The sequence below is a fragment of the Megascapheus bottae genome, chromosome 13, assembly GCF_031878675.1.
Source record: "Megascapheus bottae isolate mThoBot1 chromosome 13, mThoBot2.hap1, whole genome shotgun sequence".
Taxonomy (NCBI): Eukaryota; Metazoa; Chordata; class Mammalia; order Rodentia; family Geomyidae; genus Megascapheus; species Megascapheus bottae.
In genome coordinates this window covers 16,237,858-16,309,946 of record NC_143521.1, presented here as the reverse complement: position 1 = coordinate 16,309,946, position 72,089 = coordinate 16,237,858, and the positions used below count along the sequence as shown (strand labels likewise).

The 72,089-nt window shown below is 39.8% G+C and overlaps 1 protein-coding gene across 2 annotated transcripts; it reads left to right on the top strand.

Annotated features, from left to right (window-relative positions):
* Positions 1-31,154: 31,154 nt before the first annotated feature.
* On the top strand, positions 31,155-61,668 carry Ccng2 (cyclin G2). 2 transcript variants are annotated; one of them, XM_090343377.1, is made up of 9 exons: positions 31,155-31,275; positions 51,939-52,078; positions 53,846-53,983; positions 54,451-54,588; positions 55,795-56,045; positions 56,226-56,304; positions 56,392-56,490; positions 58,800-59,005; positions 60,252-61,668. In XM_090343377.1, exons 3-9 carry the CDS (start codon positions 53,846-53,848, stop codon positions 60,373-60,375), a joined length of 1,035 nt encoding a protein of 344 aa, XP_090199503.1. In that variant the 5' UTR covers positions 31,155-31,275; positions 51,939-52,078; the 3' UTR covers positions 60,376-61,668. The 2 variants fall into 2 exon arrangements, with proteins under 2 accessions (XP_090199503.1, XP_090199502.1); XM_090343376.1 differs by lacking the exons at positions 31,155-31,275; positions 51,939-52,078 and adding an exon at positions 52,619-52,929.
* The last annotated feature ends 10,421 nt before the right edge of the window (positions 61,669-72,089 follow it).

Below are 72,089 nucleotides of genomic sequence, written 5' to 3'. Positions count from 1 at the left end.
TGTCCTTCACTTTATCCTGCGAAGAGGAGTTTTCCCAATTGTGAGACTCTTGCCCGCAGCCCCCTCCTGTTTTTATGCTCACCAGCCTGAATTTCAACACTGAATTTGCATTTGACAGGAAGTCCAACAGACTTGAGCGTATTTCACCAAATGTGCCATTCTGAAACCTATGCCTAGTAAATACACTGTTGTCTTAATTAGAGTTCTCTTCTGATGGGAACCAAAACTTCCTCGATTCAACTCCATGAATGTATTTATGAATGTGAATTTATTGAAGGATTTCTGGGCCATATCAGGAAAATGAATTTCAGAAAATTGAATCCTATCTTGTAGAAAGTAGTACCTTTTCTAAGGTAAAGTGATTTCTCATTTTTGCTACTTTGGGTATGTCCACTTGCCCTTCCTATTTTATTACCTCATCTGACCTGTATAAGACTTTTGAGATTTTTTTATTTTGCTAATAATTCTTACCCAAGGTTTTGATTTGCTGTGATCACGAGATATGTGTGTGTCTCAAGTCACCCATTCTCAACAGTTGTCCATATACTATAGTCTTGATCACCATGTTTTGGTTCACATTCTCACAGAAAACATACAATGGGTTCATCCTAAGTCCAGGTCTACCTTTCTTTCAATTAGTTATGACCAGGATGGGGTCATTTGAGACAAGCCTTTCCAAATGGACTGCACATAGAGGGTGGATTCTCTTAGATTATGGTGTGGATAGGAAGATGACTGATATTTTGGATAGTGACATTTTTTTTCATATTTTTAACCTCAGTTCAGATTTTGGATGAACAGAGTCAGTGCTGGGATGGTGTGAATTGATCACCTAATAGTTACAAAATAAAGCCTGATCAAAACCTTTGTTACAACCCAGTGACCCTCTAAAAAATATTAAAAGTTAGCTTCTTCCATAACCACTGATTGAGAATTGTCTGATACATCTTCTGCCCTGGTATCAGCCTCTTCCAGCTTTTATTATGGTGTGTGTGTGTGTGTGTGTGTGTGTGTGTGTGTGTGTGTGTGTATTATATATGTATGTATTTGGTGTTTCATGTGAGCTAAGAGTCTTGTGGACTTTCTGCCTAGGCTGGCTTTGAACTGCAGCACTCGTATCTCAGCTTCATAAGTCACTAGGAGTACAGGTGTGAATGACCAGTGACTGCCCATTTTTTTTCAAAGTACATGATCTCTGGTTATAATTTAAAAATAGAAAAACTTTACAAACTCCCCTACAGCAGCAATAAATAGAGGTTTTGTGGTCTTGAAGCTTATACAATTTGTGAGACTTTAAAAAAAAAAGAATAGAAAGTTATGGAGATGAAATTGAATATAAAACTGACTCATGAGGAAACAAGCAGATATCTATTAAACAAGTGAGTATTCCATTTCATAAGCATAAAAAATAACATTGTTATTTGGTATTAAAATACAAACTTCTGGATTTATTCTGGACCTACTCAAGCAGAATTTATGAGGTAGTCTTGCAAATCTGCATTTTAGCTGCAGCCCCAGGCAGTCTGAATATCCCTTTTTGAGAAAAACTAAGATCACTATAATGAACTAATAGATTAGTGATATATTTTATCTTTTGGGAGGGTTCATTTTACTATGAATTATAATTGTCGCTGTATGAAAGAAGCAATACAAATTATGTATATAAAGCATAAGTAGTATTTGTCATGAAGTTATGTTTTTACTTAACTCATAAATAGAAAGAATAAGCCAATGAAAAAGAGACCAACAGTCATCCCAAAAGATAGTATAATAATTCACAGGACGTTTTCATTAGTTGGGGAATGAAATTCCCTTTAGCTACTATTTCTTCATGCCATAAAATATGAAATCAAACATATTGATACTAAATACAACATAAAAAAGATAATGAGATTAATTCTTTAAAAATTACTCTAAATGTCATTACTTATATGTTATTGTTCATAATGTGTTTATGGTACTACATAATGCAAGTATGTGTCAAAAATGGAATTTTAAAAGATTAATTTTAACAATCTGATTGCCTTATAATGAGGAATGGGGAAGGGAAAAGAATAGAGGGTGAATAACTTTGGAATATATTTTGAAGAGGTTGAATATGGTCAAAATACATTGTTTGCATCTATAGAACTTAACATTTAAAAAATTACTGAAATTATTTGGAGAAGGAGAGAAAAATAGAGGGAGTGAGATTGTTTACCAAATATTGTAAATATGTATGGAGATGTAATCATGAAAATTCCCTCTGTATAACTATTGTAAACTAATTTAAAAGAAAATAAAAGGGTATAAGAAAGAAAAAAGGGAAACAAAAAACAGCAGAATGCAAACTGGTTATTCCAAAGTAATTACATTAACCTTATTATTTCCTAAGAGTGTTAAAACAGAGATTTCCTTTCATAGTTCTGACTCAAGTAACCTGGACCCTTTCTGGTCGATTATTATGCAAAAAGTGTTTTTGTCTGTTTTCCCTTACTTGGGTAATGAGGCTTGAACTCATTGCTTAGCACTTGCTAGGGAAGTGCTCTACTACTTGGATTATATACCCCTTCAGTTTACTTTTAGATTGTTTTTCAAATAGGGTCTCATAATAACTTCTCCTGAAATGGCCTCAGACTTCCTCTTACTGGGATTTAAGGCACTTACCACAATGCCAGGCAAACTTGGCAAGTTTTTTGTAGACTAGTCTGGTTTAAAGTTCTGTTTGCTTATGTGAGTGACTTCTAAGGTCAATAATTTCATTTTGCTATGGTCTGTTGGGGCCTGGTGGACTATCTCAGGGCAAAACAATGACCTCTCATAAATTTTGTTTAACAAGGTATGAGTGCTAATGGATCATGTGTGTAATCGTAAGTACTCAGCAGGCTGAAATTTGAGGATTGTGGTTCAAAGCCAGCCCAGGCAGAGTGAGTGTAAATCATGCAAGGATAGAGTTATCTAGACCCAAGCTTTCTTGGGATATAAATCATGTCTATTTTAGACATAAAACTGTCGGCCCAGGAGTTTGGCCTAGCGGTTAAAGTGCTTGACTAGCATGCACAAAGACCCGGGTTCGATTCCTCGGTATCCCACATACACACCCAAGCCGGAAGTGGCAGAGACGAGACACAACCAAACCGGAAAAGTGGCAGAGACAAGACTGCGAAGGCCACAGAGAGCGAAAGAAGCGAGCTGAGCTGAAGTGAACAGAGCCCAACCGAGTGGTGGCCGGAGCGAGCGGGGCCGGAGCGAGCCGGACCGGAGCGTGCAGGAGCGAGCCAAGCCAGAGCCAGCGAGGCCGGAGCGAGCGGGGCCAGAGCGAGAAGGGGCCGGAGCGAGCGGGGCCGGAGCGAGCGGGGCCAGAAAGAGAAGGGGGCCAAAAAAAAAAAAAACTGTCTTGCTTCACTGAGCACGGTGGCTCATACCTGCAATCCTAGCTACTCAGGAGGCTGAGATCTGAGGATCAAGGTTGAAAGCCAGCCCAGACACAAAAGGACCTGAGACTCTTATCTCCAATTAACCTCTAGAAAATGGGAAGTGGGGCTTGGCTCAATGGTAGGTGGGGAGTCTTGAGCTGAAGAGCTCAGGGAAACACCCAGGCCCAGGGGTAGGGTGCTAGCCTTAAGCTGAAGAGCTCAGGGACAGTACCCAGGCCAAGTTCAAGCCCCATGACCTACCAAAAAACAAAACAAAAACAAAAAAAAATCCCCCAAAACTAAAAACCTCTCTAGCTCCAAGTGAAGGGGAAAAAAAGAAAGGAAATCTTTCTTACTTTACAAAGAATGTCACCCCCAGCCAGAACATTAGGAAACAATAAAATGTTCAAGCCTTGAGGCTCTGTGGCTCATTTGCCAAGCTTGCCTTCTTCCAGGGCTATATCAATGCCGGCCTGGCCTAATTCAGCCTCCCTCCCCTCTCTCCCCTTCTCAGTTCTGGTGCTGCTTTAAGAACAAAAGTGGGTCTAGAATGCAGTCTGAATTCTCCCTGAGTTCACTGTCCACCTGCTGTAGGTAAGTCAGAATCCTTGGGACACAGAAAGCACATTGTTCTCAGTGAACGCAGCCTTGCTTTAGATTTGCTGCAGAATCTGTCCATAGACAAAATCATAGCTCTTTACTTTTTGGAGAGTATCCTGCAAGAATTTGAAAAAGCTGATCATGATTTGCAACCTTATTCATTTTAGTTGCAGGCTTGCTCAACACAAATGGTTTTTATAAAGCCACAAACTAACCAATGCTATATTGAGTAGGGATGTATTCATTTGCAAAGTTGCAGTTTACCACAGTGTTATAAGGTTCAATTCTAGGCTCTCAAAACAAAGTTTTCCAAGTGTGGTAGCAATTCCAGCAGAACCTTTTTTGGGCAATAACTATGCATTTGACATTAGCGTTTTAAATCTTAGTTTCTAGTAGAGTCTGAGGCCCTGAATCTAGAATAATCTGATTTGTTTCTGAGATAGAAACTGAGGCATGTGAGACTGGGGGTGTGGCCTAGTGGTAGAGTGCTTGTCTAGCATGCACAAAGCCCTGGGTTCGATTTTTCGATACCACATATCAGAAAAAAGTCAGAAATGGTGCTGTGGCTCAAGTGGTAGAGAGCTAGCCTTGAGAAAGCTGGAGAATGCCCAGGCTCTGACTTCAGGCCTCAGGACTGGCAATAAAAAAAGAAAAGAAAAGAAAAGAAACTGAAGTATGAGGTAGCCTTCATGTCAGCAGGGTTTTCAACTCTGTTATTTTATTTTTTGAAACTAAGTAATTCTTTGTCACAAGTGTTGTCTTGTGCTTGAGAGAACTATTGGCAGAATCTCTGGTTTCTTCTAGGCCTGAAGCTAACTGAGTCCTATAGCTTATACAGTTGATGTCTGGGCCCCATCCCCTGAGCAGAATTGAGCAGAATGTTTTGAAGCCCAGTCTCACTTTGGAAACTTTGATCATCATTTCCAGTGTCTGAGCTTGGAACTCATAGCAGACCAGAAGCTTTATCCTACTCACCTAACATTTCTGCTTGCCATTCTACTCTGTAGGAGGAGATGATGAAGCTCACCAAATAAAGAATTTATTTGGGACTCATTTCTCACGGAAGTATCCCAAAATTTAGGAAGTGGCAACTCCATTCTTCCCATTGCTCAGACCAGGTCATTTGGAGTCACCTTTGATGCCCTGGTTTTCTCTTTCTTTCTTTCTTTCTTTCTTTCTTTCTTTCTTTCTTTCTTTCTTTCTTTCTTTCTTTCTTTCTGTTGTATTTTATTGTCAGGATAATGTATAGAGGGGTTACAATTACATTCATCAGGTAGTGGGTGCATCACTTTTCCAACATTGATACCCTTTTTCATGTTTTTGTCCCTCTTCCCCTCCCCCCACCCCCTCCCAATCAACTTGTTTTCCCCTTTCCCTTCCCTATTTCAAATAAACAGATATACAATATACCAGGTAACAAAGTCAGAAACATTAACCACATGAGATTAACCATAAGGGGGAAAAAACAAAAAGAAATAACTGCACATAGTACATTAAGAACAACAATCACAAAGTTAAACCTCTTCTTTCCATATCCTAGAGTTCATGTTGTTTAGTCTTATCTTATATGAATATATGTATGTAGCTTTTGAGCTATTGTGATCCTCTGCTAGGAGAGTCCTAGATGTGTTCTAATTATGACAAAAGAGGGAAACCATGGAGCCTATGTTCCTTTGGGTCTGGCTTACTGCACTTAATATGATTTTGTCCAAGTCTCCATTTCTTTACGAATGGGGCAATGATATTCTTTCTGATGGCAGCATAGAATCCCATTGTGTACAAGTACCATATCTTCTTGATGCCCTGGTTTTCTAATATCGTCTGTCATTCAGGGTCCTGGCAAAAGGGGTCCCTAGGAAAACTCAATAAGTTATTTACGAATGTGTGCTCAGGTTAAGAGAAAGTAATAAGAAATAGTAAAGCACCTAAGACAAGGTAGCATTTCCAAACAATATTTGGGCAGTTAAGAAGATACAAGAAAAAATAATCCATTCTCCTTTAGCCCTCCTATCATCTACTTAAATATGTTGTTTGAACCCAACCAAAGGATGCCAGAAGATCCAGTATTTTTCCTCTGTGGAGGTTTTCAGACAGTGGCAGGGGTAGGTGGGATAGTAACAGTACAGCAGTAACCAGAGAATTCTCCATATGCCCTCATCAATAATTCTATTGGTTCTACCTTGAAATATATTGAGAATTTAGCCATTATCCAGTACTTCCTCATTGCCTTACATGATCCAAACCACTATTTCTCACTAGATGTCTGAATATTTTTTCACCTATATTCATTTACTCACCTTTGTTTACTGTGGCACTCTCTAAAATGTATTATTTGTTTATTTGCTTCTTTGCTGTATGTCTCCATTTGAATGTAAATTCTATAAAATCGATATCCAAACTATATCCATATATTTTTTTGTCAGTCCTGGGCTTGAGCTCAGGGCTTGAGCACTGTCCTTGGACTTTCTCAAGGCTAGCACTCTACCACTTGAGCCTCAGCACCACTTCCGGCTTTTTGCTATGTGGGGTACCGAGGAATCGAACCTGTGTTTTCGTGCATGCTAGGCAAGCACTCTATCACTAGGCCAAACTCCCGCCCCCTATATCCATATTTTAATAGGAAATTCCTTGTACATGGTAGGCATTCAATAAATATCAAATGAATTTATTGTTAAAATAATCTAATTACATTAAAGTTGCATATATCCAAAGAATCTTTGATGATTCATATTTGGACAGTGTCATTTCATTTATAAAAATTTATTTATAAAAATTTATTTGTGCACATAAAAAAGGCTGGACATATCTTTAAAAGTATCCAAAGTAATCATTCCTGAAAATTGGGATTATTAGTGATTTGTTTTCCCTTTAGTTATAACACTTCAGAAATTTTCTACAAGAAGTATATATATATATATTTATATATATATGTAGTCATAGAAAAAACAATGTCTTTATTTTGAAGTGCTGACTAGTTAATTTAGCTTAACAATCCTTTTTCTTCTCTTGGCTCCCCACCCTTTTCTCATAATCACCAGTTATTTCTATTCTTCTTAAGCACTTATGCTAGAAGTTTCCAGGATCTCTCTGCTTTATGCTTACTAACTCTTTAATCTATACAGATTGCAATGATCTGGGCGCCTGGGCCTTCTAGCTTCAAGATGGGTCTGCTAATAGCTTAGCTGAAATGTAGAGGTTAAAAGGAGGGTGAATGATGTGAGGTTATTCCTCTAGCCCCTCCCTACTGTTTCCTGCAATGGACCATCTTTAATGTATCATCCACAGCTTCTGCTTCTCCAGAGAGCTTTCTCTCCCTGTTTGCTCCTTGTTTCTTCCTTTTGCTCCTTCAGGCCTAGGATAAGAGTTTCTAAGATGTTCCTTCCAGGCTGGCTTTGAACTTCAGTTCTCAGATCTCTGCCTCCTGAGTAGCTAGGATCATAGGCATGAATCACCAGCGCCCAGCTAATGTATTTTTTTTTTTTGCCAGTTCTGGGCTTGGGCTCAGGGCCTGAGCACTGTCCTTGGATTTTCTCAAGGCTAGCACTCTACCACTTGAGCCTCAGCACCACTTCCGGCTTTTTGCTATGTATGTGGTACCGAGGAATCGAACCCGGGTCTTCATGCATGCTAGGCAAGCACTCTACCACTAGGCCAAACTCCCGGCCCTGTATTTTTTTAATATATTTTTTATTGTAATTAATAGAAGGGTTACATGATATTTGCCAGGTAAATGGTGCCTTACTTCCCACACATTGAAACCCTTTCACACGTCATGGTCCCCATTTCCCTTCCAGCTAATGTATTTTTAACTACATGACAAGATTACTTTAACACTAATTCAACTCCAGATTTCATACTTCCCCATCTTTCTAGAATAGTGCTAATATACAACTTTAATTATAATTAATATAATTACAATATTAGCATCTACAGATTACTTGCTATATGCAGTACTTGCTGTATGTATATCAAATTGTTTCACATGAATTAATTAGCTAACATGGTTTGATGATTTCAACAGAATAATAGTACTAAATAGTACATATGGGAGAATTTTAGAGTATATAGAAGCTGCAAGGATCATCTAGAGGATGCAAAGTTCATTTGAAACTTGTCTTAACCTTAAACTTTTTGTCTGCAATCAGTTCTCTCAGAATCACTCTGCTCTACAAGCTGCCTTCACTCTTCAGATTCAATTTCAGCTTTCATTTTTCTGTACACTGATACTGAGAGTAAGTTCCCTAATGCACCATAAACACAACCCGTTCATTCTGGTTTTTAACACTTGTAACTGTTCTTTTCCTCCCATCATTAGATCAAATTTTCCTCTTAAGTTACACTCTGGCTCCAGACCACAATAAAACCTTCACAAAATGTTGCAGTATGCATGGATCTTTTATTTCTGAGGCCTCTGTAAGACCATTTACTGTCTGTATCACTCATGTTCACATTCTATCATGAAGTATTTGGAATTGTTCTTTAACTGTTATTTGTACAATTGCCATATCTTCCTCCTAGAAGAAACATATGGGGCATTTTTGCTTTGCCAGGAACTGTGTCAGCACTGAATATACAAAAATAACTAAGATTTGGTTTAACCTGAGAGTTTAATTTGAGGGATGTGGGGGGAAACGAATACATATATGAAACTATCACTATATAATCTGATAACAGCTAATATTGGAAGGTTGTATTGCATAATGATTTAGCACATGAGCCTTGGAGAAGCCCATACCTCAGTATATTTTCCAGATATGTTCCTTCATTGCTGAGACGGACAAAGCCCGTCTTAGCCTCTGTTCCCTTGTTTGCAAAGTAAAGATGAACACTACCTACTGATTGAGGTTCTTAACAAACCAGGAATATGAAGGCATTAGAACAGATCTCAGTGTTCCACACTTCTAACATTATAAAGGAATTCACACCTATGCTGGTTACAGTGGATTAAAGAACAGAGTGAATAACCTGTGCCTGTGTCCAAGGATAACAGGACAATTAGAGCTTGGCTTCCTAATGAATGGTGAATTTGAACAGTCTTCAAAGATGAAAAGTTTCCCGTTCTTATGACTTGGATAAAATACAGGAAAGTCATGGAGGCATTCTAATGAAATAAGTTGGGAATGTAGCTCAGACAAATTGCAAAGGGCATTGAATCTATCCAGTAGAAGTCTAATTCCCAAAAGGCTTTGATCTTGTGCTAGAGATCTCCAAAGCTATGGGTCTACCAAACAACATTTGTGTTTTTTTAAAAGTATATCAACAAAATGAACACCAGGAAGCTAAAACATGTTTTGTTGGGGGGGGGGAGGGAGGGCAGACATTCTAACCATTGGGCCACAGCTCCACTTCCAGATTTTTGTTGGTTAATTGGAGATAAGAGTCTCATAGAAGCTAGTGCTAGGGATTTATGCCTATAATCCTACCTACTAAGAAGGCTGAGATCTAAGGAACATGGTTCAAAGCCAGCAGGGGCATGAAAGTCCATGAGACCCTTACCTCCTATTAACCATCAGAAAACCAAAGGTTGTTCCATGGTTCAGAATGGTAGAGTGCTAGCCTTGAGCTGAAGAGCTCAGAGCCAGTGTCCAGGCTTGGAGTTCAAGCTCCGTGATGAACAGAAAATGGACTTTCCTGTCTGGGCTCACTTTGAAATGTGATCCTCAGATTTCAGCCTCCTGAGTAGCTAGGATTATAAGCGTGATCTACCAGTACCCAGCCAATACTTTTTTGAGGATGCTAGAAGGAGCATTTAGGAAAAAGCAGCTTTGAGATTGAATAGGGGTGGTGTGGGGAGTATGGTTTTTGTAGGGAGAGGAGTTCATATGTTTACTTCCTGTTTATAACATTTTTTGTTGTCCTTTTTCATTTTAGAGTTTTAGCATTTTCCTTATGTTGATACATTAATGGCATAAATACTTAGAGTTACAGCTACTATAAGAAAGATTCATTATCTACATTTCTTCTTGGCTTTCTCTGTTGACAACAAATAATTTCTCAGGTAAATGTAAGCCAAGGATGAGAGATTACGGTAAGAAAAGAGAAAATTAGGAAAACAAATGATCATTATAAAGGCATTCAAATATATAGTATGCCATAAAAACCAAATTAGTTGTTTGAAGATCATTATTATCATTTTTCCTCTCCATTAGTTTGATAGATTCATCTAATTAGCTCAATTTTTGTCAGCTTAAATAGAGACTTTAAGAGTGATGTCCCTGATGTTACAGTAATATAATACCAGTGAAGTAAATTTTTTATCATATATGATCGCTTATTTCTAATGTATTTTGTTAATCTTATAGTATACTTTACTACAATATGTAAGTCTTATTTTTGTTAAAATTTGCATGATATGCCAGGTACCAGTGGCTCATGCCTGTAATCCTATAATCCTAGCTACTCAGGAGGCTGAGCTGTGAGGATCAAGTTTCAAAGCCAGCCTGGCCAGACAAATTTGAGATACTCATCTCCAGTTAACCAGCAGAATGCTGGAAGTGTCTCAAATGGTAGAATGACAACCTTGAACAAAAAAAGCTAAGAAACTGAGGTCTGAGGATTAAGGTTTAAAGCCAGTCCCAGGAAGGAAAGTTTGTGAGACTCCAATTAAGAGCATTAGCCTTAAGCAAAAAAGTTTAGGGACAAGTGTCCAGGCCCAGAGTTCAAGATCCAGGGGACCAGTACTCACACACACACACACACACACACACACACACACACACACACACACACACACAAATCAAGAGCATGAGATTCTATGAGGCCCTGGGTTCAAGTTCAAGTCCCAGTATGGGTACACATGCAAATCTGCAGAATATGACATTCTTCAACCTTCTATGTTCAATCTTTCAGTGTCTTTATACTTTATGTATAAGGATTCTGGACCATAGTATATAAATAGGGAATGCAACTCTTCTCCATTTTGAGAAGAGTTCTCATCAAGAGCATTAAAGTCACCACTAAAAACTGGTGACATACCCTAGCATTAGTGCTAAGGATAAGTCTCTATACTCAGCCACAAAGGGTGCATGAGGAGAGCAACATGACAATGGAATGCAGAAATAGTAATATTTCTACATCTTTCTCTTTCTCCTATAATCTTCTGCTACTCTTACTACTGGCTAAATACAGTCAATAGTCAAAGAGCAAAAGGAGAAACTTAGGTATGCAAATCACAAAGCTAGCAGAGTAGGAGGATGGGGAGTCAGCACACTATGAACAGCTCACAGCTGGATTTTATTGTGGCGGTGACCATTTTAACTTAAAGGGATCACTTTTCCATGTACTGCATTTACTGAGATTAGTACATTCCTCCCATCTAACATTGTGTCTCTTCTGTTTATTCTCAGTCGTGACACTTTCTGGTTTTCTCATTCTATTTATCCCATCTGTATTGCATTTCTATTATGTGAGTAGTTCCTTAAGAAATAAATGTATAATTTACGTATTCATTGTTTTACTGCATTTGGAGCGACAGCTTTTTACTGAACAATCAATAACCAGGCACTTCTGTCAGATTGCTGGAGGTAAGGCCAGTGTTTAAGTTCTAGCTTTGAAGCCTGGGGGCAGAAAAATCATATAAAATCAGACTGTAAAGTACTATGATACCAGTTCATAACTATACAGTCTTAGATTTCTGTTTCTCTCACCTGATGCCATGGTTTATAAGTATCTAAATGCTGTATGGCCCCATGGTTTGGTGGTGTGAGGCGGGTTCAGGTTTATTTCTGGTTCATGCATGCTAAATATTTATCTCTTAGGTTTGGGGAGCTGCTAATAGAATTCTTACCATAGTCAGGTCTTAAGATTTATCTTCCATTCTCTGCTTCCTGAAAATTAAAAAACAAAAGCAAGGAAACAAAAACTGAGTCAAATTCAGTGGAATTTAACCAGGCCCTTGTAGTGAATCTTTTACTAGTACCCGTATTAATCTAAGTTTCCACTTCAGCTTAGATTTTGGTCTGAGCAGTTTAAAAGATATCCATCATATAATAAATAGATTTTGGTAGCTTTTTGCAGTTGGTTTGGGCAGGATATATTATCCATCATCTTCCTGGATGCAAGGAACATGATGTGAGCTGAACTGTGTCCTCCTGTGTTCCTATGGTAAAGTTGTAGTCCCCCAGTACCTCAGAAAGTCACTGTATTTAGTGATGGAGTCTTTAAGTGGACACTTAAGGTAAGGTGAGATAATTCAAAGTCACCTGGTCCAATACAATTGATGTCTTCACAAGAAAACCAGGACATAGTCATGAGCAGATGGAAAATCATTCAACAGTTGAGAAGATGACCTTCTGCAAGATAAGGTCAAAGGTCTCCAAGAAACAAATCCTGCTACCACCTTTACCTGGGACTGAGAGCCTGCAGAATTACACAAAATTAATTGCGGAAGTTTTCCTATCTGCGCAACTTTGTGCTGCCAATCCTATGTTCTACTCACTTCTTAATTTGTTTGCTTAATCCATAGAGAAAGTATTACTGCTATTAATTTAGTAAGGAATTGATTATTCCATACATTACCTGTTTTTCACAATTTGTGTTTTGCCCTCCTAGATTCCTTTCTGTTATCTTTTTGACCATTTTATTGTTCTTCAGCAGGCACAAATGGCACAGTAGAGGGAAAACAAGGCAGAAAGTCCTAGTTCTGATGTGCAACTTGCTTAAAATTAATGAGTTTGGAAAGAATGAAACTCAGGCTGAACCAAGTTTTTTTTTTTTTTTCTCAAAACTTCATGTAGTTTCCTGTAATCCTAGCTACTCAGGAGGCTGAGATCTGAGGAATGAGGTTCAAAGCCAACCAGGGCACTCTTATCTCCAATTAATCACCAGAAAAACAGAAGTGGCACTGTGGCTCAAGGGTTAGGGCAGTAGCCTTGAGCTGAAGAGCTGAGGGACAATGCCCAAGCCCAAAGTTCAAAACAACAAAAAACCAAAAAAGGCATGTATCATTACCCATATCTCTACAAGTTGTAATAATGTATTGATCATAAATGGTGCTACATAGATCAATATCTGATCTATTTTATAGTATATGTTGTAAGGATGTCATGATGGTTGTAATCTACTCAAATAATATAGTCACTTAATATGCACTAGAGAAACCATCAGCATGGCTATATTTGATGGACATATTATTAGAATAATTTAAATAGTAAATTCTTTCCACCAACTAGTACATCTAATTTTTGGACTTTCAGTTTACAAGAGTAAATACTTATAAAACTTGAAAGAATCATTCATTTCTAACTTGGATTCGTTCAAAAATTACAATTCAATGAATCAATTTTCTTCCATGAAAATCTTATAAAAACTTCTGAAATGTTTCAGATTATTTTGGGAGAAAATAAGATGTAATGTAGAAACAGATGGAGAATCAAAAACCGCTTTGGGGCCGGGAGTTTGGGCTAGTGGTAGAGTGCTTGCCTAGCATGCATGAAGACCTGGGTTCCATTCCTTGGTACCACATACGTGGAAAAAAGCGGGAAGTGGTGCTGAGGCTCAAGTGGTAGAGCTCTAGCCTTGGGAAAGCCCAAGGACAGTGCTCAGGCCCTGAGCTCAAGCCCAGGACTGGCAAAAACAAACAAACAAACAAACACCTCTTTGATCAAACCCAATTGAAGTTGGGCTTGAGAACTGAGTGAGTTCATGGTTTCTAGTCTTTCAGACTAATGTAACTTTCATATAATTATTCAGGCATACTGAAATATTTTTTAGTTGTGAGAAAGGTGTGATGACATCCATATGGATTTGGTTGAGAAATGTGGGAATCCTCTAATAATGAATGGATGCTAAATTGAAGCACTTGAAAAAATAATTAACAACCCATTTTCTTAAATTCTGAACAATTCAAGGCATTTTCCTATTAAATCATTATGTCACAAATTTTGCGGAGGAGTATTACAAAATATATTTACATAATATGAAATTGTGTTCCCAAAAAGGAAAATTGTATCTCAGTTCTTAAGAGCGGAAGAGTAGGAAATGTTAGAATTTGGAAATAGAAAGGGGAAGTTAAATTCTTCTCATTGAGATGGGAGAGGATCAGGACTTAGAAGAGATGTTCTAGAGAGTTCTTATGTGACAGAAAGGGAGTGTCCAGGCCTGGGGTAATGTTTGGGCACCACTGAAGGCTCCTCACCAGCTTCCATATCCCATCTGGGCCAGCAAGGTGACCCCTGTGGGAGAAGAGACTAAGAATGTTATATTTTCTAATCTTTACCATCTCTACCATGAAATGGTCTTGATAAATCACAACTAATCAACTTCAGATTTGAGGCTAACCTGCTAATAGTCCTATGTGATTTCATGGGCGTTCCATCTCCCCCCAAACATCCTGAGTGTTGAAATGTGAAGTCAGTGTAATATGTCAATGCCTTAGTTAGGGATAAAAGACTTCCAAGGGAAACTCATCCCTACCCAAATGTAGACAGTGAATTAAATGACTGAATAAGTTATTGATAAGAAAGCAGGGTGTGGACAACAGGCAAAGTAGACTAGAGAAAATGGAGGCGAGAAGCTCTATCTGGGCCTCTTTATCTCCAACATCTGGTAATGCACAGAAATATCTGTGGGGATATTTTTTATGCAAGAGACATGATTGTCACATTGCCTCTAAGCTCCATTGTACTACCAAGGCAGAATTTATGTGTGGAGCTTTCTGTTTGTCTTATTCACTTAAAAGCATTAAAAAAAAGTCATTTCCACAGAGTACAGTGAATTGATGTCTCATGAATGTATGCAAACTAACTTCTCTATGTGCTTTTTAAAAAATATATGGGTGTCCTCTCCATATCTTTTACAAGTTAGTAGCTCTTACGTCCTAGCTCCTTTATTTTTTGTTATAGCTTCCCTTCTTCCACAAAGCATCTTAGGCTTCTTGCAGGAAATATACTTTATCAACGTTCACCATCTCATGTTGCTGAAGGGTTTGGGACTCATCACTGTCAGGGATCAAAACGCCAGGTTGGTGGTCTGTGTCACCCTGACATATGAAGCAAACTGATGTCAAGTGTCTTTAGATGGCAGCAGCCAGCATTTATGTAAAGCCAGTCACTATTAAAGTTCATCTGGGCCAAGAAATTCACGTGGGCATATTTCAAGTGAAACTGCGAGCTCAGGGCTTCATTCTTACTAGACAAATACTTTACTACTTGACCCTACTCTCAAATCCTTTTTGCTTTTGCTATTTCCCTCACACATAAATTAATTCATACACTGGGGTTTTATTGTTATATTTCCATATATGCATACAATGTATAATATACTTGAAACAGCATGGTCCTTCTACTTTGACTTCCTGCATAATGGGAGGCTATGCATATATCACCATACCCAGATTATGGATCAAGATATAGTCTTGCTAACTTTTTGCTAAGGCTGGCCTCAAACTCTAATCCTACCAAGTATCTGGAATTACAGGTATGAGTCATCATGCCTAGCCAATAAATATTTTTTTAAGAGGCACTTGTTAGTCCAAATTAATCTTTCAGTAAATGGATTTGGAGGATTATTCTTCAAATCTGCCATTATAAAATCTTTTCAAAGTGACCTAAAGGATTTGGAATTTATTTTTTTTTAATTACATGAAGAGTACCTTGTAAGAGATATTTTCAAAGCATATAGATATTAAAGTCTACTTGGATGAAGATTTTCTTAAGATTGTCATTTCCCAGCATGGAGGCCCTTTCTTTGTTCTAGAAAGTGTTGTTGAGAGCAGTTAAAGACGCCTCATCAACTCTCCTTTTGCATGCTTCCTTGCAATAGTCAGGAGAAGCTCTATTATGCTGCTGCCATGAACCAACCTTAAAACCTCACTTTACTGGCTCATGCAAAATCCTCTGTCAGTCCCACTTTCCAGGACAACTCCCTTCCAAGTGATGCCTTAGCAATACAGGTTGTTTCATCTTAACAGCTACTGTCTCTGGAACATGAGGCTTCTGGGGACAAAGGTGCAGAGGAAAAGTACTTGCACATGCCACCAACTGCCATAGGCTTGAAGTGACAGATGGCCTCTGCTCCTGGCCCACTGCTGGAGCTCATACATGCCTCTATCCTAATTCTAGGGAAGGCTCCAGGAGAAAAAAAATCTTATCAGTTTCAACACTTGTAAGTATCTATTCCCTCTGGTCCCAGTGCACCCAGGCACTCAGCAAGGAGAACCCCATATGTGTTCTGCTTGTTGTTTGGCCATTCTCTTGGGGACCATCCCAGCAGTAAGCTCTCAGGGGTGAATGAAGGACTGAGAAAGGGGAGAGTTTGCCTAGTATGAGGTGATATATTATCAATAGGTAAGATTCACAAGCTCTAGAAGGAATGGACCAACCAAACTCAACTTCTTTTTTTTTTTTTTTGCCAGTCTTGGGACTTGAACTTAGGGACTGATCTCTGTTCTTGAGCCTCTCTTTGCTTAAGGCTAGTGCTCTACCACTTGAGCTACTGCATCACTTCTGGCCTTTCCTGTTTATGTGGTATTGAGCAATCAAGTACAGGGCTTCATGCATGCTAGGCAAGCACTCTACCACAAAGTCACCTTCCCAGCCCCAAATCAACTTTTCCCCTAAAACTATTTACTATCTGGCTTTGCCATGCAGTGGAGTGCCATCTGGTCCCTCTTCTGTCTACTTAGGGGAGGGAGACTGCCAAGTTCTCCCTCATGAGTTCAATTCCTTTTTATCCTCTCCCTCCTTGATTGGAAAATAAAATATAATTGCATCTATATCTACATATAATTTCATTTCCTTTAGATATATACCCAGAAGTGGATTGCCAGGTCTCATGGGATAATAATATATACTGTTTTCTATAATGGCTGTACTGATTTACACTGTTACCAACAATGTATCAATATGACCTTTTCTCCACATTCTTTTTTTATATATTTTTATTGTAATTAATAGAAGGGTTACATGATATTTGCCAGGTAGATGGTGCATTAATTCCCCTTTTCTCCACATTCTTGACAATAAATCTTATCTTTCAAGTCTCAATTTCCAAAGGGGCGAATCTGTTTCCATCTAGTTACTAAGGGAAGAATAAGCAAAAATAGATGTTTTAGAATAGGTAAGAGCTGAGATGGGGAGCACAGAAACGAAGGGACAGAGGGTGAACAGATGCAGCAGTGGCCCTTACTAGACACTACATTGAAAATGAACTTCACAGCTTTTGGGTGGGGATCAGACAAAAAAAAACCCAAAACTGGGGGAAGGGCTGGCAGCGTCTAAAAAGATATGTACTCATTACCAGGCATTTGTAACTGCAATCTCTCTGTATATAACCTTTATAATAGCAATTAAACAATTTTAAAGAATAGATAAAATTCCACAAAATGTTTCCAGAACATTTCTTTAGTCCTGCCTACCTCAACCCCAGCTTTCAGTCCCTCTTTATGTATTCAGTTATTCACACTCAGAGTACAAACATCCCCATAGGTTCCTCTTCCCCCCACCAGAGACAAAGTAAAACTTCTGAAATAATCTCTCTAAATCAGTTTACATAGCTCCACCTCTTCCCTCCCTAAATGAAACCTTCCTCAATCCATTGCAGCCAGATGATTGTCTATAAGGTGTTTACCTGCTATAATGTATGGCTATGGTTATAAAAGCAGTTATTGGGGCCGGGAGTTTGGCCTAGTGGTTAAAGTGCTTGCCTAGCATGCATGAAGACCCGGGTTCTATTCCTCGGTACCACATGTAGAAAAAAGCTGAAAGTGGTGCTGAGGCTCAAATGGTAGAGCTCTAGCCTTGAGAAAGTCCAAGGACAGTGCTCAGGCCCTGAGCTCAAGCCCAGGACTGGCAAAAAAAAAAAAGCAGTTATTAATTGATTGTTTGAGATCTAGATGTCATATATGAGCAAAGTTTTAATTGGGCTATTAATTCCATTAGAGTGTTTGGGTTTGTGTATCCTATGCAAGAACATCTTTGTGCTTGCCCATGATTTAAAGTCTTCGGATACATAGTATTAATACCATGCTATTTAATTTAGCCAAATTCCACCCAGACCAAAAAAAATAGGGCCTCTTTATCCAGCCCCCTTTATCTCAGTTTCTTCAGACATTAATGATTTGATGATTACCAACAGGAGAAATGGTCCCTATATAGGTTTTCTAAGCCCAGGAAAAGGTTTTTTTTTTTGTTTTGTTTTTTTTATTTCTCAAGTATTTATTGCATCTCCTTTGAGGTTCAATGTGTTGAGTTGTTGTTTTGTTTTGTTTTTTTTTTTTTTTTGGTGCTGCCCCTGAGCTCTTCATCTCAAGGCTACTGCCCCACCTTGGGCCTGGGCGTGGATCAAAGTACACCTGTTGGTGACTGCCAACCCAACTCTGGCACTTTCTCACTCCCCAGGAAAAGGTTTGATGAAGCTTGAAGGAACATCGAAGATATTCAAATCCCAGAAATGTGTTCTCATGACACTGGAAATCTGGACTAATCTCTAACAAGAAGGTGACTTAGGTAATCCTCATACACAATGCTTAGCATAAAAAGGCTTAATAGAAAAAGAAAAATATAAAAGGTATAGTTAATTTGAAGAAAAATGGACTCTTTTGGATTGATTTCCAGTACTGTAGGCTCAGAGAGGTTGAGGGACTTGCCTGTGTTCCAATAAGATAGACGAATGTCTGGGATTTCTGGGCTCAAGACCAAAACCACATTTCCTTCCTCTCTCACAACTAATGTGCAGGCAAAAATGTAAAATGTTATTTAGCAGCCATCTGGTCACAGGGTGGAAGGGAAAACACCATAATGTTACTTATCAAGGGTACAGATCTGAAATTTAGATGGCTCTCTTAAAAATGCTTTGTAAAACTGATAAGCAATATATAATTTAAGTGAATGAAACAATTGATTTGTATAGTATCATGTACTGTATGCTGTATAAATATTGAAGATACAAAATTGCACAGAATAAAGGTTAAAAAAGTCATCGTGGAACATGAAAAGCAATGTAGTAGATATGGTTACTGTCAAGCCCCAATCCCTTTTCAACGCTTGGTGGCCATTCCTCAGCTGTCTTGATTAACAGCTGTGGGACCTGGAATTGTCACAACCGTCTCTTATTTCCTTCCTTTCTCTAAGGCTGACCAAGACTGAAATATATCGACTGTCCACTGTAGACTTTACCTAAAAGTTTTGCTCAGTTCTTGCCTATCTTCAAGCTCACATTTTTTTTTCCCATAAAGAACATTTTCTCCATAAAGCACACCTATTGCAATCCCTTTCTCAGGCTCTTCTATAAAACCCAACCTAAGAGAAGTGAGGAGTATATGGAGTTAGAGGTCAGCCTGATTGATACAGTTAGAGGCCAGCCTTGGCTACATAGTTTGTCATAAAACAATAAATTGAGAGGGGGGGAGGAGAGAGAGAGAGAGAGAGAGAGAGAGAGAGAGAGAGAGAGAGAGAGAGAGAGAGAGAGAGAGAGAGAGAGAGAGAGAGAGAGAGATACAAAAATGAGTAACCTGTTTCTGTTCTAAGAGCTTTGTAATTTTGTCCCATGTTCATGACAATCATATGAATGGAAATATTTTCATTATCTGCACTTTACAGATGAGCAGACTGGGGCATGGAAAACATAAGCAGCTTCTCCAAATCTTTCCAATTCTTCACTAAAGGAATTAGAAGAGTCCTTAGTCTAGCCACCAATATGTATCTACAGTTTTGTGGAGGAAATAGAGATGTAAAGCTCTAGAAGTTTTCAGGTCTAGTTTTCACAGCAGACAGAAGGAACTACAAAGTTGGACAGAATAATTTATAATCTCATCTTGGTTTCTGTGCTATCAGTAAAGACTGAGATTTAGATTAAGTAGGTCAGTTTCTAGGATGATTTTCAATGCTCTGAATAAGAAGGAAGTTGAAAGTATGGGTGATGCTTATTAATATGTATGTAAATACTAATGTCTTCATCTTTTTTTGGTGCCATGGTGCCAGTCCTAGGGCTTGAACTCAGGGCCTGCGAGCTGTCTTGAGTCTTTTCAGCCCACAACAAGTGCTCTACCAATTGAGCCACACCACTGTTCCAGGTTTGTGATGTTTAATTGGAGATAAGAATCTCAGTGACTGCATCTTAGAATTGTGATTCTCCAGTCTGCAATATAGGTGTACAGCGACAGTACCAGCTCCAGTGTGTCCTTTTCAAAAAACGGTGATGTTTTTGGTCAGTTGTAGGGCTTGAACTCTGCCTGGACAGTGTCCCTGAGCTCTTCAGCTCAAGGCTAGCCCTCTACCACTATAGCCACAGCACCACTTCCAGTTTTCTGGTGGTTAATTGGAGATCAGTGCCATACAGTCTTTCATGCCCAACCTGGCTTTGAACCACTATTCTCAGATCTCAGCCTCCTGAGTAGTTAGGATTACATGCATGGGCCATTGTGTCTGGTGGAACAGGATCTTTGCTTATTTGTTCCGTTTGTTGCATTTGCATTTTAAGAGGCTAGAGACTACAAAGTTCAGAAAACTTTTATCTTTGAAAATTCCCTGATGGCTAGATAATGAATGTGTTCATTCATCAGGGTGTTAGAACACCCAGATATGGGTGCAGGCACATCTGATAACAGGTGCCATGAGTGCTTTAACACCATGGGAATTTATAGTAAAAAAAAAAAAAAAAGGTTGTGGTTTGGCTCAATTTCACCTTAGGATATATGCTGCGCTTTGCTCTGACACCTGGTTCATACAGGCACTGATGCTGTTATATTGTTTTATTAATTGGGTTCACTGACCTCAAGGTTGGTCTTCTAAACTTGGGTCATTGATACAGTTGGGATTTCCCTCTGAACTTGAGTTTTTAACGTCTGAATTTTTTTTCAGGACAAAGGATATATCTGTTACCCATTCCTATTAAGATAGGTGTCTGTTCTTGAGATTAATAGTTTTCTGAACACTTCTTACTGAAAGGAGTTACTTTGACAGAAGGAGTGTCTCTTCTCTGCTCAGTTTTGGAGCATGCTAATCAGCTAGGCATGCAGCAAGGTCGGCTGAGAGAGATATTCTGTTCTAAATGTTGCAGCTTGTGAGAATGTAAGGCTGTAGATAAAAATAGTGCTTCTGTGCATTAAATCAAGCCATTCATTCATACAGTGTTTGTTTCTGAATTCCTGGCTGTGGTTTCCCATACTTCTTTTCCCCTGATCTATCCTACCTTACCATGATGTGTGAATTTGGTAGCAATGGGTGGTCTTATTCTACTAGGAGGAAAGGAAAACAGTGCATTCTGGTGCATGACCAGAAGAAATCAGGTTTCTCTTTAAGTAGAGGAAAAGCTGGTAGTGGAGCTGTGACTCGAGTGTTACAAATATTAGCTTTGACCAAAAAGACTCAGGGATAGCACCCTGGCTCCGAGTTCAAGCTCCAGAACTGGCACCAAAAAGCCCCAAATAAACATGTGAGCATAAACATTTAAAGAAGAAAATGTGTGTGTGTGTGGGGGGGTGTGTGCACATGATAAGAGTCTCATGCCTAGGCTGTCTTTGAACTACAATCATCAAATCTCAGCCTCCTGGATAGCTAGGATTGAACCACTGCTACCAAGCAAAGAGAAATACTTTTTTTTTTTTTTTTATAAAATCATCTAGGGTTAAATCACATAAAAACTTGGAGGAGAGGACTACCAACAAACAACAACAATAACAAGAAAAAAAACACCCAGAGAAGAAATATTACATTGAGAAAAACTTTCTGAGGCCCAGGCAAGCCTTTAATACTTCTAGAGGTACTTCTGCAATTGTATTCATAAATTCTCCCGTTCAACTTAATTCAGCAAGGTTTGTTTTTCTGTACCTAAAAATCTCCCAACTGTGTATAGCATTTTTTACTTACCATGCCAATGGCATGTAGTTCAATTGTTTTTCTCAGTAAAATAGCAACAAGTGTGTTAGATAACACAATTCCCTCGGGCTTGTGGTGTCTGTGTGGCTAATGGAATGTTAAATGTCCTGTCAGCTGTATTTTCTCCCCCTGGGTCCCATATTTTGAATTCCAGCATTCTCTGTACACCTGCTTAAACTGAGAAATAACAGTGTAAAATTGAGATGATGTAAAAGCACCTAGCAGGAAGTCTTCCCCAGTATGAGTTAGTTTGGTTCCATTGGATTTGGGAACAGAGGTTCACTCAAATTATCTAAAGAAGAGGGGTTGGGGATTAGCTCAGTGGAAGAGCCCTTGCCTGGCAAGTGCAAGACCCCAAGTTTGGTCCTCAGCTCTGGGGATAAAAGTTGAGAAGAGAAAGGTAGGACACAATGGCTTATCAATAGGGCATCAATAGGAGCACTGTAGTCCAAGGCCAGTACTGGACAAAACTCTGAAACTATCTGGAAAATAACTAAAACAGAAAGAGCTGGGGGTGTGGCTCAAGTGGTAGCGTGCCTGCCAAGCATGTACAAGGCTATGGGTTCAAATTCCAATATTTCAAGAAAAATAAATGATAAACAGTGATTGGATTATTTTATTTTTTGCCAGTACTGGGCTTGAACTCAGGGCCTGAGCACTGTCCTTGGGCTTTTCCCAGGCTAGAGCTCTACCACTTGAGCCACAGCACCACTTCTGGGTTTTTTTCCTATGTATGCGGTATTGAGGAATTGAACCCCAGTCTTTGTACTTGCTAGGCCAAACACCTGGCCCTCGATTAGATTTTTTTTGAAGGCTATACAAAAACAAAACAAAAGGAATCTCTTCTATTTTTTTAATCTTTCCTGGGGCTTGAACTCTGGGCTGGGCGTTGTCCCTGAGCTCTTCAGCTCAAGGCTACTGCCCTACTCCTTGAGCCACAGCATCACTTTCTTGGTATGACACTTCTAAGGCTTGGATTTAGCCATTCAGAAACAGAAGTTAATCTACTGTTATGGTGACTTGGTTCTTTGGGTTTTATTTGTTTTTCCATTGTTTCTGGCTCTACTGCTCACTCTCTTTTCTGTCTCTATTTTTTCCCTTACTGTTTTTTTTTTCCCAACTATTGTGCCTCCTCTCTTGAAAGTATCAGCCTGTAACTGTTTTAAGTTCTTGGCTCAGTGCAGTCATGGCTGCCTTATTTCTTCTTTGGGCATTATTTTTCCTTCCCAGCCACTTTGCTGCCAACACCTGGCCAGTACTTTGTGTTTCCCCTTTTACACACTAGGTAGGAGTCTGATTTCTTTAGCTGATATCCTGGTTTCTGTGAGACTTTCTAGTGGATATCTTTAAAGTCATGACTGAATGAGTCCAGATAGTCTTTTGCTTAACATAGCTCCCAATAAATACTTCCTGGAATTTAATGGGGTCAAAATTATTAGTGTGTGTGTGTGTGTGTGTGTGTGTGTGTGTGTGTGTGTGTGTTCAATTGGAGGTAAAAGTATAATTGACTTTTCCTGACCTGGCTTTCAACCTCGATCCTCAGATCTCAGCTCCCTGAGTAGGTAGGAATATAAGTATGAGCCACAAGCACCCAGCAGAGTCAAAATTATTCTTATAATAACACAAATGTAATGTGGCCCTACAGTGCTGTGCTGACATTTTTACTGATGACGTAAAACAAGTGAGAAGATTTAAAACAGTGACTTAAAACTGTATGGATTGTTTGGGTTTTCCCACTAGTGCAGTTACAGATAATTTATTTTTCTTTGTTTCAACCATGGTGAAATTAAAAAATATTCAACATAAAATATGAGCAGAAGCCAGGTGCAGTCACCCACACCTGTAATCCTAGCTACTCAGGAGGCTGAGATCTGAAGATCAAGTTCAAAGCCAGCCTGGTCACAAAAGGACCTGAGACTTTTATCTCCAGTTAACCTCTAGAAAATGGGAAGTGGGGCTTGGCTCAAGGGGTAAGGCAGTAGCCTTGAACTGAAGAGCTCAGGGACAGCACCCAGGCAGAGCTCAAGCCCCATGACCCACCAAAAAAAAAAGCAGAATACTGTATAGATTCAGCTTGACACGACTGCATCCATCTTGAGTTATAGTCATTGTTTTTTCCTGTATATTCCCTATAAATAGAGAAAATCTACACTCCATGCAGTCTTTTATCTGTCTGCCTGTGTTTCTTTAGTCTCACTTCACCTGGAGACTAGGCCTGAACACATATACTTAAAGTATTTGTGCATATACAGAAATGCAGAAGTTATGTTGAGGAAAATCTCTTGAGCAATGGTTTTAGTACAAGCCAAGCTATCTGCCTTTAATTTTCATTTTCATTTCAATGGAAGACTAGTTTTGAACTATACCTTCACACCTTAGCCTCCTGAATAAGCTAGGATTACAGGAGTAAGCCTGCTAGGTGTTGGTTTAAATTGATAATAAACTGGATAGGATAGTTTTCTACTACTTGAAGATTTGGTGATGAGATTGATGACTGATAATATTAGTGAATATAATTTTTACACATATAATAGGATATGTTAACGTTTGGAAGATTTTCATAATTTAGTGAACCAATATTGTCCAAGTGATCAATGTTTTCTGTTAAAAATTATGCATAGGCAAAAGATCTATTCAAAATTCCAGAGACAAGTGGTCAGATATAATAGGGTTCTAAAAGTTTATTACATGTCTTCAGCTTTAGAGCTAATCTTTAACAATCTGTATATAATATGTTAAAAAACTACTCTTTGAATTGTATAAGACATCAAAAATGCCCACTTCTCTGAAAAGGCTATAGAAATACACATGCTTCCTTTTTTGTTTGTTGGTTTTGAGTTTTTGAGACAAAGTTTTAGTGTGCCACCCATATTGGCCTTGAATTTGTTAACCTTCTGGCCATATTCCCAGACCTAGTTGTTTTCTCTTAATCTGGACATTAAGAGATTTGTCAAAATATGAAGCAGTAACTCTCTTTTCACTAGCTGATTTGGTTTTGGAAAATGCATTTATATTCTATTTACTAAAAATCTTATTTTGAGTGACATTATTTGTTATTTATAATAACAATATATATAATATATATATAATATATATAATAAAAATGTATGCTGGGTATAGTGTTAAATGCCTTTCATATCAGCTGACACGGGTGGGTTACTGAGTCAGCAGAGTTGAAAGTTTGAGAGCAGTGTCAAACAAAAAAATTCTGTCAATAACCTATGTAATTGTTATTGTTGTTTTAACTGAATCGATAAATAAAACATTCTAAGAATGTCTCAGTTTTAATTTTGAATGCTGTAAATATTTTAGTTTACATAATCTAAAGTTCTTTGAGGTCCTCAGTAATATTTATGAATATAATACAATATGTGTTGGAGCCAACTGGCTCCCAATCTTTGCAGAGACAATTTTCCCACTTTTGCATTCAGTGGCAACAAAGCATATGAGAAAATGCTCATCATCCATGATCATAAAGGAAATGAAAATAAAAACAACTCTAAGATACTACCTTACCCCAATTAGAATGGCCAAGATGCTGAACTCAGACTATAACAGATGCTGGCAGGGTTGTGGAGAAAAAGGAACCCTACTGCACTGCTGGTTGGAATGTAAACAAGTTCAGCCACTCTGGAAAACAGTGTGGAGTTTCCTTAAAGAACTGAAAATAGACCTTCCCTATGATCCCGCCATACCACTCCTGGGCATCTATCTTGACCATCATAAGCCAAGATATGATAAGGACACCTGCTCAGCTATGTTCATCTCTGCCCTATTCACAATAGCCAAGTGATGGAAACAATTCAGATGCCCTACTGCAGATGAATGGATACAAAAATAGACACATATATAATATATATATAAATTTATACACACACACACACAGAGCCAATAATTGACAAGATAAAATAATGGCATTCTCAGGGATGAATCTAGAGTGAATCATGTTGAGTGAGATAAGTCAAAACCAAAGAAACAAAAGGTGCATGGTATCCTTAATATGTGGCTATTAGATCCAAACAGTACAACAAGAGTGATGAGTCAATATTTGCATACCCAATGCTATGGACGTGGTATTGGAAATATAAACACAATTACATAGACATAAAAATTTATGACTCTCTAGACATGTTTTATTACATAGATTAATATGTATCTATGATATACAAACTCTCAGCCTAATTTTAATCATGTTCTAAAATCTAAGTGCAAGTGATTGTATATAGAGATTCCCTTCCTGAATACTTGTTTGTTAAATACGTCATTTGAAATAGGATGTAAAAATCAATGTTAATAAATTCTTAAAAAAAAAACAAAGTAAAACAGTTGGTTTGTTAAACATACTCCAAAATATCATTCTGAAAAGGAATACCTGTAATAGAAATGCTGGTAAAACAGTGGGTTCATTGGTATCCTAGCTCTCTCTTTTGTTTTTTTCCATGAGGAACGTTCCTGCGTCATATTGTTATTGTTCAATACATAGCCATTGACCATCTATTTTCTAAGTATTATGCTGAGTGGTGATTAAATGGGGAATATTTATCATTGCAGTGTTCTTTATGTAGTGGGGATTTGTGATCACTCTTTTGCTAAGTGTTCACTTTTAGCCAATACTATGAAGAGAAGTATCTAACAGAGCAAGACAGGGGGACAGATGAGGAAATCCTAAAAATTCATCCATATTATTCAATATCCAGGCAGCAGGCAAAAACTACACTAAGAGACTGTAATAGGAGGGATTTGTTTTAACAGATACAAAGTTAGCACGTCACCAGAAAAAAAAAAAACGCCCACAAGAAGTAGTATCTGCAGAAGCTGCTGCCACTTTGAATGAAGAGAAGTGACTGAAGGGTAGAGTGATGGAGCCTGATCAATGGCTGAGAACTGGTACTGTTGTCTCCCAAGCCGAGGAAACAATGCTGGTTCTCAAGTAGAATGGAGACTGCAAACAGTTACTTTCTTCTCCCTTGCTTTGGAGGAAACAATGAGGCTGTGAGTGTGAAGAAACTACACTGGGGTAATGCTAACACACACACACACACACACACACACACACACACACACACAGCAGGCAGAAAACAATATATGGAAAGATCTTTCATCCTCCTCCTTCTTGTAGTATCCTTCTAGAATATTCTATTTGCAGTGCTTACTGGGAAGTCAGCTGGCAAAGCTGAACTGGGGTTTAGGAGACAGAAGTAGTTAACTGCAGCTGAGAGGTAATAGCTTGGTGACAGACATGATCTAGCTCTTGGGTACAGGGCATTCTTACTTTACCTGCTATGGCAATTCCACCTTTCAACAAAAAAAAAATGCTCTACATTTCTGCTCAGCAGGACTTCATTATCCTTTGTATAGATGAATCATTTTATCTTTTTTTCAGAAATGAGAACACACAAGCCACTAAAAATCATTAAACCACTATCTGGGAGACATTCATTCCATTCCTCTCAGGACCATGTCAGTTAACCTTCAAAATCAAGCATAGTCTCATCCAAGTATTCCTTCTACTGATGACTAAATTATATAGTGATCACTCAGCAAAAGAGTGCAAAATAATAAAGAGGGAAGAAATTAGTGTCTGTGTGTCTATCTACACATACACATGCACAGCAAACTAGGAAGAAAAGTATACAAAGCTGATATCTTCATTTTTATTAGTGGTTACAAGACTACTATTAGTACTTCATAACTTTCTTCCTCCCTTTCCTTCCTTCCTTCCTTCCTTCCTTCCTTCCTTCCTTCCTTCCTTCCTTCCTTCCTTCCTTCCTTCCCTCCTTCCTTCTATTCTTTCTTCTGTCCTTCCTATGTTTCATTTATCCTCAGGTGACTAGGGGTTGCTTGCAGTGGGAGCCAATCTTCCATACTGGAGCACCTGACTATTCACTCATCCTGACCTTTTTTATTGCTAAAATTTTCCATTAAATTTCATTATTGTACACAGAAGCACTAAAAGACTCCTCAGAGAATCCACTTTTCAGACATGGCCCTTCTTGCTGCCAGTGGGTAGCAGCTATTCAATTTTTTTCTGGGTCATTTGGGATACTCATCCCAGCCAGAAGTATAAACAGCCATACATGGGTCCGATGTCAGTCTCAACTTCCAAGTCAAAGGAACCATTATTTGTCTTCTGTCAAAAACATTCTTTCCTGAGAACTATGACCTCCCAGTCATCAGAAATGAGTCCTGAAGGTAGAAATGATGAAATCTTCTCTATCTGAGCAGCAGGTATGATACTGAGGGGCTCATCCGCACTCCTCTTTTTGATGTCGATACCCAGGTTTTCTGGTTAAGAAGAATACCATATACGATATTCACCTACTATATACTATATTCATCTACTGTATTAGAATCCCAGTCTTCTGGCATTATAAATGAGGTTGTTTTGGAAGTCACTCAACTAGTCTATTAAGCCAGCTACTCCTGGGTGAGGGGATATGTGTTAGGAACAGTGATTTCTATGGGATTAAGACTACTGCTTCCCTTCTCTGACTGAGGCCTTTGATCAGGAGCAATGTTGAATAGAATGCCATGAGGATGAACAAAATCTTCTGAACCACAAATGGTGAACTTGCAAAAGCACCACAATCAGGACAAGCAAATCCAAAATCAAAACACACATCTGTTTCAGTGAGATCAAGCCTCTGCCTTTCTTGTAAGGTAGGATCTACTACTATAAGGAGTGTGGCTGAAATAGCTGGCATTGCCTCTGTGGTTGACGCTGTAGGCACTCAGTAGGAGCAGTAACTGGGTCAGCCCATTTTTTTTTTTAGCCCATAATAAGCTCCATTGTTGTCACCATAGCTACTTCATAAGTAGACTCATATGAAAGCCTTATGGTAGCGTTGGAAGAAACTGTTTGAAATGTACAGAAAAGGTCATTTTCCCCCCGCCTGATTGTTGAGACTCCTCTTGCTCTGTAGTGAATGCTCTTTGGAGGAGTATGGGTTTTTTAGTCACATGGAAAACAAGTGTCTTTACATTGTATTCTCACAGGAAGAGAGCCATCTCCAGATCGCTTCCATTTCTGTGTGCCAGGCTCCTTAAACATCCACCAAACTCCATGAAGCAGAGCAAGTCCATGCTTAAAGTCATGCAGCACAAAGTGGTTAACTAGATGGATTATGGAAGCTCTTCTTAGATGTACATTTTTCTCTCATCCTTGTCCAAAACACTCCTGTATGGAATTGTAATGCTATAGATGTCCATTCAATTGTTGCAGCATTCAACATGCCATCATCATCATGTATAAATCAGGTCTGAGCTTCCTTTTTACTCAAGTGGCAGGAAGACAGTCCTCCATGAGACCACAGGTATGGAAAGAAAAGAGCTAGAGTGATACCATGCTTAAGTAACTTCCTGTGTCTATAGAACCTGCCTGAGGCCCAACTCTTATGTTCCATTTCTGCTTCATGATAGAGTGTTCTGTGCATCCACCCTTATGATTAAGGAGACCATTATATTATCAGCTTTTCTCATCACTGTGACAAAATATCTGGCAGAAAATCTTAAAAAGAGGAAAGAGTTATTTTGGCTCATAGTTTTAGAAACATCAGCCTAGAATCCTTGGCTCAATTGATTATGGATTAATGATGGATTAATGGTGATATAGAAAATCATGACAGCCGAATAGGTGGAAGTAGAGGCTGCTCACCTCATGCGTACAGGAAGGCAAGAGAGAGAGAGAGAGAGAGAGAGAGAGAGAGAGAGAGAGAGAGAGAGAGAGAGAGAGAGAGAGAGAGAGAGAGAGAGAGAGAGAGAGAGAGAGAGAGATTGAGAGACAGACAGAGACAGAGAGACACAGAGAGAGACAGAGACAGAGGAAGTGGTCAAGGATAAAATAATCCTAAAAGACCTTGCCTTAATGGTCTACTTTCTTCAGTCAGTTTCCATCTCTTAAAGTTTAGTCCTCTCCAAATAGTGCTGTCACCTGGATACCAAGGCTTTTATACATAATGCTTTAAGGTCATTTCATATTCAAACTAAAACAGTCTTTATGGGGAACTCAAATTGCATACAGGACATCTTGCTATCAAAATTAAGACAGACAGAGCTTTCTAGAAAGGAGAATGGCTGCCTGCAGAGCAGACGAAGATGTGCTTCAGAAACCCAAGTTCTGCACTGTGATTCTCCACTCGCTTCTTGTCAGGAACTTCACGTGGTGTTTTATTTATGTGAGACACTTAGGTATTACTTAGTTTGCTGAGTGACAACAAGCAGCTTGTACTGAGCATTGATGGTCACACCTATAATCCGAACTACTTAGGAGGCTGAGATATAAATAAGGATCAAGGTTCAAAGCCAGCCCAAGCAGGAAAGTCCTTGAGATTCTTATCTCTGATAAGTGATAAAAATAAAAGTTGGAAATGGAGCTGTGGCTCAAGTGAGAGTGCTAGCCTTGAACAAAGAAGCTCAGGGACAATGCCGAGCCCCTGAGTTCAAGCACACACTTCTGCCTGCACTTGGTCTGGTTCTTCTCACAAATTTATAGATATCTTGTAAAGGGGATCTAAGCAGCATATCACCACTAAAATGACAACAGGGAATGCCTAGAGTTTTGAGTGCCTGCTCAGCAGGCATGAAGCCCTGGGTTATATTCCTAGCAGCACCATGTGAAAAAGAACAGCAAATGAAGTTCACCTTTTCTTTAGTGAGAAACTCTGCATGATTAAGCAATTTATCTTTTATCTTGGGAAGAAGTTTCTTTTTTTTTCATTAATATGGGTTCTTTTTTATTGTGATTAATAGAAGGGCTACATTATATTCACCAGATAGAAGGTGCATAACTTCACAAACATTATACCCTTTCTCATGACATGGTCCCCATTTCCCTCCCACCCTCCCCCCACTTATCTTGATTTCCCCCCTTCCCTATACAATTTCAAATAACCAATTAAGCACATATAAAATATATCAGATAACAAGGTGAAATATTGTAACAATATGAGAAAACCAAGGGATGGCAAAAGAGAAGAGAGATAGCATAGTACATTAAGGACAACAGTGTCTATAAGACAGAGTACATATTTCTTAATGTGGCATCTAAGTTTTCTTTACAATCTGGCCTGTAGTTTTCATCTTTAATTACTCTCAGATTTTGAGAAAGCATTTTGCACTCCTACTTTTATTGCTCATGGTTGCCAAATGGTAGATTCAATCTCCCATCTCTGTACCCTGTGCTCAGGCTGGGAAGAAGTTTCTTGAGATATCCCTTATCATGTGACTTTCAGAAACTTCACCTCATGAATGGGGCACCCTGAATTTTTATCAGGTTTATTTCTTCTGATTCTCACATGTCTTACTAAGTCATCTGAAATACTTGTCCCTGTCTAGGTTCCGATCAATCCAACAAATATGATGATATCAAATGCAAGGGACCCATGTGATTGCATGACAACTGTCAAGATTCTCATGATACTTCTACACTGCATTATGGCAAAAAGCAGGAGTCACTGAGTCTATATCAGGTAAGAGCAAATTATTTCTGGTGATCTTTGCAAATTGGGATGGAAATAAAGAAGCTTTTTGGAGATCAATAGAGTATCACATTGTCGGGACTCTCAATCTTCTAGAAATGAGACCACAAATAAAGAGCTGCTGCAATTAGAGTTACCTGTTCCAGTTTATAATACTATGGTTATCTTCTAGGATCCATCCAGCTCCTAAATAGACCAAACAGGCAAACTGAATGGGAAATATGGCAAGTAGCACTGGCTCTTCATTGAGTCTTTGATGGTGGAACAAATTTCTGAAGCTCCATCAAGAAAAGAATATTGTTCTTACTTTAGCCTAGCTATGATAGGCATTTCCAAAGGTTTTCACTTGCTTCATTTTGACCGTAATGGTCCTCAAGGGGCAAAGACTCAATAGAACAACTGGGGAACAAACAGTAGAATTATATGATCTATGAGTTATCTCATATGGGTGAGGACTGAGCTGGGTAACACAGCCATCCAGTCATACTATTCCAAGGCTGTTCTCACAGACAGGCAGAATAGATTCCAGAGTCCAAAGAAAATGACTACCAACTGCTGCAGTTATTGGAATGCAATGGTTTTTCAATTTTGTCTTGAATATATTGAAAAGCTAATGACAATCAGAAGGCTATTGGATTAGCCTTTTCTGAAATTCAGAAAAGAAGATTTTTAACTGTGCTTCCTCCTCACTTCTAAGGCTCTGCGCATAGCTCTAGCATAACATTTATTGTTTCATTTGAATGACCTATTTATGTGCTTGCTTTTGACAAGACTATGAAAGACAGTGTGCTTTTTTCCTAAAGTGGCCATTGTGGTACTTGGCCCATAATAGATGCTCATTAAGAATTCATTTAACTGGAGTAAATGTTTTTCTCTTCATTGGTATTCTTGTGCAGTTTTAGAAACTGCTTCCAGAAGCAGTGTGATGATAGCAGATAGATAATCAAGAGAATTTTATCCATATTTTGGACACTGGCCCTGTATCCAAAAAATCTTAATAAAACTATCTTTATGTAGTGGGTAAAACATTCTTCCTAGGGAACACTGGGGGTGATTAGAGCTTATAATTAATTTATAAGCTGCAAACTAACATATTTCTTTTCTTTTCACCTTATTTTCTTGGAGTTCCAGGGATAGAACTCAGTGCTTTGTATACATTAAGTATGCATTGTGCCACTGAATTTCACCCAGCCCTAATATATTTCTTCTATTATATACATTGTGATATAAATGCATTTAATTATGTCACAAAGGAATACATTCATTGACACCATGTACAATTCCTGAAAGTTAGAAACTGAGGACTACTATTCACATAGTGTTCATGTTATATCCTAAGAATAAATTACCAACAGCTCAATGGTAAGGCAAAGAATGTGAATCACATGGGTTCTTTTTCCAAAGTTGACTTTCACACTAAACCTGTAAATGAAAGGAAATGCATTGTTTGTTCTGAAATAGAGTACGAGAGTCATTAAAATCTCATGATCAAGTTCTCTCGGTTGCATTAACAGAGAGGTATTTGGTTCCCAGTACTTGTGCAACTGGTTGGGATAAGATCAGAAGTTAGTTACCATGATTCAGTGGTTTCTGAGAAGGTACAGTACTATACACTCGAGTGCATGGTTTACATCACTGTCATTCTATATGTCATGCACTACAACCTACCAAAAATGCTAAACTTGGTAACTGAGCGTCAATTTTGTTTTCTTTTTACCATGGAATCTCATGAACAGTTCATTAACATCATTCAGAGCCAGAATTGTTGCACACAGCTGTCTGGTTTTTCTGGCATGCAGCAAATCTGAATTTGGGGCATAAACAGCTTGGAGATGTATGACCTCAGGGGTTGTAGGCGAAAGTGAATTAAGCCTGGGAGAGATAACACATGGCTTTTCTCCATGGTGACCTACTTTGTCCATCTCCTACAAGTAGGTGATAAGGAAGTACAGAGTGCAGATTTACCAGGACAGGGCATTGCAAAAACAAAGCAAATAGAAAGAGAAGTAGGTCATTACTCACATGTCCTTACAAGACATAAACATTTTATCAGTGAATTATACTAATCTTTGGGGTTTGCACCAATGTTATTTGCATATTAAATTTGTTTCTGTAGTTGGTGTTCATGTTGGTTCACACAGCTATTTGAGAAGGACAAACAGCTTTCATCTTGACTAGGTAGCTCCGTACAGAAGAAGGCCGTGTTCCTTTGCTGTAGTTTTATGTCATCAATTTAAAGCTCTCCCAAATGTGATTTGCTTGGTAAAATTGATTATAATTATTGGAAGGAAAATGAAAAGCTATTTCTCTCTCCATAAAGCTAATAAGTGACAAGAAATGTTAGATATGGGCGGGGAGAGAGAAAGTAATAGAGAAGTTTGTTTTGAGCAAAATGAAATATAGGCATGTATGGAGTACCATGGCAAAACCCCTTGGGGTTTTGGTAAAACAAGAAAAAATGAAGCAAGCAAACAACAGGGAAGAATGATAAAAGGTGACATTGACCAAGACGCATTGTACTTATAAACTTATTGAGCTGAAACCCCTTTGTACAAACAACTTCTTGAAGATATTTTTAAAAGGAAAAAAAGGCAACAACAAAGAAGGAAGGACAGGAAAATAAACTAAACTCTGTTGGGTGACAGTACTAGGAGGAGAGGGTTAAATTTAACATGGAAGGGTGGTGGGAGAATGTGATTGAAGTAGTTTGTTTGCTTATATAAAAATAGAACAGTGGGGCTGGGAGTTTGACCTAGTGGTAGAGTGCTTGCCTAGCAAGCATGAAGACCCGGGTTCGATTCCTCCATACCACATACATAGAAAAAAGCCAGAAATGGTGCTGAGGCTCAAGTGGTAGAGCTCTAGCGTTGAGAAAGTCCAAGGACAGTGCTCAGGCCCTGAGCTCAAGCCCAGGACTGGCAAAAAAAAAAAAAAAAAAAAACAGTGAAAGCTGTTCAAATTGTTTTAATAAGGGAAAATGGACCAACCCAGATGCCCCTCAGTTGATGAGTGAATCAACAAGATGTGGTATTTATACACAATGGAATTCTATGCTGCTGTCAGAAAGAATGACATCATCCCATATGTAAGGAAATGGAAAGACTTAGAAAAAAATCATATTAAGTGAAGTAAGCCAGACTCAAAGGAACTTAGGCTCAATGATTTTCCTCATTTGTCATAATCAGTAGAAACCTTGGGCTCTCCTAGCGGAGATTTACAATAGAACAAGACCTAGATACATAAGACCTTATAGTATGATGCTAAATGAAAGGACCTCCAGGATATAGAAACAAAAGCCATATAATGAATGATTGTTGACCTTAAAGTACTATGTTGGGCCTAGTGGTTAAAGTGCTTGCCTAGCATACATGAAGACCCGGGTTCGATTCCTCGGTACCACATACATAGAAAAAAGCCGGAAGTGGTGCTGAGGCTCAAGTGGTAGAGCTCTAGCCTTGAGAAAGTCCAAGGACAGTGCTCAGGCCCCCCCCCCCCCAAAAAAAAAGTACTATGTTATCTCTCATCTCTTTTGCTGTCCCTTGGTTATCTCGTATGGTTACAGTATTTTACCTTGTTATGTGATATATTGTAAATATGTGTATTTGGTTATTTGATAAGGAAGGGGGGAAAACAAGATGAGGGGTGGGGGTAGGGGGAGGGAAATGGGGACCAAGACATGAGAAAGGGTATCAATGTTTGTGAAGTAATGCACCTTCTATCTGGTGAATATAATGTAACCCTTCTATTAATTACAAGATAAAATATATGTAAAAAAAAGAAGGGAAAATGGATAAGGGAGAGCGGTGGGACGAAACTGAATGTGACTTATAATGTACATGTGTGAAAATATTATAAAGACTCCCTCCACTTTATAAAACTAATGTGTGTTAATAAAACAAAATAAAAAGAATGCAGTGGCAGACACTAGTTGTTAATAAAACAAAATAAAAAGAATGCAGTGGCAGACACTAGTGACTCAAGTACTGAGGAGGTGGAGGCAGGAAGCTTAGAAGATGGAGATTAGCTGGGGAAAAGCTCACAAGTCCTTGTCTCAAAAGCAAAATGAAAACAAAAGGGCTGGGGGAGCAGAGTCGGGAGGGGGGGAGAGCAGGAGGGAATGGCTTCAGTGGCCCAGTGAATGCCTAGTAGGTGCAGACTCAGATTCAGCTCTCATTACCAACATCTCCTCAAATGAAATACCAGTTTTTTAGCAAGATTTTTTAGGTAAGGAGCGGCACCAATACTGGTACTTCAACTCAGGACCTGGGTGCTGTTTTTTTGTTTTGGGGGGTTTTTTTCTTAGCTTTTTCACTCAAGGTTGGAGCTCTATCACTTGAGTCACAGCCCCACTTCTGGCTTTTTGCCAGTTAGCGAAACTCACAGACTTTTCTGTTGAGATAGGCTTTGAACAGTGATCATCAGACCTTAGCCCCATGAGTAGCTCAAGTATAGGCATGAGCTGTTGGTACTCAGCATTAATAAGCTTTTCTTGATACTACTACACTGTAAATAAGCTCTTCTTCTATTATTGGATTTTCATAAAGCTACCATTTTCTGTGAGTAAATGGGCTTTAAGAAATAGAGTAATGGACCATATATGTCCTAGATATAAAACAATATTGCTGAAATTTGAGCATGAGATAGCATTTATAGGGCCAGGAGTATGTGCAAGCACTCTACCACTAGGCCAAAGACCTGGGTTCAATTCCTTGGTATCACATACATAGGAAAAGCTGAAAGTGGTTCTGGGGCTCAAGTGGTAGAGTGGTAGCCTTGAGGAAAGCCCAAGGGCAGTGCTTAGGCCCTGAGTTCATGCCCTAGGACTGGCAAAAGAAAACAAACAAACAAAAAGATAGCATTTATATATATATATATATATATATATTTTCATTTTCCCAGATGGTCTTTTACTGTAGTCAGGAGTTATTCTATATCAGGAGGTTAGCAGGTGTTAGGGCCTACGCTGAAAGCCAGGTGTTAGGATCATTCAATTGCTAACACAGCCAAGGTCAAACACATGTACATTGTGAAGCTATAGCCCGAAGGATAGATAATGAAATGTACATTTCATAATTACTCAGGTCATGCATGCTCCCACAGAGCTCAGACACTATACTTTTGCTTCATGAAAGGGATAATACAGATTAAATGTTATTAATGAAGCACATATAATACTTTAAATGCTAGATGCATATGCAACATCTTAGGAATGCTGCTAGAAAGCTTATATTCTCTGCTACTTATTTTATTATGTTTTCTAACTGGTAGAACAGAATTTCTCAACTGACATATCTGAAAAGTATGATTTTTTTCCTCAAAATTCCTACATAACAGTTGGGCGCTAGTGGCTCATGTCTGTAATACTAGCTACTCAGGAGGCTAAGATCTGAGGATCCTGGTTTGAAGCCATCCAGGGATGGAAAGTCTATGACACCCTTTTCTCCAATTAACCACCAAAAACCTGGAAGTGGAGCTATCGGTCAAGTGGTAGAGGACTAGCTTTGAGCAAAAGGGGACTATGCCCAGGTCCAGTACTCCTAGTACTGGAGTGTGTGCACACACACACACACACATACACACACACACACACACACACACACACACACACACACACAACCCTACATATGAGATACAGTTGTCATATTCTTTTTAATGCATTATAGTTTGGCAATCATTTTAATTTTGGTTAAAAGTTATGTATTTGACTACTAAGTCATGTCCTTTTTAGAACTATGATTTCCATTTTTTATCTTCTGCTGATGGTTGAAATCTCAAAAGTATAGGTTATTTTTTGCTTTGAAACTCTCAAAGTTTATATTAAAATTGTCTTAGGTGTATAGAAGTTTTATACTTGAAAAACAATACTGGTTTTAAAGTTAGGGATAATAGGAAGATAGTAATCTGTTATAGTTACTGAAAAGTTTCAAGTAACTCACTGAAGTCCTATTCCTGCATGAATGGTTGTATATTTATGCTTAAATTATGTATGTTTAACTTGATTTCTAAGCACACTGATAATTTCAAACTTCTAGTCAATGGTTACAAACGATGAATTTATGAAGTAGATTACAATGTTCAAATGACAAGTACTTTTTACTAATGGTTAGGGCTTTTTACTTCAAATTTCTTTTTTAAAAACTTTATTATTATGAAGGTGATGTACAGAGGAATTCCAGTTGTCAAGTAATGAGTGCATTTCCTTTTGCACACTGTCACCCTCTCCCTCACTTTCTCCCAGTCCCTCCTTCTGTCTCCACCTGTAACAATGTTTAGTTTAAGTGTGGTCAGAGCTTCTTGATTGTAAGGCAGGTGTTAAGCCATGTCACTAGCCTCTCCCACCCCCTTTTAGTTAGTTTTGGATAAGGTCTCTCCTGTTGGCGGGACAGCAACCTGGGGCGGTGATGGTCTTACTGTGCCTCCCACATAGCTTAGAGCATGGTAGTTAACTTTTTTCCCAGGCTGACCTCCCAATCTCCCAGTCTCTAAGTAGCTGAGATTATGAGTGTTGAGCCATCATGCCTCATCTCACCTAACAATATTTTAGAACTCATTTTATTCACAGACTCAAAAATGCAAGTAAGTGTGCATGAATGTGAGCTAATGAAATTTAACAGTATCTTCTTTTTACATTTACTCGATGTGATGATGAATCCTCATGAACTTGATTGTATGAGAGACAGACACCTCAGAGGCTATTAAAGTACATTTCTGGGTATATCTGTGAGGATGTTTCAGAAACAGGCAAATCAAGAGGGCTCTGGCCTCCATGCTGGGAGGTACTGGAAACTCCTGAATGGTTGGTGCAAGTAGGTCACTTGCGGGGGTGGGGGTATGTCTTGAAGAATTATGCATTGCCCCACCCCTTCCTGTAGCAATTCTCTTTTTCCTGTTAGCTATGAGGTAAAGAAATCCTTGTGCCATAAGTTCTTGTCATCGTTATGTTCCGCCCAAGAACATATGGCCAAACCACCATGGAATGAACTCTGAAATTGTGATTCAAAGTAAGCCCTTCCTCCTTGAAGTTGTTTATCTCAGGACTTTGTCACAGAAATGACAAGGTAGCCAATACAGTAAAGAAGTACTATTTCCTTGCTCCCAGTTTACCTGCTAGTAAACATATTAATGTGTGTTTCTGTGTAAATGTATTTGTCTGAAGATATTTATGCATGTATTTATTAATTTAAAAATAAAAACAGAGCTGCACTAGTAGTTATTAATCCTAGCTCCTCAGGAGGCTGAGATGCAGAGAATAAAGATTCAAAACCAGGCGGGGAGTTTGGCCTAGTGGTAGAGTGCTTGCCTAGCATTCACGAAGACCCGAGTTCAATTCCTCAGTACCACATACATAGAAAAAAGCTGGAAGTGGTGCTGAGGCTCAAGTGGTAGAGTGATAACCCTTGAGAAAGTCCAAGGATAGTGCTTAGACCCTGAGCCCAAGCCCAGGACTGGCAAAAAAAAAAAATTCAAAACCAGCCCAATCAGAAGACTTCATATCCAATTAACCAGCAAAATATCAAACTAGAGGCATGGCTCAAGGGGCAGAGCACCAGCTGTGGCTGTGAATGAACTGATTAAGAATGGTAGTCCCTGAGTTCAAGGTCCAATAGCAGCACAAAAAGGTAAAGCTATGGCCTCTAATTTAAAAAATCCTTATATATTTAAGTACAGTTGTTGCTGACTTTATAGAATATATCCCCCAAAATAAGCAACCAGAATATTTTTGCTGACTATCTGTTTTAAGAGGAGGCTAAAAGTAGGTGATGTGTCTCAGTGTGAGAACAGGTAACATTTCAGTGAGGACATAGAATAGCATGAACGCTTCCAGAGTACAAATGAGAGTGGAAAATGTTTCAATTGTCCTGGAAACTAACTGGTGTTCTCAGTCAAGGTGAAGCTGCACATGGCGCATGTCTGGAGGCCCAGAAATTTCATTTCTAGTGTGTGTGTGTGTTTGTGTGTGTGTACACTGGTGCTTGAAGTCAGGCCCTAAGTGCTGTTCCTTAGATTTGTCACTGGGGCTTACCACTTCAGCCACAGCTCCACTTTTGACTCTTCTTTTCTTTTTGATGTTTAATAGGAGATAAGTGTCTTACAGAATTTCCTGCTCAGGTTGGCTTCAGTGATCCTCAGATCTCAGTCTCTTGCAGAGGTAGGATTACAGGTGCTAACCAACAGTGTCTGGCTACTAAGAAGGTATTTAATATAGAGAATTTTCTGGGTGTGTGCACAAAGGGGTGGAACAAAACCATGGGTTGAAACATTGTTTTTAACACCAGCAATAAACTGCAAAGATTTCCAAAGCCAGTCCACAATACAATGAATAGAGAAAATAATTTTTATGCAGTTGAATACAAAAATGATAAAAGTTGCCATGATTATAGGAAAACATGGATAAACTCCAAAAGAATTTTAAAAAACAAGAAAAATATGTTCAGTGTGATTCTACTTATATAAAGTTAAAAAACTGAAAAATACACTCCATATAATATATATTATGAATTGGATAATCTATTCTACATAGCAATATAATAATAGAATATAATATATATTCTCTATATTATATGTATTCCATTTAGACATGTAACTATGAAAACATAGTACATTGTATGCTCTACATGTAATATATGCATTACATGTAGATGTAGGTACCAATACAAAATAGTACTATATTTATATACACTCACAAAAATATATCTAGGTGTGTGCGTGTGTGTGTGTGTGTGTGTGTGTGTTTGTGTAGTACTGGGGACTGAACTAAGGTCCTTGCACATGCTAGGCAAGTATAGCAGAGAGCTGGATCCCTAACCTAATGTAACCTATTTTAAAAGAAAGGCATATTAGAAAAGTAACTGGGTGTGGATAGCAGGATTATTTTGATGAGTGGGAATAGAGGATGTGATCCAAGTAGGCAACTAAAAGTTTCAGATTATGTTCTATTTAGTAACTTTGTGGGTAGATATACAAATACTTAGCTTATCAGTGGCCTTGAAAAATACATATGTCATATATGCTGCTTTGTATGCGTATTTTCCAGTATCATTTTTTTTTGCCAGGCCAGGGGCTTGAACTCAGAGCCTGAGCACTGTCCTTGGGCTTTCTCAAGGGTAGAGCTCTCCCACTTGAGCCACAGCACCATTTCTGGCTTTTTTCTATGTATGTGGTATCAAGGAATCGAACCTGGGTCTTCGTGCATGCTAGGCCAAACTCTTGGCCCTCCAATATCATTTTGTTTAATATCAGAAAGGAGACCAAATGAATTTACCATAATGTCAGTTTATAGATTGTTTAGCTACAAATGACTTCTGTTTTCTTTTTTTTATTTTCTGTAATGTTTTTTTTTTTTACTACATTTATAGAGTAAATAATCCTTATAGAGGACAATGACAGTATAGTCACTAAGCTTACACAAATCACAAAACATCATGAAGTTAGGGACTACAAATTTCATAAATATCTGGGAAGCATAGCGCTAAGAAAGAACATCCTGAAGATGGAAATTCTACCGATATGTACTCGCGTCTATGTGCATGTGGGATGTTTGAACTCTGGGTCTGGATATTGCTAGGCAGGCATGCTATGTTTGAGTATGTCTCCAGATCTTTTCTGCTTATTATATTTTGGAAAGAATCTTATAGTTTCAGCCTGGGTTGGCCTTAGACCACAATCCTTTAAATCTATGCTTCTGTGTAGTTGGGATTTCAGGAGAGCTGAACATGCTCAGTTTATTGGATGATACAGGCTCTCACTATCAAGTAGCTAGGATTATAGAGGTGTGCTACCCATTCATTTTAACACTGATTCTCTCTTTCTTCTTTGTATAACTACTTAAAATAATAATAATAATAATAATGACCTTTTTAAAAAGACTGAGTTCTGAGCTTCCTTTTCCCAGGATAAGTTCTAACACCCAATCTTCTTCTGAGTAGCTGGGATGAGTGGTATTCACTACCAAGCCCAGCTACAAACATGTACTATTGAGTGGCTTGGATTCTATTAATCTGTTTTATGTGAGAAGAGCAGGTCACTCCTCAAAAAAATGTGTATAACATTAGGAGTTGAAGAGAGAAGATAGCATCACCGAATAGAAACAATTTTGTAAAAGCAGCCATTTTTGCTCTCCTTTGGGAAGATTGCTCTAGACCCCCTCCCCGTCCTGAGATTAAACTCTTTAGTGCTTTTCTTGCTGCTTCCTACATACTTCCACCTACATAAATCCATTCATTCTGTTGAGAGCCATTTGGCTGTCAATTCTCTAAGAGCAGGGCCTAAACTAGTCACTTTTTAATCTTTCCCATAGACAGATACCTTGGACCTACAATAAATTGGTTGCTCATCTGTTTTTAAAGCTGAATAAATGAAGCAATAAGGATTTCAAAGCCATGTGTTTGGTGGGAGATGATAATGACATTAGCAAAACATCTAGGAGAGTCTGTATATTCTAAAATGCTTGTGTTACTGTAAAATGAGTCAATATGTTTCTATTCTATTTAAACACGAGGTCTTGAGATAACGTATTTTTTTCTCTCATAAGCATTTACCAGACACCATAGTCATGCTAAGTTGGCAACTCCTGGTTTTCATATGTTCAACATGAGCTCCCCTCACTAGGCCTATCTCCCTGCTGTCTAGCATAGACGCTGCTGTTTTAACTATTTGCTGTTTCTTTTTCTTTTCTTTTTGCCAGTCCTAGGGCTGAACTCACGGCATGGGTACTGTCCTTGAACACTTTTTGCCCAAGGCTTTTTCCTTGTATGTGGTACCAAGGAATTGAACCCAGGGCTTCACACATGCTAGGCGAGCACTCTACCACTAGTCCCAACTACCAGCTTTTTTTTTTTTTTAAACAGTAAATTCTCATTGGGCGTGGCTTCCTCTTATAACTGTGGGATGCGGACACTGAGAACATGGGGGGTAGAAAAAGCTCAGGAAGAGCTAAGAATGTGCTGATTGTCATCTTCTGTTACAAAGAATTAGAAAATGTGTCCTGCTCCAGCCCACACATCTGCTAAATAGCCCCAATAAGGACTGCATAGAACATCACTGAAAATTCACTTTTGGGACCCATGCTTTTGCCAGAGATTGCAAAGACATTCTCCCATCATGTGACCCATCTACACAAGAAGGAATTTTTTACTTCTTTTCCTCATAGATTCTTTGGGTTTTGTGTAGTGGGTCTGTGGTGAAACAATTGACCAGCTTCGTTGGAAATTTGCCTAGATCAGGTGCTGGTGGCTTATGCCTGGAATTCTACCTACTCAGGAGTCTAATATCTGAAAAATCATGATTTAAAGTCATTCTGGGAAGAAAAGTCCACAGAGACTCTTATTTCCAATTAACTACTAAAAAGCTTGACATGGAGCTGTGGCTTTAGTGATAATATGCTGGCCTTGAGAAAAAAAGCTAGGGGACAGTGCCCAGGACCTGAGTTCAAGTGAGGATAAATTGAAGAAGTAAGAGAGAGGGGGGGGTGGGAGGGAGGGAGAGAGAGAGAGAAAGAAAGGAAGGAAAGAAGGAAGGAAGGAAGGAAGGAAGGAAGAAAGGAAATAAATTTGTCTATATACTTATATCTCCTGTCTGTTGGGAAATTGTGTGTGTGTGTGTGTGTGTGTGTGTGTGTGTGTGTGTGTGTGTGTGTGTGCCAGTCGTGGGGCTTGGACTCAGGGCCTGGGCACTGATCTTGGACACTTTTTTTTCTCAAGGCTAATGCTCTGTTATTTGAGCCACCGTGGCACTTCTGGCTTTTTCTGTGCATATGGTACTGAGTAATTGAACCTAGGGCTTCATGCATGCTAGGCAAGCACTCTACCACTAGGCCACACTCCCAGTCCAATGAGTTTTTTGTTTTTGAAGGAATAAAGGAAAACACAAGCACGAATGCAGGTAAATGGTTTATTGATTGAATGTATCAATAAAACAGCAATCTAAGTTGTCTTGGTTTAATTAAGAGTAACATAAACTATCAATGCAACCATTGTGAACACATGTAATACAAAATATAGCTGAATGGATGGGGTAGGTCAGTTTTGTTTCCTTTTTCCTGAATTCAAAAACTGCTATGTAAAGTAGTCATTAAGAAGTTGGGATGAGGGCCTTTTGTCAGCCTGCCAGTCTGACTCCGAATAGAATTTCTTCCATGTGTTCCATTGCTCTACAAATCCTGTTGGTTTTGCTGGAGAACACAACTAATAAGCCACTATTCACAAATGTGTTTTTCTAAGCTTTCCCCTCCTACCCTGGGGAATTGAACCCAGGGACTTCTGCCACTTGAACCCTATTTTTCTGAGTTTTGTAAAAGGAAGAGATTTTCACTGCAATCAGTTAAGGCTGCTATCTGTGTGTATTTTTTTTTTCCAATGTGGGGGCCTGAATCAAGGCCTGGGCACTGTCCTTGGGATTTCTCAAGGCTGGTGCTCTACCACTTGAGCAACAGTGCTGCTTCCGGCTTTTTCTGTGTATATAGTACAGAGGACTTGAACCCAGGGCTTCATACATGCTTGCCATGTACTCTACCACTCTACCACAGGGCCACACTCCTGGCCCTATGTGTGTTTTTGCATGTGTATTTGTGTGCATGTGTGTGTGGGTTTGGAGGTGACTGAATGTCCATGAGCATCTGAAATCTGGCTGGAAGTGGATTGGAGACATCCTATTTTAACTGAAATTTGAAAACACATTTTGAGCTATTACAATGAAATAATTGGAAAATACAGACTCCTAATTTGGATGTTAAAAAGAGAATATAGGAATGGGAGTTTGGTCTAGTGATAGAGTGCTTGCCTCACATGCACGAAGACTGGGGTTTGATTCGTTGGTACCACATACATAGAAAAAAAAAAACCCAGAAGTGATGCAGAGGCTCAAGTGGTAGAGCTCTAGCCTTGAGAAAGTCCCAGGACAGTGCTCAGGCCCTGAGCTCAAGCCCAGGACTGGCGAGGGAGAGAGGGGGGAGGAGAATATAATTTTATCGGTTTATTTGTTTGTGGTGTTGAGATGGAAACCAAGGCTTCCTATGTTCTGGCCAAACCTTCTTTCATGGAATCAGATCTGCAGCTTCAAAGTACCTTCTTTTATTTCCCCATTTACAAATATTTTTATTAAAAGAGAGAGATAATTTAGACACAAAATGAATGGCACATGAAGTAGAAGTAATAAAATGTGTAATGAAATTGGTAGCATGTGTTTGGACATTAAGAAACAAAATACCACAGTTTTTTTTTTTCCTGGATAATGTCAAAAGCAATATTTCCTTAAAAGGAAGAGAGAAGATCTGGGAGTGTTAGTACATGCCTGTAATCACAGCACTTGGAAGATCTAGGTGGGAAGATTGCATCAGCCCACATGCTAAAGATTAGCCTGTGCAACCATACCAAGTGAGAGAGAAGAAGAGAGGGAGGAAGGGAGGGAGGAAGGAGGAGAGGGGGGGAGAAGGAGAGACAAGAGATAAAAGATAAGACATAAGGTGAGGAGGGAAGGGAGGGTGAGAAGGGAAGAGGGGAAGAGGGAAAGGGAGAGGGAATTTGTAGAAAGTAGAATGGGTAGGGTTTTAGACTATGCTTTTTTTGTTGTTTTATTTTTAATTTCAATACTGAGGGCCTTAGCATGATAGCTGACAGGTAAGTGCTCTCCCATTTGAATCATGGCCCATTTGGTTTTTGTTTTGACATAGAAGTCTCACTACTACTTGTACCTGGATGGCTTTGAACTCATAATCATTACTGTCTCTGCTTCCCAAGTAGCTGGGATTACATGAGTGTGCTACAATGTTCAGACAGTCCTCCAATTAGTAAAGAAGAAAAAAAATCCTAATATTGGAGAAAAATAACATTTTTAAGTGATTTGATACAAAATCACATCAACCCTAAAATGCAATCTAATACTAATTAACCAAGCATAAAATCAAAAGGAACATTATCTGGGTAGGTCCAATGCAATAACAAAGTCCATATACATGAAAGGAGGAGGCAAAAGAATGAGTTAATGTCTTCAAAGTTTGAAGACATAGTGTGATGATATTGGCTTTGAAGATGAAGGATGGGGCTATAAGCTAAGGAGTGACCAGTGAATGGCAGAAAAGACAAGGACTTGTGTCTTCCCCAGAGCCTTCAGAAGGAGCACAGTTCAGCCAACACCATTATGTGAAGTCATTGAGAACCATTTTGAACTTCTTACCTCTAGAACCATAAGAGACTCAAGATGCATTGCACAGATATTATGTGTTTTGCAGATATTACATGTTTGACAAGGCTAGTCATAAAAGGAGACCCAGTGTTTACCTGCCTTCTGTTAGTCATGTCTCCATGGCATGAGGAAGTGGAAAGATCACATGGAGACACCACATCAAAAAGAACTTTGGCCACTAGCCTAGCTGAGGTCCCAACCCACAGTGAGCACTGACTTAGACAATTGTCATGTTAGTCGCAAGATGACTGCAGTCTTACCCACCACCTGACTGGAGCTTCCTAAGTGATTTATGACTGTAATTCCTACACTTTAGGCAGTAAGGCAAGTTGTAGGTAAGCTTGGGTTAAATGGCAAAAAGCTAGGAGAGAGAGAGAGAGAGAGGAGAGAAAGAGAGAGAGAGAATTAACCACTTGAGTTTGGCCAACTCACTCTCCAGAGCTATAGCAGTATGGGTATTAATGATAAAAACTATTGCTTTAATCTACTAAATTTGGTTGTCCTTTATTGCAATGCTAACAAAAATGTCAACTTTTAAATACCTATAGTCCGTATTGATTCATCTCATTTTAACTTTGTATTTGTCAATTCTTTCTTTTCTAGAGAGTTTCTCTCTAGAGAAGTCTAGCTTCAGACTTCCTCTTCCCCAAACTGGTTTTACTCCTGCATGTAACCATAATTATGAATGTGATTGAATTTTGAATGTGATTGAAACAATCTTGAACAGTTTTACAAATCTTTATTATAGGGTAATCCTTCTTTTCAGGAGTTGAAAAAGCCCTTCATCTTGAAAACACTTTTAATGAACAAAAGCAAAATTTATAGTTAAACTCCTTATTCATATTACTTTAAATGTCATCTGTCTGTTCATTTGAGATGAAAATAACAGATCATGACTTTCACAGATAGTGAAACTTCTCTAGGAATAAGATCCAATAGATGTCTTCTAACTGGCTCTTTACTGAGTATCAGCTTTCCCATAGGAAAATGGAGGAGAATGGAAAAGGAATAGGCCAGACTCAATCGTTAATAGGCAAGGACTATTTGTTGAGGAACAGAGAGGGGCACAGATCTTCCCACAGGATTGGCAGTTGTGCCAGGGACTGGATTTGGGGGGGGGGTAGACTTATATAAGGCTTAACAAGGCAGCAAAAATAAAAAAATATGGGTTATGGTCTCTTGGGGGCCCAGGGTGATGTTCTTGGTCAGGACCACAGCAGAATGCTCCACCTGTTTTGAGGGGCTATTATCTCCTGGGGGCCAAGGGTGATGTATGCCCAAATTGGAATAGCCTGCCTACGGATAGGTATGTGGTCCAACTTGTCCATGTCACCTGGTGTCTTGCTTGACCCTGGGGAATAAGGCAGGATTCAATCCTTCAACAGGACTGGAAAGAAAAGACAGGAAATATCTGAATGTGCTATGTAAATAATAATGTAGGATATTCCAGGATGTAGTCTAGGTCAGTTAAAAAGTATATTAACTTTGCAGTTGGCACAATAGATTCAGCTACTAGTGGAGGGCAGGGGTCTGAGGCAAGAGGAAAAGATCATTATGTTTAGGAGTTTAGTTCTAGCCTGGGCAGCCTGAGATTCAGTTTTGTTTTTGTTTTTTTTTAAGTCAGGTGCCTATGACTCATGCCTGTGATCCTAGCTACTCATGAGGCTGAGATCTGGGGGTTGCCACTCAAAGCCAGTCCCAAAGTCCTTGAGACTCTTTTATCTTCACTTAATAGTAAAGTGGAGGTGAAGCTAAAGTGATATAGAGCTCAGGAAGGGGAACCAGGCCTAAGTTAAATCCCTTGTAGTAGACAGAGAGAGACAGAGACAAGAGACACAGAGAGATAGACAGAGGAGAGGCGGGAGAAGAGCTGGAGGGAGAGGAAGAAGGAGGAGAGGAGAGAGATTTACTTTGGGACAGACCCAGTTTTCATTTCAGGAAAATAACATATTCTTAGGTACTCTCTTCTTCCCCAGCCTTTCACACCATGTCAAAACTACTTCATTTATTTCAGTTGAGCTTTAGCCTAAAATAAAGAGCTTTGGACAATAATGAACATTGACTCTGGAGATTCAGAGCTGGTATACCCAAGGATAGCTCCCTCTCATACAAACTAGTAGAACTGGTAAGGAGCTAAACTGTCTAGCTAGAAAAACTGGTCCTTGTTGGCTCCAGTGGCTCATGCCAGTAATCTTAGCTACTCAGGAAGCTGAAATCTGAGGATCGTCATTGGAAGCCAGCAGGGACAGACAACTCCAAGAGATTTATTTTCAATTAGCTAGCAACAAAATAAAACCAAACAAACAAAAAAACTCCACAAATGGAGCTGTAGCTCAAGTGTTAAGAGTTCCAGCCTTGAGTAAAAGAGCTTACTGACTGCCCAGACCCTGAGTTCAAACCCCTGTATTGACATAAAAACAAAACAAACCTGGTCTTCTAGTTATAGGCATTCAGGTAGTCACTAAGATGTGGATAATTTTCACAGTTCTGGGTCTGAGCACATCAATATCTGGGAATTGACTGTATTGTGCTCGCATGTGTATATATTCCCTTCCCAGAAAGCAATAATAGCATGCTATATCATTCATAACAGAAACATGATATCTATTTTGGTTAATAGATTGTTAAATGTTGAGTTTGGACAGGTGCTGATGAGCCTCTCCTCTAATTTTAGCCACTGAGAAGGCTGAGATTTGAGGATCAAGGTTCAGTGCCAACCCTGGCAGTAAAGTCCATGAAACATTTATCTCCTTCCATTTAACCATTAAAAAGCCAGAAGTGGAGCTGTGCCTCAAGTGCTCAAGCACTCAAGCCTTGAGCACAAAAGCTGAGAGACAGCACTCAGGTCTTGAGTTCAAGCCTCACAACCAACACAAACAAGCTGCTGATTTTAAAATTGAGAAGATATTTTCCTAGACAAGATGAGAAAGATGATTGAATACTAGCGGATTTTTTTTTTTTTTTTGCCGGTCCCAGGGCTTGAACTCAGGGATTGGGTATTGTCCTTGTGCTTTCTCAAGGCTAACGCTCTAACACTTGAGCCACAGCACCATTTCCAGCTTTTTCTGTGTATGTGGTACTGAGGAATCAAACTCGGGTCTTTGTGTATACTAGGCAAGCACTCTACCACTAGTCCATGCTCCTGGCCCTAGCAGAGCTCTTAACTGTATTGTACTGAGGACTAAATGCTGAAATGGATACATTGTCTAATATGTAATCGTTTAATTTTCCTAGATTCAGATTAAAAAATAAGCTCTGGATTGAAAAATCTGAATCACTAACAGATGGCATCTGGGTTGAGTTATAACTTCCCTGTTCTTGTTCTTGGGACAGGCATTCCAGTCTACATTGTAGGCTCTGTTAGCAATGTTAATCTAATCAGGAAGTTTGCCCTGCAAAACCATCCAGAGAGGGAACCAAAAAAAATGGGATGAGGGTAGGGGCAACTCCCATTGGCTTCACAGTCCTGATGCTGATTTTCTTACCTCTGAGGGCTACTTTCCATTAGATTTCTTTCCTGAGAAGATCTCCCCCTTCTCTCCTTCAGGAAGTCACAACATTGTGAAAACTACTACTGTGGAGAGCAGATTGCTTCCACAAACATTTGTATTTGTTTCTAGTGAATTAGACCCAACTACCCTTGGCTGTTTTTTCTTTTTCTTTTTTTAGATTAGAAAGCTAGCTGAAACTGAGGACAAAGGGCAGTCTTGCAAGTATTCAAAGGTACTGTCTCCAGGGAGTAGGAAAGCAGAGACTCAAAGCCATTCTGATCCCTTAGCTAGCCAACAAGCACTTAAGCCCTACTGCAAATATACTAGGGCAAAGTCCAGGACCTTTTTTTCCCATCAACTTTTATATCTTCAAAGCCTAGGACAATACCTAGAATTTAGCATGTGTTCACTAAATGTCTTGTATAGGAACTAGAGATGTAGCTCAGTAGTAGAGTGCTTGCCTAGCAAGGACAAGGCCCTGGTTTGATCCAAAGCACAGAAAAGAAGAAGATAATTCTTGGAGAAAAAAATTAATATTGGCTATCACAAGCCATTATTTCTGATGAGACAGATGCAGTTGGGAAGGTTGTGGGATATTTGATGCACTGCATAATTAAGGAGCTGCCCCAGACCTTTTCCCTGCCCTATACTCTTTAACTAGAGCTGGAGTGTGGGTAGGTCTGAAGGATGTACCTCATGCAGTCAAGAATTTGCTGCATTCAAGCATTGTTTCTGTGGGTGTAATTTCAGTGTCAGATGTCACTGAGGATAGATAATAGGTTTTGTGTCAGGCAGCGTTATCACCCAATCTCACTGCACTCTTTGTGCACTATATAAAACCAAGTAGCTTAAAATAAATTCTCTCAGTCTTTTTTGGGAGGTTGCAAGCTTTATTTCCTTATCTTGTAATGGTGAATTGCTCAGGAAAGGCTGAAAAGTAGCTAATGTACATAAAGTCTGATTACACTAGAGAGAATGTCTTTTAAGTAAATAACACCTAGATCTGTATCTCTGTAAGCCAAAGTTATGAGGATAGAGAATCTGGAGAAGATAAATTGGCAAAATAATCAGTGAACCTAAAAAATATCTATACAATTTCTCCCTAATCACTGGTTTTCTTCTGTTGTTGTTTTCTTTATTTCTTTTTTTTTGGGGGGGGGGGGGCTCATCCTACTAATCCTTACGAGGCTGAAATCTGAGAATCCTGCTTCAAAGCCAGTCTAAGCCAGAAAGTGGTACTCTAGTCTCCACTTAGCCAGCAAGAAGTGGTAGTCTTAGCCTTGAGTGAAAAAGTTGAGTGAAAAAGTGATAGCACAAAGCACTGAGTTCAAGCCCCAGTATAGGAAAACATACAAGAAACTACTTTGAAAACAAAAGCAAAATAATGATGTGATGACTAGATCAGGCTATTAATGATTGCTTTCCTTACTCTAAGAAATAGGTGGACTGAAGAGGGAAAAAAGGGCCCCCTGTGGATAATTTGCAATACCTATTCTGCAAAAATCAAAGCTTGGCCAAAGAATGGGAAGTTTAACCATTCACAAAACTTTACCTTAAAGACTGCAAAGGTGCAAAAAGACAGTTACAAAACAAAATTTTGTATAGTTTATACTAGTTATGGTTTAAGCAAAGGACAATTTCTAGATCTTTCTCTTTTTGGCATGTACTCTGTTACTTCTTACACCTCACACCACATTTCCTCTTTCACATCTAATTTTATATCTTATGTTCCTTTACTACCTTTGCCATCTTAGAAAAAGTACCCAGATGTCTTCCTCTTCGGGTCATGACGTGTGTCTCTGCCAGCTGCTTCTGTCTCTGTGTACTGTGCTCACTGGGCCTCTTCATTCTCTGTCAAGATGACAACTGTCACCTAAATTCTAATCTTAGCTCTACTTCCTAAATTAGTTGCATGTGCTTGTTAATGTTTATTAGCATAGAATTCCTTTGAGATGGGTCTGTCAATCAAAGTAACAGTTTAATACTTAGAAGATCAAAGAAGCACTGAATCACATTATATAACATATAGATCATTTCAAAGTAGTGTGTTGATTTTATTTTACTTTTTCAAACCCCTAAGAAGGCCATACTTCTCTGAAATAAGAACTTTAACTTTAGGTTCCCTTCCCTGCGGGGCCCCTACCCCCCAGCTCCTATGTTCAGACACATGTCATTGTCTAGTTCTAGCTAATATGTTAAGGCATCTACTTCTAAAATTTCCTATCCGTTCTAGAAAGAAGAGCGCTGCTGTTAAAGCTATACTACGTGCTTTCCCATATTTCACATGTAACCAGTCAGCTCATAGTAAATATATACAAGAACACAGAAAAATCATTTCTTGGGACTGGTTATGTAGATTAGAACTCATAAAAATACTCTTTTACTAATTTTCATATCCATTCGGTGGGAGACAGGGATTGAGGCAGAAAAGAAATCCATTATAAATGCTTCAGGGAAGCTTCTTACATCTCTTAAAGATATTCCGTGTGAAAGTTTCTCCAGCCTCAGGCACCTTGTTGGTTAGCTTTTTGCCCCACCTTGGAAGAGGTGTCAACCTCCATAACAACGTTAATTATAATGGGCAATAAACGATAATGTCTGCCCGACCAAGGACCAAGAGGCTGTGGGAGTCTTCATTAAAACAACTGCACAACTACAACTTCTGAAGGAATGTTATTATAATGATTAGATGTTGTTATGTCCTCATCAATGCAGTTTTTTTATTGAAAAGTCTCTTCTTTGAACTTTTTTCCATTATAGAAAACTTGCACACAATGGCACAGGAAATCCTGCAGCCATCGTTCAGCTTCAACAGCTCAGCCTTTGCCCAGGTGGCAGCACCTCGTCCTTTTTTTTTTTTTTTTTTTAATTTGTTTTCTCTGTCAGCAAGATTTTAAAACAAACAACAGGGCACAATAGCACTTTACTGGTGACTTTCAATATACACCTTGATAATGTTCTAACTTGATTGCTATTATAAAACAGACACCGGACAAATAAAAGGAACTGGAACGCATTCATTTGGCGGAAGTGATTGCCACTGTGAAGGCGCCACCCGGTGCGAGGCATTCTTCCAGCGCAGGTGGAGGTGGTTCGGGGAGAACGAGCAGAGAAACCCAGGCCAGGTAACCGCAGGGCTTCAAAGCCGCCTAACCCCGAATACGCAATCAGGACCGCGGAGTTGCTAAGGCCTCAGAGGCAGAGAGAGAGGCTCGGTCCGGTGAGAGCCAATCAGAGGATTGCAGGGCCAGCCAGCCAGCCAATCCAGGACGGGATGGTTCATTTTTGGCCCCCCCCCCGCAATCTGCCGGCCCCACCCGCATCCAATCAGAGAGCCGGCTACTTTGGGCGGACTTTTCAAAACAGCGAAAACAAAACAAACCGGGGACCTTTAAAAGGCGCGATTCGACCAGGAAGGATCTCCTTCCGCAGTCACCCCACCTCCCCCTTCTTTCCTCCCGCTCCGCGTCCATCGTGGAATAAACGGGTCGTCCGGATTACCATGCTGTGCTCCGTAAAGCCAAAGAGAGCCGTGGGACGGCCCAAAGAGAGGCTGGACCCAGTGGCTCGGAGGAGGGACTCTTTTTCAAGGTCTGTTAGGCAGGGGCGGATCCCTCCGCGGCGAGTCACGTGCCCCGCCCCCTTAGGGGCGTCGCAAACTCAAAACGAAAACAAGGGGTTTGCTGGGGCCGCGCCGGGGCTGCGGCGGGGCCGGCGGACGCGGAGGGCTTGGGGGGCCGGCGTTGCGCCCGGGGTGCGCCGAGGGTGCGCGCGCCGGGAGCGGGATGAGGCCGAAATTGTGAGGCCCGGGCTGTGAGGCCGGGGCGGCGGGGGCAGGAGAAGAAGGGTTGGATGCCCGCTCCGGGGCATCGCTGAGGCGGCGGGCCCCCGACCTCCGGGACGGGCTCGGACGCCCGGCTCGCCTGTCCGCCCCGGACCGAGGCGCCGGGGCAGGTGGAGGCGCGTCTCAGGCACGGTGAGTGGGGCCGCCCGGGCCGGCTCTGGCTTTCTTTGTTCGTGGTCGGGACGCGGTGGAGGTGGGGAGGGGCGGTCCGGGCGTCGGGATTGCCGTCCGCCGTCAACCCCGGCCCCGACTCTCCCGGGACGTCCCGCGATGGAGACGCTCGGCGGAGGGCCCGGCTCTGCCCGGCTCTCACCTCCCCTGGTCCCGGTGGCTGACTCGGTGGCTGCGGTGGGGGTTGACAGCCCCCACGGCTCCTGGTACTCTCGGAACCCCGTTCCCTCGGCGGGTGAACTGGGACCGCTTGGGCCTGGGGCCGCTTGGTTTTCCGTTCCCTGACCCCGGTCGGCTGGGACACGCCCCCCTCCAAAAAAAGGGGGTGCTTGCCACTTGGGTCCTGGGGGAGCCGACCGGGAAAAGTCGGGGACCCGGCTCCAGCCAGGGGGTTCCTGCGCTGGGTTGCCCAGGCGGGGCGGAGCTTCCAAGTCTCCTCCCTCCGGTTCTTTGTTCAGTCGGGAGACTCCCCCCCCCCCACCATTGTGTCAAGCCTCACCCCGCTTCCGTGATTCCACCCCCCGCCCCCATGATACGAATTCACTGCCGTCTCAGGGCTGAAGCCCCCCCTCCCCCACAGATGCAGGTGGGGAGGACGCCACCGCCGCCTGGGGAGTTTCCTGTTTGTGAAAGGCCCTTCCTTGGCCCAGCCGGCCAGTTTGATCCGGTGCTGGCCGGCGGACGTGACCGCGGTGCCTCCGCCGCCACACCTCCTCCTCTGGTGGGGGCGGATTCCCACGGGGCTCGACGTGACTGATCGCCCTCACCCACTCCTGCCCACATGTGGGGCCACCCCTTGTCCCTGGTCTTCTCAGCCCCACTCTCCTGGCGTCACCCCCGGGTTGTTCTCAACCTTCCGTGCGTGTCTTGGCCGCAGATGAAGGATCTGGGGACCGAGCACCCGGCAGGTGGTGAAAACGTCCAGCTCCTGGGATTGTTGAGCTTCTACCTGGAACAGGAGCAGAGATTCCAACCTCGAGAAAAAGGGCTGAGCCTGATCGAGGCTACCCCAGAGGTAAGTTTGTAGAAAACGTAAGATACCTAAGCAGCGGATTGCAGTTCAGAGGAAATACTCCCAGCTCCCAATTGAGATCAAAGCCTATAAAGTTAGTCCTCCAACTTTATTCTCTACCAGGATTGTGCTTTGGTTTCTTATTAGCAACAATGGAAGTAATAGGAAGTATTGAAATACTTCATCAAATGTTGTCCTTTAATTCATACCCTAAGCCTCTGTGTATGAGACATTTATAATAGCAAATATTTTTTGGCAGTCCTGGGGTTTAAATCTGCATTGCCCTTGTCAAACAGGTGCTTTGCTGCTGAGCCATATCTCCAGCCCTGTTGTATATTTTATAAAAAGCAGGATTTACATCTTACATCTGTGACATGTATTGCTTTAGGTAGCCGATACTAGGTGAATCTTTGTTTTCTCGAATTCATTCTAACAAAACAATTAACTTTGATGCTTGGTTTTCATTGCAGAATGATAATGCCTTGTGTTCAAGATTGAGAAATGCCAAAGTAGAAGATTTAAGGAGTTTAGCCAACTTCTTTGGATCTTGCACTGAAACTTTTGTCCTGGCTGTCAATATTTTGGACAGGTTTCTGGCTCTTATGAAGGTATTTAATGGTTTTATGGTCCATCTTTTTATTTTTAATCTCTACATGCCCTTGTGCCTAAGCACACAAGAGTTCAAAAAGCATCAAAAGAATGCAATGAAGTCTTTTGTACATAAATATTTCCAATAATGAACATTAGTGGTAAAAAGACTACAAAGAGGTGGTTCTTAGGTCTTTTATTAGGTTTTGCTGTACCCATTCAATTCTTTTCTCTTGGAAAATATGCCAAAATGAAAATGATTGCTTTCTTAGGTATTCTCTGTATGTGGTGTGTTCCTCAAAATAATGTTTTCATTTCTTATGTTTTTGTTGGTGTTGCAGTGATTTAATACTGAATCTTGACAGATAATGAGAAATAGTATAGTAAAGGTGACCCACTGCCTTCCCACGAGTCTTTAAAGCAGAGAGTCACAGTGGTTACTAAAATGAGCAACTGTTAGAACAATGTGGTAATTCTTCTGCCTGTAGAATCACTGTCAGCTGCTGGGTCAGTTTTCAGGGCACAGGACAGGACAGCCATCTGCCCATAGCAGCCTGCCCATATGTCCCCACAATGCACAGACTATCTTTACTTTTTAGGCATAATGACACCGAAGAATGGAATGATTCCTACAGATGTTTTGTATAAGAAGATAAAGTATAGAAAGTATATTTATGTGTGTATACACATACAAACAAGTAGTATTTTTTTGTGTATGTTGGAGGGCTTTATTTTGAGGAAGAATGTGCTATTTAGAATCTCATTAAGTTTAAAATACAATATATAACTCATAACTAGAAATATAGACTTTGAACCTGCATTAAAAAACACTTCAGTTACATTTATTTAACCTTTTTAAAAAAATCAGATAAAGGGACCTGGAGTTTGGCCTAGTGGTAGAGTGCTTGCCTAGCATGCATGAAGACCCGGGTTCGATTCCTCGGTACCCCACATATATAGCAAAAAGCCGGAAGTGGTGCTGAGGCTCAAGTGGTAGAGCTCTATCCTTGAGAAAGTCCAAGGACAGTGCTCAAGCCCAGGACTGGAAAAAAAAAAAATCAGGTTAAGAAGGTCTAAATGTAAAAATGATATAATTGTAGGTAAGAAGTGTACAGAAGAGAAGAAGCTTTTGATTAAGAGAAGCATCATCACAGTATTCTTTTAAGTATCTGATTCACTAAATCACAGTGACAGTGGTTTAAAAAATCCCTTCCAATTTTTTGTAGGTGAAACCTAAGCATCTGTCTTGCATTGGTGTCTGTTGTTTTCTGCTGGCTGCTGGAATAGTGGAAGAGGAGTGTAATATCCCTTGTGTTCATGATGTGATCCGGATTAGTCAGTGTAAATGCACTGCTTCTGACATTAAGCGGATGGAAAAAATAATTTCAGAAAAGTTGCACTATGAATTGGAAGCTACTACTGCCTTAAACTTTTTGCACTTATACCATACGATTGTACTTTGTCACACTTCAGAACGGTGAGATTAACTATATTATGCAAATACTTTGACTACTGCTATAACTAAAAGTTTAGAATACCAGGAAGAAGGTATTTTTATACCCTCTACACTCACAACTGGGAGTGTTAATGACAAGTCCTTGAAGTCATTTAAAGTTATGAGTATAATGAATCGTTGTTCTTTCTTTACATTGCATAGGAAAGAAATACTGAGCCTTGATAAACTAGAAGCCCAGCTAAAAGCTTGCCACTGCCGACTTGTCTTTTCAAAAGCAAAAGTAAGTCTAAGTCTTAATTACAGGTGTCTCACAGTTTTGACTTTTGTTTTGAATTTTAAAAAAATACTATTATTGTTTTTTTTTTAGCCATCTATATTAGCTCTGTGCCTTCTCAATTTGGAAGTAGAAACTTTAAAGTCCGTTGAATTACTGGAAACTCTCCTACATGTTAAAAAACATTCCAAGGTAATTATCTTCTGTCCTTATTTTGTTCTCTAAAGCAAAATTCTTTCCTGAGATTTCATTTTTTTCCCTTTTGGTGCCTTAAGTATTATCTGTACTTTGAGAGTCTATATACTACTGTATTCAATTTTCTTGTGTCATAAGTGTTGTAGTTCTCAGGGCGCAGACAGTATTAGCTGGAAGGAAACTGGCCATAGTTGCCTACATTGCCATCTACAGATTGTTCCAGACTGCATACTAGGAAACAGAAAGGCAGACACTAATGAGATGATGGTAGGATAGTGTCCCTAACACCTGTAGGATTGTCATTGCTTCATCAGTAGCATGACTTAAAAATCACCAGTGATGTTTCTTTTCAAGCCTTTGAGGAAGGCCAATTCAGTCATTATCTGCAATTTTAGAAAAATACAAAACAAACTTTTCACTAATAATTTATTAATTTTTTTGCCAGTCCTGGGCTTGAGCTCAGGGCCTGAGCACTGTCCTTGGACTTTCTCAAGGCCAGAGCTCTACCACTTGAGCCTCAGCACCACTTCCAGCTTTTTTCTATGTAAGTGGTATTGAGGAGTCGAACCTGGATCTTCATGCTTGCTAGGCAAGCACTCTACCACTAGGCCAAACTCCCAGCCCTATTCACTAATAATCTGGATGGGAAACTCTGAGGTATAACTTAAGATGGTATATTCTGTTTATTATTGTGTTTCATGCCAGATAATAGTGACTTTAAAAGTACTAGGGGGTTGTTAGTAAATAATCAGGGCAGGTCAGCAGAGACATTATGACAGAGAGATTGAAGGTTTGGACAGCAGAGGATTATGGCTAAGAAACTGGTGGGACTGGGTCAGTTTGAAAAAAAAGTTCAAGTTAGGCTGGCTGACAAATGTCAATCGAGGCGAATGTCAAACAGGAATAAGGATATTCAAACTAATTTTGGAAACTGAGCATGCAAATGAGGTAAGGAATCATAAGTAATCAAGATTTGACCTAGAGATGGAGAGAATATGGGCATCATTGAAAGAAACTTGGGAAAAGTTAATTTGTTATGAGAGAAGTGTGATTTTTAGGGTCTTCTTTACTCAGATAGTTGCCTTTGCAGCTCAAAAGATAAACTGTATTAGACATGAGATTTGGAGTTTCTCATGAAGGAATAGTTGAAACCTTTGCTTAGAGGTCATTTGAAGCTCTTGGGTTTTCATCATTGGTTTTCCCCTGCTTAGAGACCAAGTAAAGGAAGGTCTGTGCAGACTAGAGGACTGTTGGGTTGAAAAGAAGTTTTGAAGAAAGAGGTGCCCAAGAGTGCTGATTTTTTTAAATTATAATTATAAAGGTGATAAACATTGGGGTTTTACAGTTACATAAGTCCTGTAAAGCCTTCTTTCTGGGCAATTATCACCCTTTCTCTTCCAATATTGCCAAGTTTTGATGAAAAGTTTAGTATAATGAAAACAAAGAGGTCACTGACATCTCAGAGGTGATGCCAGCAAAGTGGGAAGAAAAGAGTGGTAGAAACCAGGATATAGGGGTAGGGGAAATGGTCTAGATGAAAGAAAATCTGTGGTAGCATAGGCCTTTAATTTCAACACTGTGGAGGCAGAGAAGCAGGAGGATCAAGAGTTCAGTGCCAGCCTGGATTACAGTGTGAATTTGAGGCCAACTTATGCTACAATAAGACACTGTCCCAAAAAACCAGTCTTCACTTGTGGAAGCCTATATGGTGGGAAACATTTCGTTGGGGACATTTAGTTTTTGTTTTAGTCATAGTGTTCTTTTCATCTGCGCTTTATAGCGATAGTAATTTAGGGAAGCATCATCAGTCAGTGTAAGTTTCTGTCCAACAAATGGAAACATTCTTCCATGATTAGAGGAACAATGTATTTGGGGAAACTCCTTTCAGATTGCCGACCTCTTCCCCTTTGTAGGTAGTGTCATAATATAACTATTATTAGCAAACCAAAAAGTGGTTTGTTACAGAAACAGAAGGAATTTTGAATTCCTTTGCACTGCTGATTGTTAAAGAATGTATTGGTAGTTGCTTTAATAGACAGTTTGTTTTTAGACCAGTGTGTTTTCTTAGAGTAAGAAAACCTGTGTGTGTGATCCTATGTACATTACATTTAGTTTTGGCTGCTCATTCTAGCCACTTGGGAGACTTAGAAAACTCCTGACTCCTAGGTCATACTCTATATGGATTAAATCAGACTGTCTGGGTGTGAGAGCAGTTACCAACATTTTTTACAGATCATCTGCTTATTCTGAGATGTAGTAAGGTTTGGAAACCTTGTAGATTCTGTAACTTTTTTTTTTTTTTTTAGATTAATGACACGGAGTTCTTTTACTGGAGGGAGTTAGTTTCCAAATGCCTCGCAGAATATTCTTCTCCTGAATGTTGCAAACCAGATCTTAAGAAGTTGGTTTGGATTGTTTCAAGGCGCACGGCCCAGAACCTTCACAACAGCTACTACAGCGTTCCTGAGCTGCCAACTATCCCAGAGGGGGGCTGCTTGGATGAAAGTGAAAGGTAAGCAAGCATCCTGACTCATTAGACTTCTGCAAACTCCATGTTAATAAGTGTAATACTAGAAAATAAGGCATCAGGAAATGCCCTGCTCCACTGTCATCAGCAGTAGTTTCAATTAAAATACTGAGTTATGAACCTCACCTTTAAAATCTCATTTTTTTCTTACCTCGTTTACCTCAACTCTTCGAAATATAGTTCAGTTATTAAAAACAAAAACATCTAGGTGCTAAGTGCTGGTACCCTCCATACCTACGACCTTAGCTACTCTAGATTGAGATTGGAAGGATGGTGGTGTGAGGTCACCCTGAGAAAAGTTTCTAAGACCCCCATCTTAGCTAGTTGTTTCCAGGATGCGGTGATGCAGCTATGTGCGAAGCGGAGATTGGGTGGATCATTGTTCTACAATACTCAGGGCAGAATGTTCACAAGACACCATCCCAGTAGAAAAAAGCTGGGTGTGGTGGGAAGTATAAAGGAAAACCCCAATTTAGCTGTCCAGCAAAAACCAAGACCCTATCTCAGAAACAACTAGATCAAAAAGGCCGGAAGTCGTGGTTCCAGCAGAAAAGTATCTGCATAGCACATATAAGCCCCGAGTTCAAAACCCATTACCACCAAAAAGCCCAAAGCAAAACAACAATAGAGTGGCAGCCATGCCACTCTATTAATGTTACATTATGCCATCAAGTACCCTGTTGCCAATGGACAGACTTCCATGGGTGTTCCAACAACTTTAGATGTCATTGTCTGGTTATTTTATTCCAGAGAGGGACTACCAGGAGTTCCAGCTTCATATCCTGTCATTTTCTTGCTTTAGTATTTGAGTAATCACTGATGCAATTATTGATATAAGACATTTATCAGATTATGGGATGGGAGATAGATTGTAGTTTAGCATTTTGGATTTATAATACTTAGTATTCTGCAGTTACTGCTAAATTATCAAACCAAACTATTAAAACAAGTTTAAGTAAACTGTCAAAACAAGTTATGAATTGGTATGTAATTATTTGGTAAAAAGTACACTTCTTTTAAAAAGTCTGTTTTCTAATAAGATTATAATTGGCTTTCCTTTAGGAGTTCCTTAGACATTAAAGTTTGGCTCTCTAAATTAAAGATTAACTATTGAATATAAAGTCGTAACGCTAGAGATACCCATGTCGACTAACAGCAGCTATTTTATTTTGCCCATAAACATTTGTGCATTTGAAGCCATGACACCGGCTTTGTTTCTCTTTCTCTTCAGTGAGGACTCTTGTGAAGACATGAGTTGTGGAGAAGAGAGTCTCAGCAGCTCTCCACCTTGTGATCAAGAGTGCACCTTCTTTTTTGACTTCAAAGTGGCACAAACCCTGTGCTTTCCGTCTTAGAACTCTGCTGTGTGTTAGAGTCGAAAGTATGTGTACCAGTTTCAAAGCAATAAATGGGGGAGTAGGTAGTTTTCTGGTTCAGCCCCCATCTAGGCAGGGATTACTTAAGACTGGAATACCTACCTTCTATTTATTATTCAGATCAGATCTGGCCTATTTTCATATTTAATCCTAAGCCATCAAATGGGTTAGTGCCTCAATTTAACAATACTTTAGACATTGGCACTTTATTTTTCTTGTTGAGATCTTTAGCTACTTTGGGGAAGAGGGAAGGTGCTGATACCTTTGTTACTTTTCAAGAAGATTTTTAAAGATGAATAGTGTATCTTAACCTTGAACTTTTTATAAAGCCATCAGGTGTCTAGTTAACAGATTGGAAGCTGCAAGTGCTTCCTTTCAGGACAATGGATAATCCTGGGGTGGTTTGTCTTAGATTTCCTCTCCCTGAATCCTCAGAACAGAGACTGCACAGTATCTTGGATGTCAAATGTTATGTTGTCCATTTGTTTTTCAAATGGTCAGCCTACTGTCTGATTCAGAGTCTATAAATTAAGGAAAGTATTGACATTTCGGTGAACTTTGCTTTGTAATGTCTTCATAAAGGTTCTGCTAAAGCAGAAATAAATGTTAGGCTAGCACTGTTAGATAGCTGCATTCTTAAAGCTTAAGTATTGTCCAGCTATAGTATTATAATTTAACATTATTAAAAATCCATAATTTGCTAGTTTTGCATGCACCTGTATAAGAGTAGACAGGAATTGAGCAGGGCTAGGTACCAAGGGAATTGATAACTGTTGATTTAGTAGCAAATTTTATCTCCTTTTCTTACATTAGGAAATGTCTGCATGGTTACATTTCTTTAATTCACATTTCAGAATAATGTATTATTGTATGGGTGCCAAGATTTGAATATGAAGTGAAAAGAGCCCAAGTGTTCATAGTATTACAGTTTTACACCAATTGCTGTGATTATACAGCCATGAAAATGGGGATATATTAACTCTGTACACATAAGATTTTTGTACAGAGAACTTTTAACTTTTTAGATTGTATATGAAAATGTAAATCTTTTAAAATGTATATAAAATGCTGTATTTTTTTTACTCTGTGTGTGATAATCTAGGCATTGCATGTAAATATAATTTATTGTGTACTCTGTATTATAATGAGACATTGATGGCTTACATTTATTTTGGTAAGTCAACATCCCTTGGATGTTCCCTGAGGTGGGTCTTTTGAAGTGACGATAGCTTATAACTCCAAATAAAAATTAATTCTCCTTGTTTGCCATTATATTGTGTTTTAAAATCTTGTTTCTTTTTGGTGGGGGTGGGGTGGTGGTAGTGCTGAGTTTGGCCTGGTGCTTATTCATCTTGCTTGCTCAGCTTGCTTACTTGCTGGGCTGGAATTATATCACTTGAACCATACTTCCAGCCCAACTTTTTGCTTGTTAATGGGAACTCTAGGGTCTTGTAGACTTTTCTGCTCAGGCTGGCTTTTGAAACTCAATCTTCTGGATCTCAGCCTCCTGAGTGCCGAGGCTTATAGGTGTGAGCCACTGATTTCTGCATTTTTCTTTTTTCTTTTTTTGGGGGGGATACTGGGAATTGATCCCAGGAAGTCGCTAGGCAAATGTTTTGCCACTGAGCTTACATTACAGACCTGGATTCAGTTTTTAAACTATGATTATTTTGGTAAAAGTGCTTGCAGAGAAGGCTCAGAGGGCTGGAAATGCCTTCTGACTAGTTATAAACTGTTATAGGTAGCGGTTTCTCACCAAAGCTTGGGTCAACCTTGGAAATACCAAAAGTAAATCCTGAGAATTGATTATTGTTGGTGATTTATTGTTTAAGCGCTACTAACCTCTGGCTTTGGAGATGTCTTGGTAAATTTCAGGGTTAAAAATTTTTTTTTAATGTGAAAATTCCCCATTTGGTCATTTAATTTGGTTTCTCCTCCCCCCCCATATTGGGAATTGAACTTGGGGCCTTGCTGCTAGGCAGATATTCTATTACTCAACCCATGCTTTTTAGTCCTCCCCCAACTGGATTACGTGACTGTTTCCTCTACTTGGCTAGAAAAGTAGGATTTACTGAAAGTTATTTTCATGTAATTCCTCTTTTTCTCTCTGGAGACATGGGCATGGTTTCCTGCCTTCTCCAGGAAGACTCTGAGGAAGAACTAACTGAGTGACTTTGGTAACTAGTGGACAAGTTACCCTGCTTTCATGTTTTTACTTAAATGTAAAAGTTACTTGCTTTCAATACCTTATGATCCTCTTTAGTCTTCCAGGTTTGCATTGCAAAAAACTTAGCAAGGCTACATCTAAACCAATAAGCCAGCTGGGGCTGTGGCCCCAGCTATGCAGGAGGCAATAAGTAGGAGAATCCAGGGCCAGGCTGTCTCAGGCAGATTTGAAACTATCCAACAACAACAACAAAAGAAAGGTATGTCTGGGAGCTACCCCAGTGCAGGAATAAAGGCAGCAGGAACAAGACAGGTAGAGATTGACAGGCCTGGTCCTTTCTCTGAGAACTATCGAGAGATGTGCAGACAAGTGCAGGAATGAGTTGTACATTCATGTGCCATTCAATCAAGTAGCTTTCCCGAGACTATGATAAAATGGAGACTATGATAAAATTGAGATCAAAGGGTGAGGGAATGCTACTCTTGGCTTCATATTCTCTCCCTCCCCTGCCGTTTGGCAACAGATTGGCTGTTTCTGGTTTTGGTGGAATTACTAGTTTTGGTGGAATTACTTTGGCTGTGGTATATGTCTACTACTTCTGTTCCAGTGTGGTAAGGATTGTGCCAGGTCCCTGAGTCTCTGCACATTTGACAGGAAGTGAGTTAGTTTTCAGTCACCTCTCTAACTCAGGCTAAGTACAGAGATCTTAGCTGGACATGAAGTCAGGGCAATTTGAACCACTGTCATGATCTGACCTCTGCCTTTTATCCTTCACTGCCTTTATCTTAACTTATGTCTCAACATGCTTCCATGCGTCATCTCCCCACCACGCTGGCAAACTGTCACCCTACTTAGATAACCCATCTACATTTTTTGTGTCAATAGTGGCTCTTACACTCGAGGCCTGGGTGCTGTCCCTTAGCTTTGTCATTGAAGGCTGGCACAGCTCTACTTGAGGCACAGCTCTGCTTTTGGCTTTTTCTCGGTTAATTTGAGATAAAAAGATTTGTCTGTCTAGGCTAGCCACTTGAATGTTTATATGAAATAAGGCATTATACTTTGAATTTGTCACTTTTGAAATCTGGTTTGATAGTTATTTATTACCAGAAATAATAAATGACTTCTGTTTGTTTTTAGCAGATCAATTTGTAGGATAGATAGCTTCTCACTATGGTAAATGTTCTCATTCTTGGTATACAAGTGACTCTTCCCATCAGTGAATGGAGTCTGTTTCACAAGGCTGGCCTTGTGATTGGCTTTGCGTATTAAAATGAAGAAGACACTCAGTGTATAGCTTAAGCCTTGGCTTTAAGAGAACTGGCTAGCAGCCACCTTTTCATCCCTTTTGGAAGGTAATGCCAGGCTGCGGAGAGGAGAGGCCTGTAGAGAGAGAAATAAGTCCTGTTTTATTTCAAGGGGTTTTTGTAAAATAAAATGGAGACATAAAATGGTCAAGTGGTGATCTGAGTGGTAAGATTCCAGATGATTCTTTTTCAAAAATGATGACCACCTGTAGCTTTTTCTTTTGTTTTTGTCCTTAAAATGGATTTGAAAGTGGGTTTACATTATTTCTGTTTCGTTGTTTTTATTATGGTACTGAGATTTGAACTCAATGCCTTGAGTTTGCTAGGCAGCCACTTTATCACTTGATAGCCATACCCCCTAGCCTTTTTTTTCGTTCATTTTCCTTTATTTTAGGTAAGGTCTCATGTTTTTGCCTAGGGCTGGCATCAGAATGCAGTTATGCCACCCAAGTAGTTGAAGCCATTGGGGGTGTGAGCGAATGCACCTGAGCTGTTTTCACAGAAGCCTAAATGAACCATAAAAAAAACCACTGCAGCACTTCTATTCTGCCTTTGATGAAAATCCTTCATGGCTTCTCACAGTTGGCATTGCATCAAGTTCACAAACCTTTCTGTGACTTACTAGACCCTTCTTGGTGAGTCCCTGCTGCCTTTTCAGGCTCTTCTCATGGCATCCATACACAAATGCATGCAGTTCCTTCCTCTTGTCACATTGTCACTCATTTGAGTATCTTTATGTGTACCGATTCCTCTGGCTGAAACCCCAGTTACCCTCATTAAGTGACAAATTCCTACCCACGTACCTTTGGAGGCTTTTCCTTCAAATGAATGCATCCATTCACTTGGTCACTCACCCACTGAATACGTGAGGTGTCTTGTAGGCCATATAACTCAGTAAATGCTTGCTATATAACACCAAACATGGCATACACTGTCCCTGCCACAAGGAAGCTTATAGTCCAGTGTTAGGACCTCCAATGCATAGAAATCAACCCATTTTTTTTTAAAAAGCCATACTAGGAACAGAACTCAAGGCCTCGCATTTGAAAGCCAAGTGCTCTGCCACAGAGCCATGTCCCTAGCCCCATATTTGCATTAGGTATTTTCCAGCTAGAATCTTGCTTTTTATTCCCTTCTACTTGTGTTTCCCCTTGTCACTGAGGATAAGTGGCCTGTACCACCTTGCCAAGCCACTGGTTAAGATGGAGTCTTGGAAATTTTTTTTATATTTTTTATTGTATTTAATAAAAGGGTTACATGATCTTTGCCAGATAGATGGTGCATTAATTCACATACATTGATACCCTTCCACATGTCTTGGTCCCCATTACCCTCCCTACCCCCCTCTTGGTTCTCCCCCTTCCCTGTCCAATTAGTCTTGGAAATTTTTATACACTGTTTTTCCTTTGAAACATGATTGATTTCCTGATTTCTGCCTTCCAAGTAGCTAGGATTTTACAGGCTACCACACATAAACAGCATAACTTTTTTATTGTAAAGATGATTCACAGAGGGGTTATAGTTACATACATAAGGCCCTGAGTACATTTCTTTTTGAATAGTGCTATCTCCTTCCTCATTTTCACCCATCACCCCACTCCATCCCGCCCCCCACATTGTAAAGTTCATTTCCAACATAGTGTCAGGGGAGTATCACTGTTGCATCCGTTTATCCTTTGTCCCACTATTACTGTGATTCCCCCGCCTTTCTCCAAATCAGATAAACTTATATACAAGACAAGTATATAGAAACCAAACACAGTAACAACAGGCAATTCACCAAAGGAACAAAAAAAAAGAGAAAGAATTGCAAATAGTACACACACACACACACACAGAAAAAAAATTTCTATTTCTTGAACTTCATTTCAAAGAGCATTATTTTATATAGTCCTATGCACATAGCTATTGTGATCCTCTATTAAGAATATCCTAGACATAGTCTAGATATTACAAATGAGGAAACAATGCAGTAGCACAACCATGTTCATTATAGCCTTATTTACCATATCTAAGATGTGGAATCAGCCCAGATGGCACTCGGTAGATGAATGGGTCATAGGAGAATAGGAGAGCTCAATGTTTAGTCTTTTTTTTTTTTTAGTTGGTCATGGGGCTTGAACTCAGGGCCTGGTCTCTGTCCTTGAGCTCTTCAGCTCATGGCTAGTGTTCTACCACTTTGAGCCACCGCACCACTTCCAGTTTTCTGGTGTGTGTATGTGCACATGTGTGTATTCTGTAACTTTGCCATAATAGAAAACCGTTTTGGTGAAGTTTGTTCACTGTTTTGTTTGTTTTCCCTTTACCTGTTTTACTATTTGTTATCTAACATAATAAATCCCACTTACCTATCTAGGCTTGAGATTTTTTTCCAATAGCATTCATATATCTGTGGTGTATCCTCTTGCCTAAACTGTAAGCTTCCTTTCTTGAGAGAAAGAGACCATGTAATCCACTTCCTTTGTGTCAGATGTAAACTTTTGTGCACGCAGAACAAATCTGCTCTCTCCAAAGCTAGGAGTGTAAAGCATTACTAGGGTGGGTGGGAGGTCATAGCCCATCGTCACAAGTATGCATACCTTATTTAAGTACAAAGTGTAGTGATGAAAGGCTCTGGTACCAGTCCATTAGTGTTTGAATCTGGGAAAGGCCACTAACTCTCTGTAAATCAAGTTACATGTATCTCAGTTTCTCCCTCTATATAAAAGAATTAATAACAGGGGCCGGGAGTTTGGCCTAGTGGCCTAGTGGTAGAGTGTTTGCCTAGCATGCATGAAGATCCGGGTTCAATTCCTCGGTACCACATATGTAGCAAAAAGCCAGAAGTGGTGCTAGGCTCAAGTGGTAGAGCTCTAGCCTTGAGAAAGTCCAAGGACAGTGCTCAGGCCCTGAGCTCAAGCCCAGGACTGGCAAAAAAAAAAAAAAAAAAAAAAAAAAAGAATAGTACTATGTGTAAGTGCCATTGTCACCTGAACTTGCTTCTGCATGGGATGAAAAGGAAAACAGAGGCACAATAGCTATGTGTATCTGATCATATATAATAACATTTATCAAAATGAACTCGAGAAAATGGAAACAGGAGTATTTTTCTCTTGCTGTCTTTTTTTCCCTTTTCCTTTTGTATTGTTTATTTGTTTCTTGGTCTTTGGGAGGGTAAAGGGAAACAGGACATTGTGTTACATATGAACTATACTACCTGTGGGTCAAAACCAGAGGGAAAAATTAGGAGTGATCGAAGGAAGGGGTGACATTGTTCAAAAGAAATATACTCTTTATCTGACTTATATAACTGCAACTACTTTGAATATCACCTTTACAATACAATAAAAATGCAAATATTATCATATGAATCATCTGATTCCATAAATATTAAAAATGTAATTGAAGAAACTTAAAAGAAAAAGGACACATGGTGATTCTAGATTCTCTAGGAAGGCCCTGTTGGCTTGTTTTCTTGGTGGAACCCCTCATATCTAGCTCATTCTGTCATTCCACTTTTAGATTATTTGTCCCATGTGTGTGTATACATATGTGTCCATACACACTTACTTGGGCTTGAATTTAGGGCCTTCCCACTGTCCCCTGGCTTTTTCACTCCAGGCTGGTGCTCTGCCACTTGGTGGTTAATTGGAAATAAGAGTCTCATAGGCTTTCCTGCCTTGGCTGACTTTGAATGGTGATTCTCAGCTCTCAGCCACCTAAGTTAGAATTACAGATGTAAGCCACCAGTGCCTGGCTCCTTTGTCTTGTTAAAGTACTACAAGTATCTCCAAAAGGGTTTACACTTTCACGGGGTTTAGAAACTTTGACTTAGGAGGGTTTTGAGTCTCTTCCCGGTGAAGTCCGTTTTGGACAGCCTGTTTTGTTCAGAGTGCCCTATGAAGCAGATATAGTCAGAGGGACACTTTTTTGGTGTGTGTGTGGGGGATGGGTCATGCTTGTATACTGTACAGGAGGAAACAAGAAGGTTGGGCATGGGGCCTCTGAGATGGATATATGACAGAGTCAAGTAAGGTAGAACTCTAGAGTTGCCTATTTGCCAAGTTGCCTATTAGGAGCAGAACTGGCAAAACTTAGTGCTTACAAGTGCTCAGTTGTTGGCAGAGGACTACCCAGGAGAAGCTTGTCTGAGCTTAAATGCTGAAGTGGCATAGGTCTGTAGCTGGAGGCTGTGAGCTCATGTCCTCTTTGCAGTGTGGGAGCAAGTTCTTACTGGAAGACAGATCCTTGTGGCACACCTCCAACATGCCACACTACAAGCTTTCTCTAAGAACTGAAATTTTTTTTTAATCTGGAAAAAGGATATGGAACATAGCACAGACACTTCATTCAGATCTCTACATGAAGATGCATGACCAAACCTTAGCACCCCTTCCTGATGCCTCAGGTTAGGTCCCTGGGACAACTCAGCCCTGTTTCAGAGTTCCTGCTTGGGGAAGTTCAGAGTTGAAGAGAGAATTTGCTGCTTGTTCTAGCTGATCCTTGATGACAGGCCTCTGAGCTCTCTTGCCTAAGGAGGGCTTAAAATGGTGAATTCTTCATCTGTCCTTTTAAGACATATATGTCTCTCCTACAACTGAAGGCCTTTCAGGAGAACCTGAAAGCTGTATTTTCTGAAATGCAGTCATCAGAAAGGGTAGGCCTGTTTCATCCTGTCTTTATGGGAGAATAAAAATCTTACCTTCTGGTTATTCACATTTATATTGATAGATCCTTGGAAATTGTTTTGTGATACTTTGCTCATTTTTCCTCACTCCTTCATCTCCTTGTTTAATTAACGGTACTTTCTGTTTTTAATTTTTTTGTGGTATAGGGGTTTGAATGCAGGGTCTCACACTTGCCAGACTGGTATTCTAACACTTGAGCTGTAACTCCAGATTGTCTTTTTGCTACAGGAGCAAAATTTCTAGGACTTTTCTGCCCAGGCTGTTTTCGAACCTCCACCCTCAGGATCTCAGGCTCTTGAGAAGTTGTGATTACAGGAGTGAGCCATTGGTACCTGGTCCTGTTCAGTATTTTTAATCAAAATGGAAGACTTTTTGTATGTGTGTACCAGTACTAGGCCTTGGCTTTTTCACTCAAGGCTGGCACTCTACCACTTGAGCCAAATTTCTACTTCTGGCTTTTGGCTAATTGGAGATAGGAATCTTAGGGTTTGGGCTTTTTTTTTCCCAGCCTGGGCTGGTTTTGAAACTTGATTCTCAGATCATAATTTCCTGAGTAGCTAGGATTACAGGTGTGAGCCTCTAGAGTCTTGTGGAAAACAATCTGTACATACATTTCTACTTATCCATATACTTTAGGATACATTATTAGAAGTGAAATTCATTCGTTTAAGGGCATACACATTTAAAATTTATATATTGTTAAGGAGCTCTCCTGATATGGAAAAATGGATTTATACTCCATCAATAATATATGTTGTGATACTTTCCTTACTTTCATGCCAAAGAATTTTGGTGGTGATGGGAGAGAAGAGCTCAGAAAAGTAATGGGGCTCATTAGATTTCTAAAGAGCTCAGAGGAAGGTAAACAAGCTAGGCTATACCTTTCATTTACTCCCAGGTTCCAGCTTGTTTACTATTGCACAATACCCATTCTGAGCCACTAGAATAGCCAGATGCTTTCCACAGAGACAGCAGACATGCAATCACAGAGGCCACCCTCCAGGCTGGGCAGACCAAAGTCTTTTTGTGAAACATTGGAGAAGCCCTGTAGCCATATCTGCCTGACCTGAGCTCTTGTCCCATCTTGCACATTCTAGGAAGAAGTTTGACTCGAGGAAAGCAGATCAAAGGCTAGTCAAGCTGCCAATTCTAAGAAGTGGTCTGTGCCTAAACTTGGGGCCTGACTCTGTAGCAGACATTCATCTTGGTTGCTCTAGAGAAACCATTCATACCATTTTTGGGTGAGGCACCAAGGCAAGGAAGATGTGAATGACATTTCACTTGCCTGAAGACCATATTGTACCAGTCACCATGAGTCCTCTTTTTGCCCTAAAATTTTTTGGCAGATTTTGCATTAAATGCAGAGCTTTGTGCTTGGTGAGCCATAACCTCAGCCCCCTTTTTAAGATAAGATCTTAAACTTTTGCCCAGACAGACCCCAGAATGCAGTCTTCTTTCCTATGTCTCCTGTATAGCTGGGATTACAGTTTTGACTCACTACTTAAAAATTACTTTTTTCTTAAATTGAAAAAGGGTTGAGTATATGGCTTTTCTGAGGAAAATCTTCAAAACACTTTCAACTACTACGCATTTATACTTTTTTTAAAAAAATTTAATTCTGAGGATTAAACTCAGGGCTGACCACTCACAAGTGCTCTATCACTTGACATAGGGCTCTACTAACTTTGACAGGGCTGGCTTTGAACTCGATCTTCCTCAGTTATATCCTGAGTACCTGCAATTACTGGATGACTGCACCTTGTGTTTCCACTCAAACTCCTACTTGTCCTCATGATATCTGTTACCTGACAGCTGTTGTCACATGGGTGGATTGTGCACATAGCTTCATATGTGCATGATTCTTTCTGTGCATGTTATCCTAAGCAGCTCTAAAGCACAATGGTGCAGCTGTTTAACAACTGTTGGCTAGGCTTAGGACAGGAGCCTTGTCTAGGGTCAAAAGACAAGGCTTTCCTATGCAGTTTCCTGGACTAGGAGTTCCAAGAATGGATATAGTCTGCTCAGCCAGGGTCAGCACAGCTGGTTCTCAAGGCTGTTTCCTTTTTCTCTCATGATGTTGCTAGATAAAAAATAACAAAAAATGATGGTGCATTGGCAAGCAGCTTTCTCTACATCCTCTGTTCATTCTTCCCTCCTGAAGGGGCTGAAGTTAATGGTATTGTTTGCTCCTACTGACTAAATTCAGCTCCACAAAGATGTGTTCAGCGGACTCTTGTTTTATCAACTTGCAGAAACTAGAGGTGGCTCAAAGTTCAGAAGCCCCTATGTGGTCATTCTCTGCCAGTCCAGAAGTGTTCTCCAAGGATTAAATCTTGGAAATTTAATATGTTCCCAGTAAACTTTATACAGGTCATACATTCCTAATTCAAAAATCCAAAATATGAAATATCTTACAAAATAAAACATTTTTAAGTGCTGATGTGACACTATAAGCGAAAATTTCCACTTCTATATATGCATAGAATTATTCATATATAAAATTACTTTTAGGTTATGTGAAAAATAAATGAACTTACTGTTCAGATATGGATCCTATCTCCAAGATATTTGCATATATACATATAAATATTTGTTTAAAAATTCCAAATCTAAGCATCTTAAGGTATATTCAACCTGCGGTATATGTAGAATTGCAATTTTAGCAATAGTTCAGTATTTCTACATACATCATTGCTTAAAAAGCATGTGTGTAGAACTGAATGTAGATGATAGAAAGATAGGCATGCATGTATATTTTGTTTTCCTTGATGATTTCTATGAGGGGAAAATAGGGGAGGATGTGTACAAAGAGGTAGCAACCCAGACCAATGGGAATGTAAACAATCCTGCAGAGGGAAGATGGAAGGAAAGGAAGCTGTGGGGTGACAGTGGATGAAAGGAGTGGGACATGATGGGGATTAAAATATGAAAGGCAGAATTAACTGTGGGAGCCAGGCAGAAGCTGGGTGGGGCAGCTGTTGGAAAAACTCTGGGCTGGGAGGGGAAATCTTGGGATTTAGTCCCAGATCTGTCAAAAGCTGTCTGATGTAAGAACATTATTTCACTGCTCTGGAGTTAACTGTGTTCTTTATAAAATGAAGGGTTTCAACTAAGTCTGAAGTCCATTGTAGTCTTGCTTTTCCCATTCCAAAAACTTCAAAGGATTAAAAAAAAAAGAAAAGAAAAAAGAGAGCCGGGAGTTTGGCCTAGTGGTGGAGTGCTTGCCTAGCATGCAAGAAGACCGGGGTTCAATTCCTCGGTACCACATACATAGAAATAAGCTGGAAGTGGTGCTGTGGCTCAAGTGGTAGAGTGCTAGCCTTGAGGAAAGCCCAAAGACAGTGCTAAGGCCCTGAGTTTAAGCCCCAGGACTAGGGGAAAAAAAAAAGAACTTCCAAGGCACCCAAGACTCATATCTTCTAGGAAAGTGTTTCTTAAATGCCAAGTAGAGGCCTATCATTATTTCTAGCTGTAATCTTTTTGATTTTTTTTCAAGATTACAATCCAGTCTGTGATCTAAACATGTCTGTCTTGAGCTTTGTAAATTTTCACTTA

Excerpts from the sequence above, each read along its gene's own strand:
- Ccng2 (XM_090343377.1), top strand. The coding sequence starts at position 53,846 with ATGAAGGATCTGGGGACCGAGCACCCGGCAGGTGGTGAAAACGTCCAG. Across the intron at positions 54,589-55,794 it reads GGTTTCTGGCTCTTATGAAG|GTGAAACCTAAGCATCTGTC; the intron begins GTATTTAATGGT and ends AATTTTTTGTAG. Across the intron at positions 56,491-58,799 it reads ATGTTAAAAAACATTCCAAG|ATTAATGACACGGAGTTCTT; the intron begins GTAATTATCTTC and ends TTTTTTTTTTAG.